Source organism: Coregonus clupeaformis, chromosome 19 (assembly GCF_020615455.1).
Source record: "Coregonus clupeaformis isolate EN_2021a chromosome 19, ASM2061545v1, whole genome shotgun sequence".
Taxonomy (NCBI): Eukaryota; Metazoa; Chordata; class Actinopteri; order Salmoniformes; family Salmonidae; genus Coregonus; species Coregonus clupeaformis.
Window position 1 is genome coordinate 4745910 of NC_059210.1, and position 72089 is coordinate 4817998.

The window sequence follows — 72089 nt, forward strand, 5'->3', positions numbered from 1 at the left end:
GTAGGCAGCAACACAACTGCCATGCTGACCATCAACACTGTGCCCCTCAGGGGTGCGTGCTTAGTCCCCTCCTGTACTCTCTGTTCACCCATGACTGCGTGGCAGTGCACGACTACAACACCATCATTAAGTTTGCTGACTACACAAAGGTGGTAAGCCTGATAACTGAAGACGATGAGAGCCTATAGGGAGTAGGTCAGTGACCTGTCAGTGTGGTGCCATGACAACAACCTCTCCCTCAACACAACATAAAGGAGCTGATCATGGACTACAGGAAGCAAAGGGCTGAGCATGCCCCCATCCACATCGACGGGGCTGTAGTGGAGCGGGTCGAGAGCTTCAAGTTCCTTGGTGTCCACATCACTAAGGAATTAACATGGTCCATACACATCAACACAGTCGTGAAGAGGGCACGACAACACCTCTTCCCTCTCAGGAGGTTGAAAAGATTCCTCAAAAAGTTATACACCTGCACCATTGAGAGCATCTTGACTGGCTGCATCACAGCGTTGGTATGGCAACTGCTTGGCATCCGATCGCAAGGCGCTACAGAGGGTAGTACTTACGGTCCAGTACATCACTGGGGCCGAGCTCCCTGCCATCCAGGACCTCTATACCAGGAGGTGTCAGAGGAAGGCCCTAAAAAATTGTCGAAGACTCCAACTACCCAAATCATTGACAGTTCTCTCTGCTACCGCACAGCAAGCGGTACCAATGCACCAAGTCTGGAACCAACAGGACCCTAAACAGCTTCTACCCGCAAGCCATAAGACTGCTAAATAGTTAGTTAAATAGTTTACCAAATAGCTACCCGGACTATCTGCATTGACCCCTTTTGCAGTAACTCTTTTGACTCATCAAATATGCTGCTGCTACTGTTTATTATCTATCCTGTTGCCTACTCACTTTACCCCCACCTATATGTACATATCTACCTAATTTACCTTGTACCCATGCACCCATACGTAAAAATGTATGCGCACATGACTGTAAGTCGCTTTGGATAAAAGCGTCTGCTAAATGGCACATTATTATTATTATTATATTACATTGACTCGGTACTGGTACCCTGTGTATATAGCCAAGTTATCATTCCTCATTGTGTATTTATTCCTTGTGTTATTTTTCTATATTTTTTCTATTTTTCTCTCTGCATTGTTGGGAAGTAAGCATTTCACTGTTAGTCTACACCTGTTGTTTACAAAGCATGTGACAAAAACAATTTTATTTGATAACTAATTTGTTATATCAATCATATTGACAATGCTAAAATAACAAGTTCTCAATTTTAAATGCAACTTTCATCCAAATTACTCCTTCAATGTGTCATGGATATTTAGAAAATGACATGACCCTTTTTAGTTCCTCAAATGCTAATTTCAAGCTGGGCTAAGTAAACAAACCCAAGTCTGGGTGACTGACTTTCAGAGTCCATATTAGAATCCATTCAACAGTCAAATTAATAATCAACAACCAACAAGGAAACTAACAAGTACCAACAAATGAAGTGGTTCAAAGACGAGTAGGCTATTGGTTTTTATCTTACTTTTTTATCTGATCTGAAGTGGATTTGACTATTAACTATTAGAGAACACAGAATTCCAGTTCATGAAAAGACAACAACGCAAATGTGATTCACACCAATTTCTCTCCTCCACACAGAACTGCTAGCTTGACCCAAAATTGTACTTCCTTAACAGCATCCCCACACAATCTCTCCCTCTCCAAATCAACCATTATCACCAGCCCCTCTGACTGCACACACACATCCCTGTTCCATCCAGCCATCCCATCCAGCCATCCCATCCAGCCATCCCATCCAGCTAGAAAAACACACTCACAAAAGAATGACACTCGTTTGTGTCCAAAAAAAAGAGGCCGAATGAGGCACTTCTTATTCAGCACAGGTCATTTGCATGGAGCTCCACTTCCCGATTTGTGGTCCTGTGTGGCTCAGTTGGTAGAGAATGGCGCTTGCACCGCCAGGGTTGTGGATTTGATTTCCGGGGCCACCCATATGTATGCATGCATGACTGTAAGTAGCTTTGGATAAAAGTGTCTGCTAAATGGCATATATTATTTACTGACTCTAGGGGCCAACACAGAGAGTATGGAGAGGGTTCAGAGAGTTGAGATAATCACTGTACTGGTACTCCCTCAACATGTAAAGGCATCCATAACACTTGAGACGTAACTTATTGATATCAATAATCAGTGTTGGGTAATAGTGAACTACATGTTGTTCAACTAGTAATAAACTACATTTTGCAGTAGCTTGGTGGTAGTTCAACTAAATTCAAATCTTGGTAGTGTTTTCAGCAGTTAATTACTTTTTTTTGCCATGGTACCTACTGGAACTCCTACACACTACTTTTTTTGCAAAAATAAAATATAATATGTGTGAAGTAGGCAACAATTTCCTTTCTTTTGTGGCATCAGATCTGCCTCATTCTCACTTGAAACATACATTTTGTGTTTAATAGGATAAATTACACATTATGTTAACATCTGACTACAGAGTGATCTGTTCTTGCGATTTGTATTCTATGACATTTCAAGATTTAGATATGATAATTTCTCACGAAGTAGTTTGGATGTAGTGAACTACTTTTTCAAAGTAACTTTAGTTAAGTAAACTATATGTTTCTTAAGGGTAGTTTATCTTCTTCCAGTGTGAAGTAATTGGTAGCTTGGTAGACTATATTTTTAGAGTAGCTACCCTAACACTAACAATAATAGTATCTCTTATCAAATTGCAATATATTGACTACTGCAGGCATACAGTCAGGAACCTGTGCAACAAAATGTGACTGAGTTAGTCCAATTAATCAGATGATAGAGTGAGAAGATGTGGCTTCACAGGCAGCTCTGACAATCCAAGCCAGACAACCCCAATTACCCAGAAAAGACAACATAAGAACTCCCTATGAAACTTTACAAAACCCCAAGACTCTCTCTTCCACTCGCTCTCCCACTCGCTGCCTGCATTTGACTGACTGACTCAGAGATGGGCTGCGAGAGATAATTTACTTTTGTTTTCGTGCGTACCATAATCAAGACAGACGAACCACAGATTATTATGAACATGTGGTGTGTACAAAATAATGTCAAAGTCAGCAAGCTGGTTGATTTATTTATTTATGATATTTACTGATTTATGCTTCCTTCGCAATGCCAATAGCCATATTAACGGTGGTTGGAACTTCTGAATAAGGGACATTTTTTATATAGACATCGGCGGCTTAAAACCTCTACATACAATGGCCAGACATATTAAGAATGTGTTCCATTGCAGGGAGTCAGAGCCCAAATAATAAGCCCTTTGGATATTTGGTGGAACAGTTGTCATGGGCAACTGAGATGAGCACTGACACGCTATATTATGTGAATCAACATGCACTTGACCCAAACAATACATGGTCTTCTGCCATTAAAGTTTGCGATAACTCTCTGGAACTTGTAGAGAACTTAAACATGGCAAGGTAAACAAGTGACTCCAGTTATGTTCATCAGCAACTTCAGGATTATAGCTTTCTAATAGCTAAACGTGCGTGTAGTTATGAGAAACTATCTGTGAGATAATTCGGATCCTTTTCACGCTTTTATCCCCTTGTTTGTGAGTTTATACTGTATCTTGAAATAGTAACAGGCTGCAGTGGTTTAATCATTATTAGAACACATATTAATTTGATAAACCTTCAGCTCTAGATTACATTTACATTTTACATTTTAGTCATTTAGCAGACGCTCTTATCCAGAGCGACTTACAGGAGCAATTAGGGTTAAGTGCCTTGCTCAAGGGCACATCGACAGATTTTTCACCTAGTCGGCTCGGGGATTAGAACCAGCGACCTTTCGGTTACTGGCACAACGCTCTTACCCACTAAGCTACCTGCCGCCCTAGATGGCATTAAATAGTTAGCTTTAGTCAGCAGACTATCCAGTTCATTAAACTCCTATTGTATTGGAGTAGCATCTACATTGACACCATAATTGAAAACTATGAAAGTACTAGATTTACATCATTACTACAATAAAACAGCACCTTCACCTAAATGTAGTGTTTATTATTCACTGTGCACACTATGACAGATCTGTCTATCTTATTAAAACCAAGAAAATGAAACAAGAAAGAAACTGGCCTATCTGATAGGTAAACTTTGCATCGTCATGATCTCAAATCAGCAGAAAACATATCTTCTATTATCAACATATGAAGCTTAAGCATGAAAAATAGATGATGAGCATAATGATTGATTATGATAAAGTGCCAAAATGATGTGTTCTGATGTTTTATGTCACTGAAGCTCTACGTAACATGACACTTTTGTATAGCATAACCACAACCAATGAATACAGATGAGAATGAGATCACAGCTTTGTATGCAGTGAATTAATGAAGCCATTGGCTAAAGCCTTACATTTCCTCTCAAGACCAGCAGACTTCACTCACTTTGATTCTCAGTCTTGCTTTTCTTTGCAATACATTTCAAAACTCAGTCAAATTGGAGTTAATTTTATTTTCATTTGAGTCGTATCTGAATAGAAAATAATATCAGTGCAGCTCTCGACAACACATGCCGCAACATATCAATATCACGTTAAATGAATTGAGGAAGGATCTTTGCGGTTAAGAAAGGAGTGCTCTTGCTACTGTCTATGCTTGAAAATGCTAAATAACCCAGACAGGATGTAGGTCTACCATCTGGTTCATAAATGACTGCAAACAAAAGCTATGCTATAGCAAAATAGAACCAATGTGATTGATTATAATTGTGAAATACAATGTAATGTTGATTTTTTTTGTAGTCAACACACCAATCGCAATGAAACCATTTTAGAAAAAAGGGGGATTGATAGTGGGATGGGGACCATTTTCTAAAAGACACGCATAATCTTCAGTCAGAGTTTTCTAAAAAGTATTTTTTACACTTAGTACAAAAAAGACATTTCTACCCGTTAGTGCTTTGTTTTAAGATACTATAACATAAATAAACCATTTATTTTCAGTGTTCAAACAGACAGTTCCAGTGTGACTGGAAAACGAACATACTCCACCGTGTTCCAGTTGGCAGCAGAGGGCTTACTATAGAGACTCAGCTTTCGGTGCGCCCCAAGGCACCACGCTAACACAGCGTTCTTCATGTCTACACAACTCCAAAAAGAAAACACCTCCAGTTTGGGGGCTCAAATATTCACCTCTGTTCTCTCCCTCTATGGAAAAACAAAAGAAAACTCCAAAGAGTTCTCACTAGAAGACTTTTAGCTGACTCTTTCCCAGAGTCTCATCCCTCAAGTTACTGTAGTTTTCTACGACATCTCCAGTCTCTTTCTGTTCCATTTAAAAGCCATTCCGTGAAATAAAGAACTACAAATCCCAGAGTGCAATGCACAGTTCCCGTCCAGGCACCATTTGTTTCCTGTAGTCCCAACTTTTAGAGTCACTTTGAATGCATAACTACATGAGCACACATTATTTTTTCTCAGTCAGTCGAAGATCTGGGGTAGTATTATTACCTATTGATATTTAGCCTTTACTTTCTTAAAAAGCAAATTTAGATTCTGCTGTGCAAAACGATGCCATGAAGAGCTGATATGAAAAATTCCATTCCTTTTTTATTGTAAAATCTTTCATTGTTCCTGTTCCAAGACATGTCCATTTATCTTTCCTCTGGGGGTCTTCCTCCTCATCCAGCTAGTCCTGTCACGCCCCTCCCCATCATCGTACCGTACCGTAGGTCCGTTATGCCACACCCCTCTATTTGCAGGTAAACACCTCCGTCCTCTCGCTGCACGTGTTGCACTTGACAAAGCAGCACCACTGGAACTTACAGTTGCACTGCCACACTTTGGTGTACTGGTGCGTGTTGTAGCCCCGGCCGCAGCACATAAGGTCGCAGCCATCCGTGTGGGGCGAGGTGCGGTTACACAGCCTCCCCTGGGTGCCCACGCTCCCCGTGGCCGCATCCTCCTCGCAGTAGTTGGGTGACCTCTCGATGTAGACGAGGTCGGTCTCCATGGGCTTGCGGTAGCCCTGTGTCTTCTTCACCTTGAGGAAGGTGGGCTGGCGTAGTCGGCTAGCCCGGACCACCTCCACATGAACCGCCTCGTTGTACTTGTCCTTCAGGATGTAGCCGATCTCTCGGAACTTGGGCAGGGTCGTCCAGCAGGTCTTGGTGGTGCAGGAGCCTGACACGCCGTGACACTTACACTCCAACTTCATCCGCTCCTCTAGGACCTGCATGGACACACAGGAAGAGAGCGTTGTAAGAGGTTACATGGCGTTACATTACATGACATTACATTACATTGCATTCCTGGGACAGTCCCAGCGTTAAAATACAGGAATGACCTGACTTGGGTGGAAACAGAAACCAAGAGAAACCCTAAGGGTGAAGAGGTTCCTAGCTAGCTCTTCTACTAAATGAATAATGGAAAAACAGTCAACAGAAGGTCAGTGAGAAAAGATGGTCCTTGGGATAATATCATATTATGATCAGAGTCTATAATTAAAGACCAAGCTGTTCTCAAATGTTGTTGAACCACCGCACCTTTCTCAAAACTCCCAATTAATTATCTCTTGAGCCAACAAATAGATACTATTTTAGTGCATTTGGCAATAACTCCCAAACACAGTCGTCTAATGCAAGGTTAAAATGTGACACGATTCTGTCCAACAATCTTCCATGGGGCTTGGTGACATTGATGATGTTTATTTTTTAAAGTATGAGAAAATGTAATGATACTTATGAATCAAAATGCTTTAAAGTCTTCCTTGACATTTTAAAAAGGACATACTTGAAACCATCAGGTTTAAACATCTCTCCTTATAACAGTTTATTTAATATTCTTTAAATAAAAGTGTGGGAACATACCAGACTGTTGCATGAGCGATAAGGACAACTGTTGTCTATGTTGTATTTGGAGGACTGTTTGGACGGCATGTTTCTATGGATACTGGTATTTCTCTGATATAACGTCAGCTTCACAGGTCACACCAGTGCTTTCCTAGTTTGTTTTCTCTTCAGTGTTACATATACATTCTTTAGAGAAAGACCAAGAGACATTCTGAGTGAAGAGGACATATTTATTTGAGTTCAATATTGGGTCTATTAATGAATAATCAAGAGTTTTCAGCAAATGGTTGGTGAATGCACTCTTTGTTTGGAGGAGTCCCTGTAAATGGAAACGGATGTCCACAATGACTGATCTGTGGAATTCCAAACACATTTGTTATGAAGTATTTGAGTTAATATTGTGTTATAGAATTGGGGAGTTTTGTTTGATCTAAATTCACACTTATTGTTTGTTCTGTGCGTTGTGCAACATCCACTTACGTCTGAGGGTCAAACATTCGCATCCTGGCTAAGCGTAGAGCAGGGGTGTCAAACAAATTTTGCCCCGGGGGCCATATTCGGTCTTCAACGAGGTCTGGAGGGCCGCACTGAAAATGTGTTATATTTCCTCGCCGTCAAAATCTGCAAGAAATTGTCCTCTATCTATTGTTTTTTTACATTTTCAATGCTCCCTGACTGTCTAGCTTTCATTTAGGGGATTATTAGCGACCTGGACACAAGTCAAGAAACTGTATGAATGTAGGTCCATTATCATTTCTACACAAATCTGAGTTGGTTTTAGTTATTTTAAAATATATTGAGTTTGTTTTACACAACCAATTTTCTTTTTCAAAACAATATATATATATATATATTAAATATATTTCATTCACTCAAACCACCCGCGGCCCGGATTAGACCCCCTCACGGACCGTAGAGCGAGGAAAAATGCATTTACTGGTGATATTCTACCATATAATTATCCCTACCTTCCTGAAGACCACATCAATAGCAGGGGGAAATAAATATTAATCTCATTTAACCATACACCATTACGCTTGAGTTAAATGTGGATCATTCGGCTATTTTATGGGTTACAGATATGTTGCGCAGACATCCTCGACAGTTGACCATTAACTGTTTGCATTTGGATCAGAGTGTACGCTGGGATCATGGTTTGGTTTATTAAGTAAAGAAACATGGTGTTTAAATGAAAAAGCTCAATGCATGAAATACTGGATGTCGCAATAAAACAGATCATCCAAACCAACACTTCAAGGACTCTTATCTTGAATCAAAACATGTTCAGATAGCAGACATATCTCTTATAAACTGAATCGTTTCAAAATGCACTAGCCACGCCCTCACCAAGCTCATCTTCAGCTCCAACATGTGGCACACAGTGTAGTAGAGAACTCCTATTAAATGCCTAATCCTAGGGCATCTGGGAAATATTGTGTGGTGTCCACGGCAGTTTAGTGTCAGGACTGAGACAATCCTTGTTCTACAACAGGCTTCTACTAACCTACTGTAATACTGCATTCTACCACTACGGTACATGCTGTATTCACTAGAGAATAGAGTGGATCAAGTAATTGAGAAATAAGAGACTGTGGCTCTTGTATGGGACATGGAATACATTAACACTTCTGTAGTAGTCTTAACATGACTCTTTCAACCTAATTGGGCGCTTCTACTTGTAGGAACCAAGCACGTATTTATTGTATAAGATGTTCTGTTTTGTTGGCAGGGCATTTTTCCAGAGCAGTTTTTTTTTCGTGGCACGACGCCTTGCCAGCAGTAGTCATTGTTTCTATCAGACACTTACACAATGTATGCTGAGTTATCGATTAATACATGCCGTCAGACTCTTACATTGACACTGTACGTGATTTGAAATCCCTCATTAGCAGATATTCGATTGAAAGAGTGGGGAGAAGGTAAAAGACTTGAGGGTCAACCAACAATCTCATCACACATGGTGATTCAGAATGAGGATTTCCAAAAATGTATGGCGGCACAAACCACAATTGTCTATGTGAAACAGACTGACTGAATGGTTGGAAACATTTACTTTACACTGTTTCCATCAAACCTCTTGTCTGCTACCAATTAGTCAGATATGACCAGGTTTCCTCTAAAAATGTATTGTCAAACATACTGGATCCCAGTATACAGACAGACTAAATAATTCCATGGGTTTGTCTGTATTTATTTGGGATTTACAGAACTGGAGCCTACAGTGTTTGTGTCTGAATGTTCTAGATGCAGAGGGATCTTTGTAGTGGTAGAGTAGTAGACTCTCAACTTGTTGGACACCAGAGTATTTCGTTAAAAGGTCTAGGGCCATCATCAATCAAACCCCAAACACTGTGAAGAAAAGGGCATTATCCCTGTGCTGTGAAAATGCAGCAATTCAAACTAAAAAATATATTTTTGAGTTTCCCTCATCTCGTTAATCAACAGATTGCGCTTGAAAAAGTACTTTTCCCCCACAACTCCAGTTTCTACAGAGTGTGTTTGATTGAATCCCATCATCCATACCAAACCTCTGCCAGGCCTAACTCAAACTCAGACAGGTCACCTGACTGCGATACCCTCATATCAGTCTGCCTGCGTTAACTCAGCCATTGTTGCTGAATGGGTGCAGTGAAATGGCAGTGCTGTGTTTTTGGTACGGCTGAGAGAACTGCAATAATATCCTGTTCCTGACTTTACACTTCATAATTCCATGAAAGGGCTGGATGAAGGGCCATGGCAGAACTCCATCTGGCAGCTGGCGGCCGGCCGCGCTCCGCTTCCCCAGCGAGCAGCGAGCACACGATAAAACCCTGAACTTATTAATTAGATCCATTTGTCACCATAATGCCAGAGAAGCCCAGGCAGGCAGTCAGGCTCTCTGTCAGTCTCTCTCTCTCTCTCTCTCTCTCTCTCTCTCTCTCTCTCTCTCTCTCTCTCTCTCTCTCTCTCTCTCTCTCTCTCTCTCTCTCTCTCTCGCTCTCACTCTCTCTCTTTCTGTCATTCTCGCACTCTCTCACTCCTTCTTTCTACATCTCTCTCTCTCTTCATTTTTCTCTCTGTTGTTCACTCTGCCTCTCTCTCTCTCTCTCTCTCTCTCTCCCTCTCTCTCTCTCTCTCTCTACCCTCCCTCCCTCCCTCTGTTATGGTTCATGTTGTTCTGTGTTCTGGGATGACTAATAGCAAACAAACATGGCCCAGGAGAAGTGTGCCAGATCACTCGTAGAGAAAAATACACCCCATTATTGTAGAAAAAACAAACAGTAATTGAGCTGAAGCAAAACAAGCTGCTGAGAGGCTTACTGGGACTTGTCAATCAGCATGTCACCCAATCAGGGGTTCCCGCCACCACTCTGTAGCTTTCCACTCTTTCTCAGGCCTAGGGTGTTTACACATGGATGAATATGCACAGACACCAAACATGCACAAACGAACAAACGCACACACACACCAATCTAAAAAGATAAAGATGTATTTATTCTATATAGTGTTTACCTTTCTCCCTGCCTCATTGTTGTGGAGGTTCATCAGCCGTCGCGTGGTCTTCTTGATCTCGCGGGCGTCCACGAACCTCCTGGAGAACTCCACGCCATACTTGATGTCCGCCGAGCAGCCTCCCCACTTCCAGCCCTCCTCCTGATTATAGTAACCCTGCTTCTCCCGGTCGCAGCCACACTGGCTAAGGTTGCCCTGGCTACACGCCGCTGTGATGGCGTGGGCTACGCCGGCGGCCGTGATAGCGTACGTGAACGCAGCTTCCCGGCTACCTGAGAAGAGGAGACGGGAGAGAGAGTAAGGTCGTTAAATAATTGTAGAATTACAACGATGACAAGTGAACACTATAGAAGCTGGTGTGACCTATGACCTCGTTGCTCACGCTTTATTCTATTTCCACTTGATGATCTAGATACGGAAGTCAGGCATAACCCCGCAGGCAAGACCTCCCCTGCGTCCCTCCTTCCTTCCTTTCCCTCCTGCACCTTAGTAACATGGTCACAGCGCAGACCACAAGTCCTTAAGCACAGCCTCCAAGTATGCAGTGCTGTGATTCCAGGCAGAGTGGGGAGAGGAGAGTACTGTAGCTAGGTGCTGTCCAAAGTGCTGAATTCCTCTCCTCGAGCACCTTGTACTGCTGCCCACATTACTACAGCTGTGGTCTGCAGGTCTGCCTGGCTGCTTAGTGCACTAACTTTCCTTTTCCTGGCTATCTCTCTCTCTCCTCTCTCTCTCTAGTAGCCTGGCAGCGAAGGTTTCTCTCTCTGGTGTTCTCTCTCTCTCTATGGTACAGTTTGCAGTGGTTAGGACTTCAGTATTACTGGTAAAGGCCAAGGCCATGTACGCACAAGGTCAGAGGACAATCAACAGACAAAAGTGATACCGTGTGACATATGTAGTATTTCCTCCAATGAGATTTATTGTTCAGGGCCGTCAATACAAATGTCTTGTTCTACCATCCCTTTTCAAGTATGCATCCACTAGTGCTGTCCCATGGTCAGTAGGCAATAGTCAGTCTTTAACAGGCTGCTGTGCTCTAAAAGGGGCCGTGGGCGCTGTGCTGTCACTGTGAGTGACCCAGGTGTCCCCTGAGCCGTCCTTAATGTGAGAGAGAGTAGAGAGGCTCTGAGCTTCAAAGAGAGAGGGAGAACAAACGCTACTGGTGACTAACCAGTGGGTTTTAGTGGGCCTGTAAGCATTTATGAGGGGGAGTGAGGGATCTTTTTTTTTACATGGCTGTTCTTGTTCTTTTACATAACATACTTTGCCTGTAACATCACAACAAGCATGCTTTAGACCTCATGGTTGTGTTTCTTCTTACTAAAATGTTTGTTCCATCTCATGTAACGAATATTAATCAAGTATTTCAGATATGAAGGAGATTTTATGATCGGACCGACATACTTTCTGCTGTCTGGTCCATATGGCCTACTGTACCAGGCTACCAGCATGAGGGAAGGGGAAAGGATCTTGACATTCAGCAACGTGTGACCACTGCATATTGCAATATATTTAGCCAAATTACAGAAAAAACATGACATACCTCAAACGTGAAAAGTGAGATGTTATTTGCCTAAGCCAATTTAGAAACTTACTAGACTTAAAATCACTGCTTAATTTACCTTATTTTACAGCCCCAACCACTGTGGTCGCAGCCAGTGGAGGCTTCTAGTCCGTGCTGGACCTAGCCCCGTCCATGACTGCTGCTATTGCTAATGCCCTGGCCTGCCTGCCGTATGTACTGTATGAGGAATGACTCACAACCACCAGCCTTACTGGTTACCAACAGAGATGTGACCTGCCAGCTTGTGGTTACTTACAGCTCAGATTGACTTTGAAATTGGACGTCTGTGCTTGTCCTGAGGACGTCGGGAAATGCATTCAAGAACGGCCTCTAGGGGCAACAGTGAGCACTATTTCCATCAAGTAGGTTTGGGTTTGAAGGGTTACTTCGGGATTTTGGCAATGAGACCCTTTATCTATTTATAATAATATAATAATATGCCATTTAGCAGATGCTTTTATCCAAAGCGACTTACAGTCATGCGTGCATACATTTTTGTGTATGGGTGGTCCCGGGGATCGAACCCACTACCTTGGCGTTACAAGCGCCGTGCTCTACCAGCTGAGCTACAGAGGACCTATTTCCCCAGAGCCAGATGGGGAAATAGATTCCACAAACTTGTTTATCTATTTTGTTGTGCTGTTACATTTGTATTGATGTTTCGGTTTAACTATTCGGAATGAATGCCTAAACCTAATGTTTTAACCCTATCCAAAAACGTTAACCCTTAACCTAACTATTCGGAATGAATGCCTAAACCTAATGTTTTAACCCTATCCAAAAATGTTAACCCTTCACCTAACTATTCGGAATGAATGCCTAAACCTAATGTTTTAACCCTATCCAAAACGTTAACCCTTAACCTAACTATTCGGAATGAATGCCTAAACCTAATGTTTTAACCCTATCCAAAAACGTTAACCCTTAACCTAACTATTCAGAATGACGTGGAGCAGGACGAGCAATTCAGGGTGTAAAAAAAAATAACTTTAAAATCTGACGTTTGGCGCAACATCAAAATTTGACATTTGGAGAAACATCAGAATCTGAATTCAAATTGGTAAAACCGTGTGATCTTGTTGCTGAGCTATCCCCACCTCACACACGCACACAGTCACACACAGTGACACACACACAGAATCGCACACACAACGTCACATTCACACAGACACACACAAAGACACACATACTCAAAATACACACACACACACCGAACACACACATGGCGGGGCAGTGTAATGGTAAAAACAGAATGGATACTGGAGTTTCCAGGGTAGGAAGGGTGGTTCCCTGTGCCATAGATGCAGGCCTGTTTCTGGGCCCATTCTGCCTGCACTAACACTGCTCATTGGGGAAATTATGATGATCAGGTGGGCTGGTATTGGTTGACACCTGCTGTTGGGTCTGGAACCAGGGCTGTAACTAGGGTTTGAGTTTTAGTGAGGTTCCAGGATTGTTTTGAAAGTTGAAGCTCATTTACTGCATTTCTGTACAATAAAACAACTTTAAAATACTATTTGGAAAACAGCAAAAACAAGCAAAATTGACCCCAGCCATTATCACCTTGGCTGCTGTAGGTTTATTCACCTCAGTCGATTTACAAACACATAGCCTATTAGCTATGCAATTGTAATGTTATACCCCTGAAAGAGGGGAAATATGAGAAATGATTCACACTGATATGTAGTATCAGTGACTGTTCAGTCAGTTGTACTGATGAATTGCATAAAATCATCAAATCTTTACATAGATATCTCTTTTCTCAAATTGCATAGCATTCACATTTGTATTCCTAGGCATTACTAATCAAGCTCCGTACAAACAGACATCAATGGAGCACACAGATTATCGTATTATCACTTTAACATTAATTATTACAATATTACTTACGATTCTGTATTAATATCAGTGATGTAGTGGTAAAAAAAAAGATGGGCAATGGATGAACTATAAACTCAAATCAAATCAAATGTAATTTGCCACATGGTCCGAATACAACAGGTGTAGACCTTACAGTGAAATGCTTACTTACAAGCCCTTAACCAACAATGCAGTTTTAAGAAAATAAAAAAAAGTGTTAAGTAAAAAATTGATCATTAAAAATAAAAATAAAGAATAATTAAAGAGCAGCAGTAAAATAAAATAACAGTAGGGAGGCTATATACAGGGGGTACCGGTACAGAGTCAATGTGCGGGGGTACTGGTTAGTTGAGGTAATTGAGGTAATATGTACATGTGGGTAGAGTTAAAGTTACTATGCATAGATAATAAACAGAGTAGCAGCAGTGTAAAAGAGGGGGTGGGGGGGGGGGGGGGATGCAAATAGTCTGGGTAGCCATGATTAGCTGTTCAGAAGTCTTATGGCTTGGGGGTAGAAGCTGTTAAGAAGCCTTTTGGATCTAAACTTGGCGCTCTGGTACCGCTTGCCGTGTGATAGCAGAGAGAACAGTCTATGACTAGGGAATCTTTGACAATTTTTAGGGCCTTCCTCTGTCACCGCCTGGTATAGAGGTCCTGGATGGCAGGTAGCTTGGCCTCGGTGATGTACTGGGCCGTACGCACTACCCTCTGTAGTACCTTGCGGTCGGAGGCCGAGCAGTTGCCATACTAGGTGGTGATGCAACCAGTCAGGATGCTCTCGATGGTGCATCTGTATAACTTTTTGAGGATCTGAGGACCCATGCCAAATCTTTTCAGTCTCCTGAGGGGGAATAGGCTTTGTCATGCCCTCTTCTCGACTGTCTTGGTGTGTTTGGATCATGATAGTTTGTTGGTGACGTGGACACCAAGGAACTTGAAGCTCTCAACCTGTTCCGCTACAGCCCCGTCGATGAGAATGGGGGCGTGCTCAGTCCTCTTTTTTTCCTGTAGTCCACAATCATCTCCTTTGTCTTGATCACGTTGAGGGAGAGGTTGTTATCCTGGCACCACACGGCCAAGTCTCTGACCTCCTCCCTAAAGGCTGTTTCATCGTTGTCGGTGATCAGGCCTACCACTGTTGTGTCGTCGGCAAACTTAATGATGGTGTCGGAGTCGTGCCTGGCCATGCAGTCATGGGTGAACAGAGAGTACAGGAGGGGACTGAGCACGCACTCCTGAGGGGCCCCCGTGTTGAGGATCAGTGTGGCAGATGTGTTGTTACCTACCCTTACCATCTGGGGGTGGCCCGTCAGGAAGTCCGGGATCCAGTTGCAGAGGGAGTTGTTTAGTCCTAGGGTCCTTAGCTTAGTGATGAGCTTTGAGGGCACTATGTTGAACGCTGAGCTGTAGTCAATGAATAGCATTCTCACGTAGGTGTTCCTCTTGTCCAGGTGGGAAAGGGCAGTGTGGAGTGCAATAGAGATTTCATCATCTGTAGATCTGTTGGGGCGGTATGCAAATTGGAGTGGGTCTAGTGTTTCTGGGATAATGGTGTTGCTGTGAGCCATGACCAGCCTTTCAACCACCGATATAAAGCTATGACTATTTTAGAACTATATTGTTTGCATTTTGATTGCATTTTAATGGAGGCCTAGGCCATGTCGAGATGTTCATATTGAAACATATATTATTTTTTAAAGTTCCTAACTTGTTTGATAAGATTAGTACAAAATTGCTTTTAGTCCAGCATCTCGCAAACACACTGTCAGCAGCGTCTCTAGTTGCTTTACTTGAGTCCGGAGATGACTAGGGTAGTTGGGGTAGTTCGTTTCACGTCTCACTCATTCGCAAAGAGCCAGGTGCAATCAGAAGTCAGTCAGATCATCAGTATAAGTGTTCTGAGCTTTGATCAACGCTGGGAGCAATATTTAGATGTGTACAAAATAAAAAAATAATAAAAATGTTTTACTTGAGGTCCAGACCTCGGTGTCCTCATACGTAGTTATGGCCATGTCTGGAACTGCCAGCCAATGCTAAGAGGGCTTAGCCTAGTAACGAGAGAAAATGGTAGGAAAGCAGCACCCACTTTATTCTGCTGCAGTGATCCTATGCACATTCGGGAGTTCCTTTCGTGGGAATCTGCATTATCCATCACACAATGATGTCAACATAATGCTTGCATGTCTTTACTAATATTGTAATTCATACAACTGGTAATCTTGAATCAGACTTTACGAATATGCAAGGAATGTTTGCAGAACCAAGAACCTAGGGAGTTGCTTGATGCTTGGACTAGCTAGCAGAGGAACATGTGTTGATATTGATTCCATGGAGGAGATGTTTGATGTTTGATGCTGCAACTGTGAGATTTCTGATGCTCCATTTCTGTGTTTGAGTCTCTGAGTATCAGTGAGTGTAAGGTTTGATGGAGTAGTGTTGGTGACAAAGTTTCATCATTGATCCGTGAGGTGATTTATTTTGTATTGATAAGACATATGTTCAATGCTGTGTTGGTGTGTTGGTCGTGATGCTTCAATACATGTACAGTATGAATGGGAGTTGTGTACTGTATGCCCTTGGGGAGCCCCTGCTTGATGAACAGGAATGTGGTTTGTGAAAGAGAAAAATAAAAAGTCAAAAGAGGCAGCAGGCCCCAGAGTCCTGACAGGATTCCAGGAAGAACCACCCTGGGATAGCCTTCTATGCTGCCAGTGGAAAATTGGACTGACCAGAAAAACCTCACTGAACTTGGAACGGTCTGGGGAGAAGAATAGGGGAATATTAAACCAGATGTCTAATGGAGTTTAGTGGCAAGTGTCTGTGACAGTGTCCAAGATGGAAACTAAGGAAGGGAAGGAAGGCACAAGCTCTTCCCTGAGAGCAGGTACCAGTCAACATCCCGGGGCCATACAGGATGGCTCGCTACACCCTGTATGGAGGAATACACCTTGTATGGAGTGGGTGTGAGAGTGTGGCCTTCGCATAAGCTGACCACTGCCTGGCCTCTGCGTGTTTGTCATGTTTTGCCGTCCCAAATGGACCCAAACATTTCTGGATGTGGTGGCCGGACGCTTTTATGTCAATCTGTGTTTAAAACGGAGGCGAGTGCACCACTAAACACATTTCACATGACACAGCAATGGAGTTTTACAGTCTGAGAGACTACAGACAGTGCTAGGCTACACTAGCAAAACTCTCCTGGGGACCTCTGTCCTCAGCATCCCCGCCACACCAGGCCTTTTTGATGTTGTTGACAAAGGAGGAAAATAGGACACAAAGGGACACAGAAAGGACACATTGGGGACAGTCGCCGTAGAAACCACAGCTGGTTCACAAGTACTGAGGTTACTGCCAGCCCCTGGCCTGGCCATCTGGTGAGCTCCTGGCCTGGACACTGTGCTGCCTGGAAACACTACAACTAACCATCCCTCTGCTATGGACTGGCAGTATGCTTCCTCTGTAGAGCCTGTGTTTGTTTGGAGCTGTGTACGTGATGGGGGACAGAGGATCAGACCAAGGGGCCAGGGTTCCGGTCTAGAAGCATGGTTTCGACTGCTCCTTCAGTCTTGCTTCGGTACTGCAGTTTAACTGACGTCCGGCCCAGAAATATTTACCATAGACGGACACATAGAGAAGTCAGATTGGAAAATTCCTAATAAGACACTTTAGTCATCACCTTTGTGCACAAAACATACATTGAATTATTCAAATAATTGTCGCTGAGGCTGATAATTTTTTTTCATCACTCACAGCCGAATATATTAACATTTTATATTCATCCAATGTCTGCCATGTTTTTGGATGACGTGATGATGTCGTCGTGCTGCTCCCTAGCTGCGGTCCAATCGCGTAATTGTTACCCCCTCAGCCCTCGCGCTAGCCACTTTCCCTCGAAACTGGATGCAGTTTGATTGACATCTTATGTGGCGGTCCAATTCACAAAAGTTGCCCCCTCGGCCCTCGATTTAGCTTGAGGGCGAGAGTGAACAACTTGAATCACTTCTGGGGTTGATATGACCATCTATTCAATGCAAACTGTAGTCACGTGTCAAACTCCAGTGGCCGCAAAGTGTCACATTTAATCAACACACTGCATTTTTCGACATGTGAGACAAAATGACGACGCTAGCTTATTAGCTAGCTAAAAAATATATATAGATGACATTGATTTTAGCGGTGGCAAATGGGAATATGATGCACAACGTGGCTCAGACTCATAGTGAGGAGCCTATAAAACGTAGTTAGCTTGCTAGGTACATCAATAGCTTTAGGTTGGTTGTTTTTAGGCTCAAATTCAAGATTTCCACAGATCATCACTCTCCCTCGCTTGGGCAAGGGACATTTAAGGTACACTCGGATGTGACGATGGCAAACATCATTCAAGGGATGAGGGTTGAGGTCCGAGGGCTGTCTACTTCGCCTTTGAACCACAGCCCCTGTGTGCACTGAGTGCTAGGGCATATGTGAAGTTGGGCTGTGTAAACCGGATGCAACCTGGATATAGATTGTCCATGAATCGGCGAACGTGAGTAGATTACATTGAAAACAACGGTCGGACATCTTGGACGCAGTCTCCAGTTCTTTATACCTCAGTGGATCAGACAGAGAGCTGTTCCAGTGAGTCACAGAGCACATGGATGACTTAATCACTGCTCTGGGGCACAGGGTGAAAGAGCTGGGGAGAGGGGAGTGTGTCCCGGATGGAATCAGGGTGGGAACCCAGCCAAAGCAGAGGCACACGCACACATATACACACAGATACAGATACATCGATACACCCATGCACGCACGCATGCACACGCACACACACACACACGCACACTGAGCTCAGCAGGGCAGACCAGTGGCCTCTACACACAAGCCCAGCGCATGTAAAAGAGAGGGGGAAAGTCTTGGCTGCTGGAGAGGAAGGCCCCTGTCTCTGACATGCACTCAGAGAGGAGGAGGAGGTGGAGGAGAAGAGAGGAAGGAGGAGAGAGGAGAAGGAGGAGAGAGGAAGAGTGTGTTGCTTATAGCACGGAAGCATTACAGCTGAGGAAGACAGTTCTATAGTTCTAGTTTGAAGTCCATTAAGCACAGACTGAGAGCCCATAAAGTACAGCACAGATGTAATCATTGATTTGGAACAAAGAAAAAAGTGGCACCTGCTGGTAGCCACAAGGTGCTGCAGTTAGGCAGTGTGGTTTGTGTTTGCTTGTTTTTGTGTGCTTGTGTTTGCAATTCAACTGCAACCACACAGGCATGAAAAGGCATTGCGGTTTCAGAGAGTCAGAGTACCACTAGGAAAAGGGTTGCGCATTATCCCCCAAAAATGTAAGGCAACTAAATACTAATACTAAATCAGTGTTTCTAATGATAACCGAAGAAGTTTATGCCATACATGTATGTACTCCACACTGTACATCCCAAAACAACAACACACACAGTGAAGTCAGGCAAAAAAAGCCTGCACCCAGTGAGTTTGCAGTGCCCTAGTGCTGTTACTTACCCTCTCTCCAGGGCCCCATTAGAGGAAAACCCTTGCTTTGTATACCAACCGAATTCTCTTTCTTTCTTTCTTTCTCTCTCTCTTTCTCTATCTCTCTCTCCCCGAGCTGACTAATGCACTCTGTACTACTGTTTTCCGTTCCGCTTTATGTACCGTTGCTATGAACATATGCTGTGAGCAAATTATAGACAAAGTTGTGGTCCGTGAGGTTTGCAGCTAGAGGAATTAGTGCAGCCATGTTCCTGTACAATAAAATAATATTGTTTTACCAGAACTCCATACTGGACACACTCACATTGTACAGCGCGTGTATACTGTAATGCTGTGGAAGTCACACACTTGGGCAAGCAGAATAAGTCTTAAGTTCTGGTCCATAGGATGATGATGAGGAGAGAAAGAGTTAAGTGTTAGTTAGAACTGAAAAACAATATGAGGGCATTTGGGCGTAATGGTTTTAAATGCTGGGAAGCCAAGCAATCTGCCTGTAGGACATGGACATACAATGCCTTGCAAAAGTATTCAGCCCCCTTGGTGTTTTTCCTATTTTCTTGCATTACAACCTGTAATTTAAATTGATTTTTATTTGGATTTCATGTAACAGACATACACAAAATAGTCCAAATTGGTGAAGAGAAAAAAAATTCTAAAAAATAAATCACGGAAAAGTGGTGCGTGCATATGTATTCACCCCCTTTGCTATGAAGCCCCTAAATAAGATCTGGTGCAACCAATTACCTTCAGAAGTCACATAATTAGTTAAATAATGTCCACCTGTGTGCAATCTAAGTGTCACATGATCTGTCACATGATCTCAGTATATATACACCTGTTCTGAAAGGCCCCAGAGTCTGCAACACAACTAAGCAAGGGGAACCACTAAGCAAGCGGCACCATGAAGACCAAGGAACTCTCCAATCAGGTCAGGGATAAAGTTGTGGAGAAGTACAGATCAGGGTTGGGTTATAAAACAATATACGAAACTTTGAACATCCCACGGAGCACCATTAAATCCTTTATAGAAAAATGGAAAGAATATGGCACCACAACAAACCTGCCAAGAGAGGGCCGCCCACCAAAACTCACGGACCAGGCAAGGAGTGCATTAATCAGAGAGGCAACAAGGAGACCAAAGATAACCCTGAAGGAGCTGCAAAGCTCCACAGCGGAGATTGGAGTATCTGTCCATAGGACCACTTTAAGCCATACACTCAACAGAGCTGGGTTTTTTCGGAAGAGTGGCCAGAAAAAAGCCATTGCTTTAAAAAAAAAAATTGCAAACACGTTTGGTGTTCGCCAAAAGCCATGTGGGAGACTCCCCAAACATATGGAAGAAGGTACTCAAATGAGACTAAAATTGAGCTTTTTGGCCATCAAGGAAAACGCTATGTCTGGCGCAAACCCAACACCTCTCATCACCCCGAGAACACCATCCCATGGTGGTGGCAGCATCATGCTGTGGGGATGTTTTTCATTGGCAGGGACTGGGAAACTGGTCAGAATTGAAGGAATGATGGATGGCGCTAAATACAGGGAAATTCTTGAGGGAAACCTGTTTCAGTCTTCCAGAGATTTGAGACTGGGACGGAGGTTCACCTTCCAGCAGGACAATGACCCTAAGCATACTGCTAAAGCAACACTCAAGTGGTTTAAGGGGAAGCATTTAAATGTCTTGGAATGGCCTAGTCAAAGCCCAGACCTCAATCCAATTGAGAATCTGTGGTATGACTTAAAGATTGCTGTACACCAGCGGAACCCATCCAACTTGAAGGAGCTGGAGCAGTTTTTCCTTGAAGAATGGCAAAATTCCCAGTGGCTAGATGTGCCAAGCTTATAGAGACATACCCCAAGAGACTTGCAGCTGTAATTGCTGCAAAAGGTGGCTCTACAAAGTATTCACTTTGGGGGGGTGAATAGTTATGCACGCTCAAGTTTTCTGTTTTTTTGTCTCATTTCTTGTTTGTTTTACATAAAAATATATTTTGCATCTTCAAATGATACAAACCCCCAAAACATCAATTTTAATTTCATGTTGTAAGGCAACAAAATAGGAATAATGCCAAGGGGGATGAATACTTTCGCAAGCCATGGGGACCAGACACAACTGGTTCCCCGACGTAGGAGGTGAGGCCTGCCTAGCCAACAAAGGCATTATGGAAACACTGCTCAGTGTCTAAAGCGGAAGAGATCTGACCTACAGTTTGAACACTGTTCATGTGCCCACACTTCTCCCATATATCTTCCCCCAGGTGAAGATAACGATTCTGACACAATGATGACTGTCAAAAACTTGCCAAAATCCATCTAACTCCATTAATGGAAAATCCTGTAATGAGTCAGGACAGTTCAAGACCTCATCTAATTGAGCAACTCAGAAAGAAGTTCATTTGAGGTCATTGTTAGAGGTTCTAGTCAATTTGAATTATTGACATCTTGTTTGAGTGTCAACTGTCAAGTAGTACGCTGCCTATATATTCAACAGTAGTACTCTGCCTAGATATCCAATGTACTGGTTGAACTGTAACTCAACCACTCACTTGAGTCTCAGTGCATTAACAACATGCAAAGCCTCCTATTTTCATATTGTCATCTCGATAAGGGGTTAAAGCCTCTTGAACATTTTCCACCTCCAAACCTCTCTGTATCTGTCTCTCAATCAACTCTCTTTAATGTTCAATAGTGCTGTGATTGTTGGCACATGTAAATGTGCTCTGCCTCCCTGCGTGTAGTGAATACAGTTAGCGCTGGGATTGTGTGGAACAAAGCGCGCTTTGAGATTACAGCTGATCCTCTCACATCCTGTTCCCCCGCGTCTAGTGGCCAGGCGGACGCAGACGGACACAGATCCCAGCGGACGATAACACCACGCAGGTTATCCACCCACCCCGGCCCATGGCATCAGGCCCCCGGGGGGCCGAGGGGTAGGGCAAGCCGGGACACCCAGCTCCTGTCAGCAGACAGTATACACTGTATGGGAGAGGGGACCCCCATGTTGTCTGAGAGAGAAGGGGAGAGGGGTAGGTGGAGAGAGAGAGCAGCCATGGGGACCAGACACAACTGGTTCCCCGACGTAGGAGGTGAGGCCTGCCTAGCCAACAAAGGCATTATGGAAACACTGCTCAGTGTCTAAAGCGGAAGAGATCTGACCTTTGCCATGCCTTGGGGACTAACAACCCACTCTCTGTAGGTCAGCCCACAGCCAGACTACTGTACCTGATAAAGTCTACAGATACAGCCCACACTGTAGTGGAACCCACAGTCAGACTCACCACATAACAGCACAGTACCTGATCAATTCTAATGATCAACTCTAATGATCAACTCCAATGATCAACTCAAATGATCGACTCCAATGATCAACTATAATGATCAACTATAATGTGATCAACTCTAATGATCAACTCTAATGATCAACTCCAATGATCAACTCCAATGATTAACTCCAATGATCAACTCCAATGATCAACTCCAATGATCAACTCTAATGATAAACTTTAATGATAAACTCGAATGATCCTGATAAAGCCTACAGTTGGTGATACACATTCTACATGTTTCCATCAGGAGTTCCTCGTCCCACTCTCTTTCCTGGCCTCAGTGGCTTGACAGGGAGGAGGAGGAGGCCAGCGGATTAGGCCTACCCACATGATGATGGCTCCAAATATAGGTATGTTATTCACCACCACTCTCGCATTGCACAATGCATGCATAATTTGCATAGGGTTATCCACATGAGTTACTTGGCTACGGTTGACTCCATTTACTGAGAACTGTATGTGCATTATGTTGCAGATTAAATCAATTTCTACAGAGTTATCATCTTTCCATGATAACGCTGTAGAAAGTATGATAGCATATCAGCTTTGATTACAATAATTTGCTTGACCGTAATATAGCCAACAGGAAGAGGAGAGTGGTCCAGTATTGCTCAGTTAGTCCATACATGGCGCTTGCACTGCCAGGGTTGTGGGTTCGATTCCCGGTTCCACAAATAGGTCAAATGTATGCACACATTACAGTAAGTTGCTTTGGATAAAAGTGTCTGCAAAATGGCATATATTATTATAAATAGTGAAGTTAAAAGGAATGGCCTCTGTAGTTGTATACTACTAAAGTGATTCATGATATTTTGGGAGAGTTCATCGGTGTCAAAGCATCCACTTATGTTGCTCTTACAGACTTAAAAAATGTGTTTTTCCTCTCTACATTAAACAAGGATGGGTTGGTTAAACACTTGGCTGTGGAATGGAATGTGTTAGGTTAGACTTTTGCAATCAGATGGGGCATCAAATCATTATTCTAGCAAGAATTTAATTATTACATTTTACTCCCCACCAGTCATGTTGGATGTAAAATATCGGGAGACAAGACAAGCCAATAAACGTACTCAGAGGGAAATAGATGACCACTATCACATGATAATGTACATTCTCTCCTTACTGGTATTCAATGACTAATTTATAGTGTTTACTTTGTAGAGGCTGACATTTTCTGACCGACTCTCTATGCTCTTTTACATTCAGAATGCCTTGGGGGGGGTTCCCAAAAGTTTATATTTTAAGGGAATATGTTTTTTTTTCAGATTTGTATTTGACTTTTCCATTTAAATTAAGAAAGTAGCATTTGTAGAAAACTTTCAGCTGGTCATAATTAATATTCCAAAATTCCTTTCCTTTAATTTAGTCAAATTGGAAGAAATCATGCAATACATGCATAAATTAAACCATATGTGTATGTTTTGATCATAGCAGTGCATTTAAATACAATGTTAGGTTTGGGAGGATAGTAGCTCATAATTAGGATCAAATTCTATGGAGATACCATCTACGTTTGCATTCTTTTAGGATACAGTTTCACCACAAATTACGAAGTGATTCTGAGAAAAGGAAGCAAATCTTTTTTGCAGAAATACTGTAGAAAATGCATGTTCTATGCACAGGCACATGGTCTGTGCACAGGCACAGTATTACATCAAATAAAAGTGTAGAAAACTGAGAAAACTGAGAAGAATCTTCTGCATCTGGCCAGTGGCAAAAATATACATAATATCGCTTGTGAGTCACCTGTTTAAGTCAAAACTTGAACATGATTCACCTTCCTCTGTTCAGCCCACTTCTAAACAGAGATAAAAACACACTAATCAGTCTGACTTACGGAGCGAGGTGATATGTTGACAGTGACCCTTCCCTCTCCCTGTCTGATGTCTGATCCGGGGGAGCTGGTCTGTTTAAGGGAGTAGTATTTTGCATCTTCAGCTCCTGATCAAGTATGTGCCTGTCCTAACCTTTTCCACTCAAGTGGCTTTCAATGAACCTGCTGACTTCCACATCTTTTATCTACATAGATGTCTGTTTGGCTCGGCCTACCCCGGCCCAGCCGCTGGGCAGCAGTAGCACTCCCCCTCTACACCCCTCACCCCACCCCCCGGGGGATGTGTGGGAGTGAGAGAGCGCTTCATTGGGGAGATGATACTGTATTGTATGCGCCCAGGGGAGGGGAAATAGAGACGGAACCACCCCCATCCCCTCCCTGATACCCCCCACCAGCTCCCACATTCCACCCCTGTTAGTTCTTTCCTCTTCTAAAAGCCCCCAGACCTCTTGTTCGCTTGGTAACCAGCCGGTTGGAGCTGGTAGGCATTTTTCATGCCGTCCGTTTGCCTCCTAGCTGGTCATGCCTTGGAGTGCCTCTCTCCAGAGTTGTACTCATGGAGTCAGGCTCAGCGCTATAACTCAACTCACTGCCTGCCTGCCAGCCTGTCTGTCTGTCTGCCTGTCTGTCTGTCGGCTGCCTGCAGGCTGCCGCTTCTAAGAAAAGGTGCAGTGAGAGCAGGAGGCAATGCAATGTAGATATTTTTGTGTTAAAAGCAACCTGGCCAAAAAACGAAGGGACTACTACTGCATTGCTTTGTCATTACATTTAGGATGTAGATTGAGTTCTCCAGTCTCTAATAGATTCTAACAAGTGGATTCCACAGCCTTTTAGTGTTGGTATGAAATAAAAACAGCATTCCTATGTTGTGCACTGAGAGGTTCACCTGCCCCTGTGCTGCATCCATTCTCCATTCTTGTGCAATGAGCCAGGGGCCAGAGTGATTGAACTTTTGCAATATTTCACCGCTGAGCACAACAAGAACCTCTTTGAGATGAAAAGCATGAATCACTATGGTGACAAACTGGTTGGAACGTTAAACAGAAAGTAACCAGAGCAGGGCATTTATACGATGGGGCCTACGTCTGCCTTTGATGCTGAGTGTAGCCGTTGAAAGGTGTCTGTTTTCATACTATAATCGCAAACGTCAAGTGCTCTGCTCTTCTGTTCAGACTGAGAAAGCTGTTAAAAGCTGAAGGTGCTCAGGCTCAGTGGCTTAGGATATCTCTGGTGCAGATGCTCGCCACAATCTACCATATATCACATAAGATAACATCAACTATTTCCCATTGAAGATGGCATTATTCATCCTAACTGACTAGCGAGCAACAGGCCAAAGTAGACAGCAGTGTTCAAACTGATAAGGTGTTGACTTCCCACAGGTTATGAAAAACTATGGATAGAATTATGGTTGTAATCAACCCACCATACATCACTATTATTCAGCACTGTATCAAAACCTTACTGCTGAATATCACTCTCTTTCCATTTATCCTGGCTTGTTCCACATCTCTGCCCAGCCCTACTGCAACAATCTGCTTTGACTATCCATAGCCCCTCCCTGCCTTGATGATGGATCTGACTTAAATTGTACTATTTACTGTTAATAGAGGGTAATATACCATTCAATAACACCCACTTCTGTTAGCACTGGATAATTCACTCCATATTTTATGGGCTCAAGGTACAGAGCAGTGCCAATGCCATTCTGCTAAGGCAGAATGGCAGTGAGTGAGATCGCTATTGCTTCTGTGTCCAGAGGAGAAAACACAAACATATTTTAATACCCAGTGTTCAGTGTTTATGGCCTTGTTCTCCAGTGTGTCAGTTAGAACATAACAGGAGAGCCAACGACTCTTTGCACAATAGAGGAACTGTTGAAGGACGTGACCGTAATGAGTATGGTTTCATCCATGTTTCCATCCATCTTTTAGTCCCATCGCACTAACAGAGCTGCCAGTGTCAAGGAGGGCTGTGTTAGCATCAGCAGATAGAGGATATATATACAGTATATATCTATGTTTACAGTATAATAACACAGAAATAAATATCAAATGACTGGCCTTTTTTTAAACAGAATCTTTCTTGAATCAAGATATTTGGGGTTCTGTCCTACTCAATAACTCAGCTATTAATGTGTTCTTTCTTGGAAAGCGAATGTAATACCACGGAGCTCGGCCAAACTGACCGACTCCATCCAAGTGCAAGCAGCGCAGAGAGAAAGCATTAGGCTTGCGGTTCCCTGATCTTTAACTCTTCAGAAAACAACGGCATCTCCCCCGATCCAGAACTAAGGCTGGATCATTGAGAATAGGAAAGGTTTTGTGTTCATAATTTGGAGATTTGAATGAAAAAATTCAGTGGAAGTGGAACATGAATTTTTTCCTTGCAGTTGATTATGATTATGTGGGAATTTGCAGATTCGGGAGAAGGAGACGGATTGTAACATTTGTCTATTGAGGAGGTGTATTCCATGACTTCATATGCCACACTGAACAACACTACTGTCATACATACAACATAATTAAAGAACACGGCTACTCTCATCATTCACTAATTGTACATATCAAACTGGTATCAAAAACAATCTACATAGAAAAATCCATGGCGTATTGACAATAAGGTGTTTACGGAAACCACTAAATAGGGCAATTTTCCCACATTTTAGAAGTGGAAGTTGACATGCAGCAACGGTGGTTGATGTGGTGTCCCATGATGACCTAGTAAGGGGCATGAAAACCCTGAACTGAATACTCGATGGAGTAAAACATCCATCTAAAGTTAAAGTACATGACTAACTAAAGGCTTTGACCATAGATGTGGCTGGTTCATGAGTCGAATAATTAGAATAATTCATACAAATTGTCTAAAAACATAAGCAACACAGTTCACATGCAGTATCAGTAACCTGATCAATTTCTCAGTGATAAGCAAGGCGTAACATGTGGTACTGTTCAGTTCAAGTCTCCCTGAAGCTTGGCAAAAAATTAAATTTGAAAAAGGAGTGTAAAAGAGATGCTGAACGCAGAAGAAAATGAGACGAGATCCATTACAAAAGCGCCAGATTTACAACAAAGAGAAATGCTTTTAGAGGGGTTGGAACTAAGTCAGATGCTCCTAAATAGCAGTGATTGTTAACAGAGCTATTGGATTAAATGCATAGTCGAACCGCACTTTAACAGCGACAAACATTTCTAAATGAAACAAATGTATAAAAGTCCCTGTAAAAAAGCCATTCAAAAGAGGTCTGCGGAATGCCGTTTCGAACAAAAGCACCGTAAATGTGAATGTTTGTCTGCTTGTAGCTCGTTCTGACTGTCTGTACATACACACACACACACGAACCAAGCAATGGACACAACCAATTTCCTAAGATTAACAACAGATGTGTCCATCTATTTCTGTTCAACAGCGTTCTCTACAATAATACCATTAGTTGTCTCCTCATTTGCTATATCATTTTTCAACCATACTTTTTCCCCATTAGACTTTAGTGCTTCTGGTAACCCTTCCATAACTTAGGTGCAGCCAGCAATGTACGGCATGCTTTTAACTAGAAGTTCAATGCAAATCTTAAGTCAAAAGAAATCAAGCCATGCTGCAGAAATGTAATGGTGTGAATTGAAATGAGGACACATCGGACTGGAATCTGTTGGAATGGTAACATATGAAGTCGTCTTGAGTTTGAGTTGAGTGCACTATGCAACCATTGCCAACGTGTATTGTTATACAATAGAGAGTCATAGACGTTGTGTGCAGTTGGTTAAACTCTGTGATGTGTGTAGCTTTGGTTTGGCTTGTGAAGAGCCATTTCTCAAAAGGCTAGGGAGGTCGGGGCTTGGTATTGTATTGAGTTCTACTCTTAGGCTACCATTTGGAGAAGATTGTGACATCCTCAATTCAAAATGTAACCTGTTTTACATCACGGCTTCAATTCTTTGGCAGAAAACAATGACCAATGACTACCATTGCAATTCAGTCCTCCCTGCAAATAAGATTTGAAGTAACTCTTCAAATGTCAGCCTTATGCCTCCCCACAAATGTACCAAACATTTACAGTATGTCTATGTCTGCAAACATGTCTTTCAGAGTTGTGGACATTACAGCGTCAATCCATAGTGCAGCAGACAGTGAACTCTCCCAAGGTGCCCAGACTGACCTACTCGCAGCTCCTGTCCAAAGACAGTCCTCTCCCCCAGGGCGGAGCAATTCCACCGGCCATAGCGAAACTGGTACTGACACTCATTGATGCCCAGCTGGGCGCCCTCCCCCACCACGATGATGGCATCCGGGCGGCTCTGGCAGATGGCCCGCTGGCGAGGGGCCAGCCCAGGGATCTTGTTGCAGATGATGTTGGCACCCAACGCCACCACGGAAGACAGGGCCCTATGGATAGAGACGTAAACATACAGGCACGCACACACACACACACACACACACACACAGGCAGTTAGTGCTACAGGAGGACAGATAGACTGAATCACATTACATAGACTTTAGGCCACTCCAGACCAGGATTAAATTCAACCAAAGCCTTGATGAGCATTCCGTAGGTACTCAGTGCTGTCTTGCAAAAATATTACAATTGAATGGATTAGAGGTGAATCAAAGAGAGCATCTGAAACCATTATCCGACGCAAAGCTGAATAATAACACTACACAGCATGCTAAAACGGACCCAAAGCAGAAAATGACATTGTGTTTATTTGCTTGCTGACAATGCCTCTCCGCATTGGTTTGGCTCGTGATCGTAGAGAAATTAGTTGGGTTTTTACGTTAATTGTTAGGTAACGTGGTTAGAATTGTTTCCAGGCATGGGCAAGCCGTGCGCCGGCACAACCGTGCCTTCAATTTGTAACTGGGCTTCTCAAATTTAGGAATGGTTCTCAACCAAGAAGTCACTCACAACAATGTTATCCTTATTTAATTTGAGATGTACAGTGAGGGAAAAAAAGATTTGATCCCCTGCTGATTTTGTATGTTTGCCCACTGACAAAGAAATGATCAGTCTATAATTTTAATGGTAGGTTTATTTGAACAGTGAGAGACAGAATAACAACAAAATAATCCAGAAAAACGCATATCAAAAATGTTATAAATTGATTTGCATTTTAATGAGGGAAATAAGTATTTGACCCCCTCTCAATCAGAAAGATTTCTGGCTCCCAGGTGTCTTTTTTACAGGTAACGAGATGAGATTAGGAGCACACTCTTAAAGGGAGTGCTCCTAATCTCAGTTTGTTACCTGTATAAAAGACACCTGTCCACAGAAGCAATCAATCAATCAGATTCAAAACTCTCCACCATGGCCAAGTCCAAAGAGCTCTCCAAGGATGTCAGTGACAAGATTGTAGACCTACACAAGGATGGAATGAGCTACAAGACCATCGCCAAGCAGCTTGGTGAGAAGGTGACAACAGTTGGTGTGATTATTCGCAAATGGAAGAAACACAAAAGAACTGTCAATCTCCCTCGGCCTGGGGCTCCATGCAAGATCTCACCTCGTGGAGTTGCAATGATCATGAGAACGGTGAGTAATCAGCCCAGAACTACACGGGAGGATCTTGTCAATGATCTCAAGGCAGCTGGGACCATAGTCACCAAGAAAACAATTGGTAACACACTACGCCGTGAAGGACTGAAATCCTGCAGCGCCCGCAAAGTCCCCCTGCTCAAGAAAGCACATATACAGGCCCGTCTGAAGTTTGCCAATGAACATCTGAATGATTCAGAGGAGAACTGGGTGAAAGTGTTGTTGTCAGATGAGACCAAAATTGAGCTCTTTGGCATCAACTCAACTCGCCGTGTTTGGAGGAGGAGGAATGCTGCCTATGACCCCAAGAACACCATCCCCACCGTCAAACATGGAGGTGGAAACATTATGCTTTGGGGGTGGTTTTCTGCTAAGGGGAGAGGACAACTTCACTGCATCAAAGTGACGATGGACGGGGCCATGTACCGTCAAATCTTGGGTGAGAACCTCCTTCCCTCAGCCAGGGCATTGAAAACGGGTCGTGGATGGGTATTCCAGCATGACAATGACCCAAAACACACGGCCAAGGCAACAAAGGAGTGGCTCAAGAAGAAGCACATTAAGGTCCTGGAGTGGCCTAGTCAGTCTCCAGACCTTAATCCCATAGAAAATCTGTGGAGGGAGCTGAAGGTTCGAGTTGCCAAACATCAGCCTCGAAACCTTAATGACTTGGAGAAGATCTGCAAAGAGAAGTGGGACAAAATCCCTCCTGAGATGTGTGCAAACCTGGTGGCCAACTACAAGAAACGTCTGACCTCTGTGATTGCCAACAAGGGTTTTGCCACTAAGTACTAAGTCATGTTTTGCAGAGGGGTAAAATACTTATTTCCCTCATTAAAATGCAAATCAATTTATAACATTTTTGACATGCGTTTTTCTGGATTTTTTTGTTGTTATTCTGTCTCTCATTGTTCAAATAAACCTACCATTAAAATTATAGACTGATCATGTCTTTGTCAGTGGGCAAACGTACAAAATCAGCAGGGGATTAAATACTTTTTTCCCTCACTGTATGTGTTTAAAGCACACTTGTAGTGTAATACACCGCCTATAAATGTATTTCCTGTGCAAGACTTCTTTCATTTATCCACATTTGTAGAGCAATGCCACAGTATGCCTGGTTAATATGGAAGGTTTCTGACACCATCCCTCCTGCATGCCCTATGAGGTGTTGTTCCTCAAAGGGTTAAACCCAGATCAAGCAGTCATTTAACCCTTGGCATGACACCTAGGAGCTTCTACTACTGATCATCGCTTTGGGAGTTAATATAATCCCGATTCCTGACACATGTTGGATGGGTTTGGAACAGTCATGTACCAGAAAACAGACTGTTTAACAAATGGGGTTATTTCTCCATTAGTGTGTTTATAGCCATCCAAACCCTGCAGATACATGCCTTTCAAACATGTCAGTAGACAAGGAGCCGTAAAAGAGCATAAAGGCGAATGCCAGCTTTGATGTATGACGTAGGCCTCCAAGGGCTTTACCACAAGCAGGGCAGGCTGATGCAGGCAAGTTGTGTGTCAGCAAAAAATGACAGAGAGGGAGCGAGAGGGGGGGGTAGAGAGAGAGAGGGGGGGTCAGAGAGAGGGGGAGAGAAGAGAGGGAGAGAGAGAGGGAAGAGAGGGAAGAGAGGAGAGAGAGGAGAGAGAGAGAGAGAGAGAGAGAGAGAGAGAGAGATGAGAGGGAGAGAAGAGAGAGAAAGAGGTCGGCTGCATTTGTGAATTACCCTTCAAAAGGATTATGGAACAAAACCATACTGCCCTTATGACTCAAAAAACAAAAAGAGAATGTTGGCCTAACATGTTCATCTTCTGTTGATTAGCTGTCTTGCTATCTTCTATCTTTCTTTCTTTTTATAGTTTACTCTCCGTTAGTCAACACCTCTATAAAACATTTTGGGGTGTGTGTCAGCTTACATTTACATTTTAGTCATTTAGCAGACACTCTTATTCAGAGCGACTTACAATTGTGAGTGCATACATTTTCTATGTTTTTTTCTTTTCAGTTTTCGTGCTGTTGTCAGTTATTTCCATCTTTGCAAAATATGTTAAAATGCTTAAAAATGCAAACATTTGAGTCCCGTGAATTCAAAGGAAACTTGCAAAGGATTTCAATGGTTCAAGAGAGATGATTCAGACATCCCTTCTTGCTTCAAAACTGCTATGCACCATGAGCAGCATAGACCTCTCCCCTATCCATATCCAAAATGATATGATAAATTAGGCTCACCAATGCTTTGACCGTTGCAAAGATAACCTAATCACCATTACCAGGCATTGAGAATTAGGTGCATAATCAATCAAAGTCTGGTAAATGCCATTAGAATTCTCTCAAATGTAATTGAAAATACAGTATATTTTTCATTTATATCGATCCAAAACTAAAAATGAGATATAAAGCAAATAATTAATGAAGCACAAAGCTCCAAAGTAACTCTTTATACCTCTCAAACCTCTGGTTCCTTGATGTCTACTGAACAAAACAATCAAAATGCTCCACCGACCTTCTCTATCGTAAAACAACCCCCATGGAGTTTGTGGTTTAAATGTGTGGTTCATATACTGTATGATGCTACAATTCATGAGGTCAGGTGCACTGTAACTGATGCTCTAGGAATGTACACAGATGCTCTGGATTACATAATGTGCATAGATCCTAAATATCCTATAACAACAGCAATAACCGTAATACCTCTCTGTATCTTCTCGGTCAGCAACAAGTCATTGTGCAGCTCACTGCCTGTTAAAATGGCAATGAGGACTTAATGATGTTGCTATTATTCTCCTCGGAAATGATATCCTGGCCATTTTCACCTGCCAATTCACAGCATCACTGTCTAACATGGGCTTGCAAAAGCATCAGACAATGCAAAACAGAGCATTCCTCAGTTAAGCTGCTAAATCCCTGCATCATCAAAGTGCACAATTGCGATTATGTTTGCTTAGTGGCGACTCTGTGTGCATAGTGGCAGTTTGGAACAGCTAGCACTCCAATAGACAGATACAAAGGCAAAAAACACTAATTTTAATCAAAAGCAAAATATGCAAATTGGTAGCCATGCTGTATATTAATACTAGTATAATGCACATTATATATATATATATATATATATATATATATATATATATATATATATATATATATATATATATACTCCCAGTCAAAAGTTTGGACACACCTACTCATTCAAGGGTTTCTCTTTATTTTTACTATTTTCTACATTGTAGAATAATAGTGAAGACATCAAAATTATGGAATAACACATGGAATCATGTAGTAACCAAAAAATGGTTAAAGAAAATAAAAATATATTTGAGATTTGAGATTCTTCAAATAGCCATCCTTTGCTTTGATGACAGCTTTGCACACTCTTGGCATTCTCTCAACCAGTTTCATGAGGTAGTCACCTGGAATGTATTTCAATTAACAGGTGTGCCTTCTTAAAAGTTAATTTGTCGAATTTCGTTCCTTCTACAAGTTAGGCTGGGTATACAGAAGATAGCCCTATTTGGTAAAAGACCAAGTCCCTATTATGGCAAGAACAGCTCAAATAAGCAAAGAGAAACGACAGTCCATCATTACTTTAAGACATGAAGGTCAGTCAATACGGAAAATGTCAAGAACTTTGAAAGTTTCTTCAAGTGCAGTCGCAAAAACCATCAAGCGCTATGATGAAACTGGCTCTCATGAGGACTGCCAGAGGAATGGAAGACCCAGAGCTACCTCTGCTGCAGAGGATAAGTTCATTAGAGTTAACAGCCTCAGAAATTGTAGCCCAAATAAATGCTTCACAGAGTTCAAGTAACAGACACATCTCAACATCAACTGTTCAGAGGAGACTGTGTGAATCAGGCCTTCATGGTCAAATAGATGCAAAGAAACCATTACTAAAGGACACCAATAAGAAGAAGAGACTTGCTTGGGCCAAGAAACACGAGCAATGGACATTACACCGGTGGAAATGTGTCCTTTGGACTGGAGTCCAAATTTGAGATTTTTGGTTCCAACCGCTATGTCTTTCTGAGACGCGGTGTGGATGAACGGATGATCTCCGCATGTGTATTTCCCACCGTAAAGCATAGAGGAGGAGGTGTTATGGTGTGGGGGTGCTTTGCTGGTGACACTCTCTGTGATTTATTTAGAATTCAAGGCACACTTAACCAGCATGGCTACCACAGCATTCTGCAGCGATACGCCATCCCATCTGGTTTGGGCTTAGTGGCACTATAATTTGTTTTTCAACAGGACAATGACTTAACGCACCTCCAGGCTGTGTAAGGGCTATTTTACCAAGAAGGAGAGTGATGGAGTGCTGCATCAGATGACCTGGCCTCCACAATCCCCCGACCTCAACCAAATTGATATGGTTTGGGATGATTCGGATGAAGGAAAAGCAGCCAACTAGTGCTCAGCATATATGGGAACTCCTTCAAGACTGTTGGAAAAGCATTCCAGGTGAAGCTGGTTGAGAGAATGCCAAGAGTGTGCAAAGCTGTCATCAAGGCAAAGGGTGGCTTACACTTTTTGCTTAACACTTTTTGGGTTACTACATGATTCCATATGTGTTATTTCATAGTTTTGATGTCTTCACTATTATTCTACAATGTAGAAAATAGTAAAAATAAAGAAAAACCCTTGAATGAGTAGGTGTTCTAAAAATGTTGACCGGTAGTATATATGTATGTATATATACAGAATTGTTTGTAGCTATCGTAGATGATATATATAATCTACGATAGCTACAAACAATTCTGCTCCATTTTCTATAGACTACAGTATGCAGCGATGTTAACGATAGGAAATCCAGGGATTCCCACAGTATATTATAGTGCATGAGGGCCACCAAAGTGAAATAACCTTCCCCCAAACCTTCCATTATAAGGTGCTGGGTTTGATGACAGGGGGTAATAGAGGGGGAGGGACGCATGACCTGAAGAGGGGCAGGTTCTACATACCGACACACACAAACACACACACACACACCTATTCCATCAGTTGAATGCCTTTGATGTGACATAGCATTAAGCTCACAGGTATGTTTCACTGAAAAATATGTCAGCCACAATTGTCTCATGAGGCAGATAATTCAAGTGGATTTATTCGGTGAGATTTGTCAAAAGTGCTTCTATGGCAAATTGCTGAAATAGCAATTGTGAAAAAACAAAACAAATCTGCAAGATTTGTATAAACTAAAGATATGATATCAATTCATAATATTTACTTTAAGTAAAAACTAATCTTTCTGTAATCAAAAGCTTTTAAAACCTGACTGTCCAGTCTAACACCCTTATATATATTTGTGTTATATATGTATGCTATAGCAAATTTGTGGGCAAGTTAAACAAATTAACAGTGCAGCTTGTTTCCATTTGAAATGTCTTATTCCACTTTGATGTTATTAGGGTTTAATATGGAAATCGAAAAAGTATTTCTAAAGTTCCCATTTTAAAAACCTTATACTGATCATATTTAACAACGGCAGCTTTAAAGGTGTGATTCACCCAACATTAGCATATTCCTTCATGGAATGATGGCGTGTTCTGACTAATACCTCTGTCTGTGGATGAGTCATTTGCCACCCATGTAGTTCACCGAATTTCACTGTTAGATTAACACGCTTTTAGCTGCACACGTAATGAGAGAGGAAGGAGCACTTTGGATGATGGGGATCACATTCCACTGTGTTTCTTATTCCACTTTAAAATCATCCTCATCCCTAAAACCTATTTCATTTGGGGTACTGTACTGTAATAAAGCATGTTTAAATTATAAAAACAAAATTATATATGTAGTTTATAATGTGCAAACGAATAGGCTACTAAACATAGAGCATAGCCACTTCTAACTGCAACCATAAACCACATCTATTTTAACATCAATTTTGGGGTCTCCAGCACGGGGATGGATACAACGTATGGTTCGGTAATTATTTTTAAGGAAAAAATTAAACGTTCTCCTGCGTGAACAACTGGTTATTTTAATTCAATGATACAATTATGACCAGTGTCAATCACGTGCGTGTCATAGACCGATGTTTTACAGCTACTTTTCCAGATGTGGCTTTAAATTATAACTTGGTAAATCTGCATAAGACTATGGTGATGTAATGCATAAAGCATAATCCCTAACCACAAATTGAGACAGGTAATAATCCACCGCATGCGTAAAAGCTATTCAGAAAGGGGAAATAATGTACTCTCTTCAGTCAATTGTCTTGAACATCTCTGCCACTCTGTGGCCAAATGAAACCGTGTCCAACCGTTATTACAATGTCGTAAAAAAGGATTTGGGTCCTAACAAAAAAAAAGACTGTACTATGTCACCTCATCAAACGACCTGCCCATAAAATAAGACGTCAGGTAATTAACATCGACTTCATCCGTTATTTCCCACGTAGACCGGAGGGATGCCCTAGCTACCTGAAGCATACGCTTTGATAACGAATGTATTTCGAGTATCCTCTAGTCATTTTAAACCGTAACGTCTAGAACATCATCGAATGTGGGGAAATACTAAAATAATACATCAAATTCGGTGCGTAAAATGCACACCCAAGTGCAAAAAAAAAAGATATTGAAATCGTTTTCTATCTCCATTTTGCTATAGCCTAGTTGTCTTAAATGACTAGTTATATATTCAAGCATGTTGTAGGCTATATTTTATATTCAAGCATGTTGAAATCGTTTGGATTAGACTAGAATGTGCACTGTGAAGCAAACATCCATCATAAATATGGGCTACCGTAACCAACAACCTGCGGTAATATTTCGGAGAAAGATTTAACAATAGAATTATCCATCAAGTACATATAATCGAAAATGAAATCCATTCTCAGTATGTCTCCAAACACAAAATCACACCAGTAAGGTAATTAAGGGGCCCGGTGATTGGGTCAACTTACAGGTAGCTCCCACTCGTAAGTATGAGGAAAATCTGTGGATAGTAGACTGACAGTAGTACACTGCGCGACGAGAAGATGATCATGATGACATTGAACAAATGGCTGCTTTCTGGTGGAGTGAGAAAAATAGTGGGATAGAGTCCTCTTTAAATCCTTGATGTCGCGCGTTTTAGTTCCCCTTTGCTCCAAAATCAAAGAGCCCGGTTTGGTGCGATGCGTCTGCGGTGCTCGCTTGAGTGGCAGTGCTATGCAGCTCCTAGCTCCCAGTCCCAGGGCCGTGAGTGTGCAGCGGGCGCGGAGATTGGCTCTGTCATCTCTCAGCGGTAGAGGCTGTTACAGAGTGTGGTTCCCGAGACGGAATGATGATGGTTTTAGGGATTTTGGATGGCAGAAAAGTGCTTTTCTCCACTCTCATGAGAATCGTGGCTGCCATTGGGCAGAGAGAGACACTGCTATCCGCCCACTTCTGCACCACAGCAGGACAATAGGGTGACAGTGATCCGCTGGCCCCCTGGACAGGGCTGCCTTTCATTCATCAAATCAGGCCCAAAAGTAAACAAACACTGGCGCACTCACTGACTGTTTCATCTTCAGGCCTACTGCTTCACACTAACACATCATCAGGCTGAAAAAACGTATGTGCGTAATGTGCGTAAAGCAATTGGTCTTGCACGCATTCTATCCAATGCTTTAAAAAACTCAAAACATTGTGAATAGCCTAATACGTAACCATATATAAATTATCACTTGGTATGATGTGTTATTAATGGCTTTAGCCTATCAATAAAACAGTAGGCTACTGCAGGTTTTAAAGCAGGTTAGCGTTTTTCATCATGCGTTTTTCATCTTGTTCTGGAGGCAGCTCTGCGAAGTGGTTACTAGCTGGCACAGCCACAAAGTCATACAATCAGATTTTAAACCTAGCCCTAACCTTAACTCTAACCTTAACCACACTGCTAACCCTAATGTCTAACCCTAACCGTAAATTAAGACCAAAAAGTTCATTTTAGTTTTCAGGAATTTTTACAATATAGACAATTTTGACTTTTCAGCTGGCCTATATAAGGAGAAATCACTCCGTTTTGCTTCTAGGACAAGACTCATGACAATAAACGTCAACCTGCGGTTTTAACACAGGATCTACAGGGTGATCTCGGTGTTGAACCTGGTGAGTGAAAGGCTCTGTCTGCACCATCGCTTCAGCACAAAGTGATGTCACTCGTCACCTGCAGACTCCAGTCATTGTGTGTGAAGAGGGTATCATGAAAGATTTTCCCAGGCTAAAGAAGGGGGGAGTAAGCGCGGGAATGAGCTAACTGGTTTGGCTTGATAAAACCCTGAGATATCTGGTGACGCTCCACTTGGTGTGATGTTTTCCCTATTCGAACTGTTAAGATATGAATACCTGTGGAGGTTACCCGTTAGGCCTATTTCACTTAAGGCTTGTGTAGGAGAAGGAAAAATGAACTCCCACGAATGGATCGCGCTGGGGGATGACACCTGTTGTTTTTGTTTAGATAACCATGACTGGCTATGGATGATGAGGAACATTAGCCTGAAAGATTTATGAGTAAAGAAAACAGGGCCTTGAGCTGTCCAAGGTTTGACTCTTGTTGAAATATCCTAACGTTATATATGTTGTGTATAACATTTTTTTAAACTGGTTGCTTATATTTTTACTCATACCAATTCAGTCCAAACCATCAGGGTAGGCTACCTTGCAGACAATACAGGCCTACAACAGAGACAGGTAAACAAAATGATCTAACCGTTTGCTTAATATCCTTTGTATTTACACAAATAGAAATTAGCCATGCTCTGGGTAGGAATAGAATAAAGTCCAAAAAGGCCTATGACTGATGTTATCCGTTTTTTTTTTTTGCATACAAAGAGCATATATAATTCCTCTGTATTTTATACATCAAGATGAGCTATTGCGAAACAAGTAAAAACTCTGTCTGGGCTGTGGAATGTGGAAATACAACTCAGCCAGGCTGCCTCTATTAATGAAGGTATGCAGCAGTGAGCCGGAGCCCGGCGGAGACCGACAGCGGGTCAAATGATCTATAGAGCGACAAACCAACCAGACTCTGAGCAGATTAACCACAACTGAGACTGAATATGAATTAATCTATTATTTGGCAAACCGCTAAAAAAAAATTGCACAGCTTTTACGCACGTCCAGCCGTTGTCCATGATGGCTATGGGTGTCAAGTTCATTTAAACACTGACATGGATGGATTAGGCTAGGATCACACTGAGTTTTTTAGATTGTTTGTAAAGGTCAGTAATTGTTTATAAAAGTCAGTGAGGTCAAAAGGGCAGTTGCGTCTTCCGCCCGCAGAACACTGCATTTGTATGGGCATTCAGAATATCCATGTGGCACAGCGTGTTGTAGGATATATTTAAAACAACAATAATAATGCAGACAAGAAGATAACATAAACATATAAGCAGTTGATATAAGTATTACATCTACACTTACCCAAGCCTTAAGTAGATGATGCCAAAGCACAAGAAGACGTAAAAACTCCACCTTCGGAGGGGTCTGTGCATGATCATAACCTCTTCTGGAACGGGCCATTCACTAGAATGAAGTGGTCATTCTTGCGTTCACATTGGCAACACTACAATATCTAACCTTTCCAGATGCAGATATAACTTATATTTTCCAAAATGTCAAATCTAAACTCTTTTGAAATCTTTAACCGTTTAAAATCCATAGTCAACGGGTCACAGGTGAGACAGAGAGTGATGGTGATCCAAAACGTGGTTGTTAAAGAGTTCGAAAACAAAATACTTATGAGAGAGCGATGGGTCGAGGAGTAAGATGAGTTCTCGAGTGAACCATTCTTATATTTCGTCCTTTGTATCAAAGTAGGACAAGTTATGTGTTCTCACTTGATCTTGCGTGCGCCAGGTACATTTACACCCGGTGCAATGTCCTCCTTTTCGACAGAATCTCGTCTGTATTGAGGCCGTAACACATCGGTTGCAGCTCCTCTCCTTTGACGACATCTTAAATTCTTTCCATGTAGCTGCAGGTATTCTAATGCAGGTAACAAAAGCCCTATCCACGCCTCCTCCTTTGAGCTGGTATGGATATGCAAGGATTGGGACGGGCTTCTGGGCTGAGCTGAACACGTGCAGTTGTTGTACAGCTACAGTAACATACAGCGAAACTAACCGAAACTTCCTTATATAGGCTATTTGAGGTTGCAACCTTGGGTATTGCCCAACAGGAGATACTAGACTACTCTCATCAAGTAGCCAAATAATGCTAGCGATTAGTCCATGCATCAGCTTACATTATGAACCTTAAGTAGAATAGTATTCTGCGGCATTTCATGCGTATTGCATAACCGATCATACATTCAACTTGACTACCACCTGTTATGAATTAGTGTATAGACAATATTTAAAGATCATTAGGGAAATGCATTTCTTATTATTTGTTACTTAAAATCATAGGGCTCGTTTTCAATAAATAGGCGACAGAATTGCCTACTGTGACAAATGCGTTTTAAAACATGTCAAAATAGGCAGTTGACTTTGCACAGGGGGACCATAACTTCAGGATGCGCACAATCTTGATGCTTCTTGAGTGTCTGTCCCCTGTGGTCCCCTTCTGCTGTATAGTACTCCCCCTGGTGGTTACAGGAGACAACTGTTGGTACTGGTAGGGGGAAAGGTCTTCTGTATTACTGTAGAGGCCTACATGATGTGAGTGAGTGTGCCTTTGAATGTGTTTCTGACCTTCGGTTAAGATAGGCCGGCTAGACATATCTCACCACTACTCTTTTCACATCAATATGTCAGTATCACAATTGACATTACAGACAGTTTGGCTAAGTTCCTGCACTTATATTTTAACATGATGTGCACCTGTGTAATCTTTAGAAAGTGTAAATCACCATCAATATGCAATATGCAAATGTATTTAAATATGTTCCTGTTAATTTCTGTTTTTTTATTGTTACATTTTAATGGTCTTGCAAAGAAATGTAATTCGTTATTCAAGATTCTATACGATTTTATGATTCTATGATGCACTTTGTTAAAACAACACATAAACCGTAAGTCATATATCATATTAGAACAAAACTATACGGATGAAAACGTCTAAACTGGAATAATAGTTGCAGCATAAACTAAAATTACAGACATGACCCATCTCTGTGCTGCTGAGAGTTGTTGTTGACCACGAGAAACAGACAAAACCACAGAAACCTTTGTTTCAAGACATCCCTGCTTTGTGGTTTCCAGGCCTTTTTCTTCTAAACATGCCCATCCAAATTCCAGATGGATTTATAAAATAATGAATGTCAATATAAAGACCCAGGGTGACATAAAAAGACACGTATTTGATGTGTTCCTGTAAAAGATGGACTTGTTTCTCTCTCTTCAAACGTAACTCTTGGTAAAGGCTGGGTGGGGATGGTCCTGTTTAGTTTAATTAAAATGTTCAAAGGAACAAAACATTTTTATTAAGCCTGATCATCAAAGACCAGCAGGGACACAATTCGTCACCCACCACTGTCATTGCAGACATGTCACACACATAGTAGGCCTAAACACACACACACACACACACACACACACACACACACACACACACACACACACACACACACACACATACACATACACGCTCGTGACACTGAGGTGGCTGGCATGTGGAGGGTCTTTTGACATAGTGTTTATTCTACTTTAAAGAGCTTAGGGGACAGGAGCAGGGATGAGAGCATTTGGGACAGGGAGGACTCATCAATCTAGCCAAGTCATATGCCACATAACACAATGCACCCAGTGGTTTGAAAGGGAAAACTGTGGTGATATTCATGTGGTTGTAATTAATGTCATAATTAATTAAGACAGTCAAAACAGTTGCAGACGGTGAAGAACATTTAGATTATATCTATCATTTAGATATTGATGATGTTCAAATTAGTTACATATTTACAGTGCATATCATATGTAGGGCCAGGAGTTCTTCCTGACCACCAAACCTTGGGTCCCAACTACATAATCAGGAAAACTCCTGGACCTAGTTGGTTTTGTTTTGTGTATTTGACCACTTCCTCTTACCTGTAGATAGAGTCACTATTTGACCCAATCACAAACATTGTGTTACACTTGTAATACCTGTATTATAATCATACACTACATTCTATGGGCAGTTTTGGCCCATTTATATTGTGTTACTAAAGTCCAAAGGCTGTCCCCTGAAAGGTTCTGATATCTCTACAGTATGCTCCTCTATCCAGCATTGCTTTCCAACGTGCAGCGAAACAAGTTTGAAGATTGCACAATTGTATCTGCTTCTTTTAATTTACGATCTTTTCAAACTGCAGGAGGGAAGAAGGAAAGTGAAAAAAATATTGGTCTGTATTTTGGCAGACGTCAGATGATATGTCGTACTGTCTTCTTGAATATTATTAAGTACTCTTGACCGACAACTAAATAAGAAAACCCACCAGGCATCCATATGTTTGTGTGGGAACCCTGTCAGCTGGAAAGCGGCTGCAGCAATGCAGTGAAATGGATGAATGCAGCAGCATGCCAAACCATGGAGCGGCGTCTGGGGCTGGGTCCGCCACATCTACACAAGGCCCCAGGCAGACACAGGCAGGAGGGGGAACCAACCGGCTATTATACTGCTCCCTGATGGCCCGGGCTACATCAGCTCCACACTCTTTCTGCCTCCAGATTTTAACACTTCCCTCAATTAGCCCAGGGAAGATTTAGTTTGGCACGGAGAAGGTCTGGATGAAAGGGGGCTTCCTATCCCTGAAAGGGGGCCCCAGCCCATGGTCTGCCTGAGAGAGAAGAGACTGAGACCAGGATATGGATCACTGCAGAGAGAGAAAGAGAGGGAGGGAAAGAGAGAGAGGGAGAGAGTTAGAAAGGGACAGAGACAGAACGCGAGAGAGAGTGTGTGACCTGTATGACCTGGGCAGAAAACATCACCTCGTACATCACACAGTGAGGTATTTTGACCATTCAAAGGTCAAATGTCAAAAACTGCCCCAACAGGTCCTCCACTCCTCCTAACCAGACAGATGTGATTGAACTCCTCCTTTTCTGGTCGGGCACAGCTGCGGATGCCCGTACAGGGGTGTGGAGTGGAGTGCAACCTGATTAATTCCCCAACATGCCCACTGATATTTTGGGTCCTGAGAGGAAGGGGCCTGACTGGGCGTGTGTAGATACGCCAGACTGTGTCCACATGCGGCCCGGCTCGCTCCACTGGCTGATTAGTGCAAGCTGAAATGCTCCATCATGCCCTCTCGATGGAAAGCAGCTTTTCCGAGGTTCACCGTTGCTTGCCAGAGCCGAATGCCACATCGGGTGCTTGGATAAAGATTAATAAAAAAATCTAAAGTCAGCAGTGTTTTTGCTCATGTTAAAACTTCAAACGCTAATTTGCGATGTTGCTATTTTAAATATGGCTCATTTCTCACCGGGGCCCCTTGCCAACCTTTCAAGTGTGTTTTTCTGATCAGCCTGTCTCAGAGACAGTGCAGAGAGACCCGGATCGATTTACCCAGATCTGACAGTCTGGGACTCAAAGCCAAAGCCCCTTTTTTAAGAGCACATTCACAAAAATGGTCTAGTGGCTTAGAGGAAGAAAAGCGTTCAGTTTCAAGCTGGAGAGGAGCTCTCTCTGTATGAGATGAGATTAGGATGGGTTGCTGCTACTCTGTCTGGGTCCATGGTGTATTGAGTAGGATCAGGAGTTTTTCCGAGAACAAATGGCCTGATTAGGAGAAAACGTGTGTTCTTCCTGGTCAGGTCACATCAAGTGTCTCTCTTCTGTGGTGAGCGACCAGAGATTTCTCAACTCTGTTAAACAGAATGGTCCCATGATTTAACTGAAGGCCTCAAATGGAGAGTGGTGACTCTGTTTAGGATGTCCACCAGTGGAGGCTGCTGAGGGGAGGACAGCTCATAATAATGGCTGGAATGGAATCAAAAACATGGTTTCCATCATTATGAGCCATCCTCCCCCCACTCTGCCCAGAGTGGGTGAAAAGGAACTTTGGTTATGACATTTCTTGTTGTTGTTTTTTTTTTGTCATTTTAGCAGACACTCTTACCCAGAGCGACTTACAGTTAGTGAGTGCATACATTTTCATACTGGCCCACCCTTGGGAAATGAACCCACAACCCTGGTGTTGCAAGCGCCATGCTCTACCAACTGAGCTACAGGGGACTACATTTCACTTTGTTCAGTGGGGTCTATCTCTAACATATCATTAACCAGAGGCGCAACTTTCACTGGGGACCGGGGGACCTGTCCCCCCCCTAAATTCTGAAATTGCATTTTTGTCCCTCCCAGTTTTATCATCGGAATGTGATACAAAAAGAGGCAACGGTGTGCTTTAGGACCATGTGGATGCCTCCGAGCAGTCGGTTAGGCTGTTTGGAGTGTTTATCCGACTGGATAAAAAAAAATACATATTTTACATTTTAGTCATTTAGCAGACGCTCTTATCCAGAGCGACTTACAGTTAGTGAGTGCATATATATTACCCCCCCCCCCCCCCACACACACACTTTTAAAACCAAAGTTGCACCCCTGTCATTAACATTATATGCAAAAAGTCTAATTTCCTAACCTAATACATCCGATAATAAGCACCAAGCTCTGTTGACATAGCGGTGCAGGTTTCTCATAATATATACAGTACCAGTCAAACGTTTGGACACACCTACTCATTCAAGGGTTTTTCTTTATTTTTACTATTTTCTACATTGTAGAATAATAGTGAAGACATCAAAACTATGAAATAACACATATGGAATCATGTAGTAACCAAAAACGTGTTAAACAAATCAAAATATATTTTAGATTTTAGATTCTTCAAAGTAGCCACCCTTTGCCTTGATGCACACTCTTGGCATTCTCTCAACCAGCTTCACCTGGAATGCTTTTCCAACAGTCTTGAAGGATTTCCCACATATGCTGAGCACTTGTTGGCTGCTTTTCCTTCACTCTGCTGTCCAACTTATCCCAAACCATCTCAATTGGGTTGAGCTCGGGTGATTGTGGAAGCCAGGTCATCTGATGCAGCACTCCATCACTCTCCTTATTGGTCAAATAGCCCTTACACAGCCTGGAGGTGTGTTTTGGGTTATTGTCCTATTGAAAAACAGATGATAGTCCCACTAAGCGCAAACCAGATGGGATGGCGTATCGCTGCAGAATGCTGTGGTAGCCATGCTGGTTAAGAGTGCCTTGAATTCTAAATAAATCACTGACAGTGTCACCAGCAAAGCACCCCCAAACCATCACCCCTCCTCCTCCATGCTTCACGGTGGGAACCACACATGCAGAGTTCATCCGTTCACCTACTCTGCATCTCACAAAGACACGGCGGTTGGAGCCAAAAATCTCAAATTTGGACTCATCAGACCAAAGGACAGATTTCCACCAGTCTAATGTCCATTGCTTGTGTTTCTTGGCCCAAGCAAGTCTTTTCTTCTTATTGGTGTACTTTAGTAGGGATTTCTTTGCAGTAATTCGACCATGAAGGCCTGATTCATGCAATCTCCTCTGAACAGTTGATGTTGAGATGTGTCTGTTACCTGAACTCTGTGAAGCATATATTTGGGCTGCAATCTGAGGTACAGTTATTCTAAATGAACTTATCCTCTACAGCAGAGATAACTCTGGATCTTCCTTTCCTGTGGCGGTCCTCATGAGAGCCAGTTTCATCATAGTGCTTGATGGTTTTTTGCGACTGCACTTGAAGAAACTTTTGAAGTTCTTGAAATTTTCCGGATTGACTGACCTTAATGTCTTAAAGTAATGATGGACTGTCATTTCTCTTTGCTTATTTGAGCTGTTGTTGCCATAATATGGACTTGGTCTTTTACCAAATAGGGCTATCTTCTGTATACCACCCCTACCTTGTCACAACACAACTGATTGGCTCAAACGCATTAAGAAGGAAATAAATTCCACAAATTAACTTTTAAGAAGGCACACCTGTTAATTGAAATGCATTCCAGGTGACTACCTCATGAAGCTGGTTGAGAGAATGACAAGCGTGTGCAAAGCTATCATCAAGGCAAAGCGTGGCTATTTGAAGAATCTCAAATATAAAATATGTTTGGATTTGTTTAACACTTTTTTGGTTACTACATGATTCCATATGTGTTCAAATCCCTTGAATAAGTAGGTGTGTCCAAACATTTGACTGGTACTGTACATTTCTTTAGATTTTGTAGTCTGCGGGTCGCAAAAAGCAAAATTAGCACGACAGGAGCTGATTTAAATGTAAAAGGCTTTGAAAATAAAAAGGTTGGTATAGGATCAGTGCTCCGTACTTTTTTCAGAGATACACTTGTTTTTGTTAGAAATCTTTGAAAAAGAACAGGAATTTAGAATTAATATGAAAAGCGTATACTAAAATATGTCTTGTCTCAAAATCCATCTTACCTCTCTATTGTTTTATGTCCTGCGGATTCGAGAAGAAAGATTACGAGTTCAACGCGAACGTGAGCCTGTAGCCAGTAGCCGTAATTATTGCACAGAATCCAGCCCAGCTGACGCGATGCAATTGTCGTCATTTTTACCACTTTTTTCTCTGGCCTCCATTGATTTAGTCACACTAATTCTGGCAGTCCTACAAGGGTAAAAACTTTTTAACGAATTATGACAGAGACATAAGGTTCGGAACATTGGTTCTTAGAGGATTATCTACACAATTAACATATTATTATACCCATTGGTCAAAATATGCGCTTTTAATTGGACACCCTACTCTGTAGTGATGGACTGGTCACGTCCCACATGACCCCGGCTAGTCATAGTGATTACAGGGGACAACAATCAGTTGATGACTTATGATCATGTTTGGGTGTCCATTGTGTGATGTGTCCTCCCAAAAGCTCTGAGATAATAGACTCAACAAACACTTTGGCCATATGTAATACTGAGTGAGTCCCACTCCCTGCAGCGTACCAGATGTCTCCCGGCCATGCTGAATATGTGAGCGCCAGCCGCATCCAGACACAATGTGCCTCTCTTAAGCCCCTTAGATCCAGTCATTATGTATCAATACTCCAATTCATTCCAGGGAGAGAAGTCTCCTATTTCTGCTCTCAGGGCCTCTGCAATACTTAGAGAAACAATTTGTATGCAGATGTTTCAACTGAGATCAAATGGACAAGAGGCCATAACCACATTTGTGGACGGGGATTGTCAGATGGAATGAGGACGTCCATAAATGAGCATATGTGTTGTGTTTTGGGACAAATGACTATATTAAGCTTTATTTACTCCTGTTTTCATATGCTGCTTATGGACAGGGTCCAGTTAGTCTAATAGCAGACACAGGTAACTGCAACCACTAACTGTAGTCATATGTGAGTTTATCATTCAAAAAACAAAACAAAAAATGATTGCAGGTCTGCAAATGGAACTGAAGAATTTACATTCACAATAAAATCCAGGGTATTATGTGCAGTTGAGAAAATACGACCAATGCCTCTCTGTTCTATGTTAATAACTCAGTGTATATGAGAGAAACTATTAGAACAGACAAATACATGTAATTTAGTGAAGTAAAATGTAATGTAATGATTTTGTCTGTAATACTAGCATTATAACATTTTTATTTATGTCCAGAGGCAAAGGCGTAGGAGCCGGGGGAGACAGGGGGGAGACACATGTCCCCCCAATGTTAGAAGCAGGTAAAATGGTACCCCCCCCCGCAAAAAAAATATAATTCAAAAATAATAATAATAATCTGCGAGAGTTTTATTTAGAAAAACAAGTCTCCAGATTTGTTGAGTGACTTTTATTTTGAAAAGGCCTCTGCTGCTGGAACTTGTGTCACTTCCCCTGCCCCCACTGACTGCTTTGTTCTCACTCTACAAGCAGTGTGGCAGTGTGTGAGTGAGAGAAAAAGCACTGTGCAGCACCACCTTCATTACTCACCGCACTGGGTAAAGTAATTGTTGTTGCAACATCAAAGTGTAAGGATGTGAATAAAACGTTCATATAGAACGAACATGAGCAACCATAATCTTTCTCCTGGCTAGTAGTTAGTTAGCTTTACATTTACAGTTGAGTCATTTTTAGCTGTCAGGTTTTATTTAACTAGCTAATGCTGGGTAGTTCTGGCAGTGTGAAAAACTAATAGTGAATGTTTTGAAGCCAAGAATACTTGCTAGCTACAAAATAACTTGCACAATCACTGTCTTAGTCTTCATCATAGGGTCAGCAAAATAGCAATGGAGAAAATCGTTTTTTCCAAAGGAGTGTAAGTAAGGTGCTTACAACTTAGACATCTTTAACTTCATCACAGTGATTATGGGTCATGAAGGTGTGTTCCATGTGTTAAGACTTTGTTTGGTGCTACATGATCATGGCAGGAGAGTGACAGCCATGAACAGACAGACAGGCAGAGAGGGGGAGAGAGAGAGCGAGAGAGAGAGAGAGAGAGAGACAAAGAGAGAGAGAGGGAAGGAAGGAAGGAAGGAAGGAAGGAAGGAAGGAAGGAAGGAAGGAAGGAAGGAAGGAAGGAAGGAAGGAAGGAAGGAAGGAAGGAAGGAAGGAAGGAAGGAAGGAAGGAAGGAAGACACAAATCAACAGGTAAGATAGTGAGAAGTGCCTCTCCAAGCCGATAGAGTTCATAGACTGATGGTCTGTCATAGCGTGAATACATCTGAGTTATCATATATGATCTCTGATGAAATGACAGCATCTTAAGTCTAGAGGGTATGTATTGCATGTGTTAACTTCATGCAGGAGAGAGGCAGCCATGATGATATTACATTTTTGATAATTGTGTAGAGCAGATATTGATTAATTTCAGTTTGACCTTTAATGGCTATTTTTTTTATTGTTAAAATTGTTAACTGTGTATGTTGCTGGTTATTATTACAGTATAATAACTGTATTCTAAGTTGAAAATATCACGTTAAGTTTCAAACCAAAAAGTATATAGAGAAGCAGTAGTAACAACCTGACATAGGGGAAGTGAGAAACATACTAGGTAATTAATCATACAGTAGCAGTGAAAGAGTACAAAATGGTTGTTTCATTGAATATATCCACATAAACAGTCACACTGGTATTCGGAACAGTATGAATGGCCATGGTCTTCAGACTGATTGGACTACCAGAGTAAGTCCCCCTCCGCAAGGCCCCCCTTTCCTTGTAAATTTGCACATTTTAAGTTAATATTTGTCTGTATCCTTTTCTCAGAAGTCACTACACATTAGCATTTAAAACCTGTTTAAAACCCCCATCCCCCCCTTCCCCAGCCTTAAATAATTCATTTTAGTTTACCTGTAGACGGTATGACAGAGATAGACAATAATAGCCTACATTTAACAGATTGTGCTTATTTCCATAGTTGTGTCACCATTGCAAGTCATAAGGCTATCCAGTAAAGTAATGTTAATGAAACAAACCTACTGTCATCCAAGTAATATTACTGTGTTGCTTAGTTGGTATTGATTTATTTCAGCGGATATTGCTATGTAGGTCACAGTACTAACTTTGATCTCTTTGTCATTCCTTGGGCAAACGTTACGCATACATCAAATGAATGGGAGTCCACGAGTTTACATACCTGTAAAAAACTAAACAGACTGCATTGACTCAGGGCGCAGCCCTGCGATCGTACCTGACCGCAGTTACGGACGGACCTCTCAACACACACACCCACACACACACACCCCGCTCCTCTACCTCTGAACAGCTGGGGGTGTTTGCTGTGTGAGTGGGTGACCTATTCTCCTCTCTCTCACACACCATAGCCCTGTGTACTGTCTGTGTTTGCTCTGTGTCCAGTTCAAACAGACAATGTTTCCATCCACAGCTCATTCAACCACACTCAAAGCTTGGCTTTTGTTACAAACACACACTGCAGAGAGAGAGAGAGAAGGCCTCAGAGCACATTCACTTGAAAAATGAGAGCCTCAGTTCATTGAGAAATCAATTGGAATCCCAGTAATGTACCGAATATGTTCTCTCAACGTTCTGTGTCATCCATTGACAATGTGTTGGTATTCCAAGCACTTTCTCACACCAGATGAGCATGCTGAGTATGTCTTGGGTGCTCTGCAGAAGAGAGATGTGTACAGTGCTAGGTCAAATAAATTCTAATACTTTCAAGTATTTGAGGTGCTCAGCTTGTTTCAGCATACGGTTTGCTCTCTATCCCCTCCATCTCACTCTCTCAATATAACATCTACCCTGTCCTTAACTTATTCTCACTGTTTATGTTTAACATTGTACTTTGGTGTTTTTAAGGCTCGTATTCCAATATGGTATGGTCTGATATGTTTAGCTATAAGATTGTGGTTTTCTTTCTTGGCATTGCGATAAGGTACTTTCATTTATATAATCATAGCATCAAACACAACGTATTGATATCACGGCCGGCATTTCCTCACGTCCATTGATGGCTTGGCAACGCAGCAAGAGAATGAGTCTTCTACAACCAGTTTTTCATGACTTCTAAGCCCATGCCATTCTCAAAGCTCAAAGGCACAGTAGGTCATATGCAGTATACTGCATACATAGTTGACAATTTGTTTAACAAGTTTACTTCAAAACTATTTGTCATGATTAAGCCAGCTTTTATCCTATACTATTGCTACAGGCCAAAGGTTATAGCCTACATAGAGCCAACAAAAGTTTTTCATGGTCAGGTCACATGGGCAGAAAATACTCCTATTCCTATACTTAAACACATCGTTTGAATGTACTGTACTGTACTTCACAGCATTCTACACAACACACTGTAACAAATTGCTGTAAATGTACAGCAACAAATGTACAGTTAGCTACTGTAATTCTATATTACAGTACAGTACAGTAAAGAGCAATGCATTATAGGGGCTCAATGGCATTCCATAACAATGCTGTGGGCAGGGGAAAAAATCTCTGGCTCATTAAAATATTTTGAGGCGTGCCTTGTAAGAGGCTATATTTGCTGCACCTGTTAGTGAGAATGCTGTACCCCACAGAACACAGTACTGTATTTTTTAAATCTAAAAATGTTTTCCTGTAACGCTACAGTAATGTACTGGCTACTGTCTTGCCAGTAATTGACTTTAATTCAGTACCACCCCACAGAAGACATTACCATACTGTATTTTGGGAGCACCAAAAACTTTTTGAACGTTAGTGGGTGTATGGTATTGTTGTTACCTTCTCATTAACATATTTTGAGGCGTGCCTTATAAGAGACTATATTTGTTGCATCCGTTAGTGAGAGCACTGTACCAATTTAACTGAAATGTGGTGGTAATTTCCTGCCAATTTATAGTGGACAGATCAGTGGTAGCAAGTCTTAAACTTGTAATGGTTGAGTGTTTAGCCATGTCCTTTTGCCCTGTAGCATTGCCAGTTTGGAAGCCTTTGTTTAGGCCTCTACAAGTACAAGTGAAATAAAACACAAAATATTCATTGGTATGCTGTAATATATAACTACATATTCACTTTTAGTAATTACTGTAATTTTAATATAATACAGCACTGTATTGCTGTTTTGCTTTATATTTACTGCACCATTCTGTAAAATGATGGTGAATTGCGTAAAAATATTGTGGGAGGGCAAGAATCACTGCCTCATCAACATACAGTATATATACAAAAGTATGCGGACACCCCTTCAAATTAGTGGATTCGGCTAATTCAGCCACACTCGTTGCTGACAGGTGTATAAAATCGAGCGCATAGCCATGCCATCTCCATAGACAAACATTGGCAGTAGAATGGCCTTACTGAAGAGCTCAGTGACTTTCAGCAGCTGCACACAAGCTCACCATGCGCAATGCAAAGAGTCGGCTGGAGTGGTGTAAAGCTCACCGCCATTGGACTCTGGAGCAGTGGAAACGCGTTCTCTGGAGTGATGAATCACACTTCATTATCTGGCAGTCCGACGGATGAATCTGGGTTTGGCGGATGCCAGGACAACGCTACCTGCCCTAATGTATAGTGCCAACTGTAAAGTTTGGAGGAGGAATAATGGTCTGGGGCTGTTTTTCACGGTTCGGCTAGGCCCCTTAGTTCCAGTGAAGGGAAATCTTAACGCTACAGCATACAATGACATTCTAATTTATTCTGTGCTTCCAACTTTGTGGCAACAGTTTGGGGAAGGCAAGGCCGTTTCCTGTTTCAGCATGACAATGCCCCGGTGCACAAAGCGAGGTCCATACAGAAACGTATCAAACGTAACATCACTAGCATTTACTTTCTTACAGTATAGTAGGCTAATTTTACATTATTGTACTGTATCGTTGTTCTGATATTACAGTAACTTACAGGAAGCTGGTGGCAAATTACTGTGAATATTACAGTAACGTACTTGGCACTTGCCAGAGATGGGCAAAGATACATCTTCTTCTTCGGTGAGCTTTAACGGCAGTTGGCCTCCAAAATGTTGCATTATTGCCCCTGAACTATAGTATAGATCCATTACACTTTGTGATACAAAATGGGAAAGGGGAACCGGGAAAAATAAAACATTTATAAAATAAAATATATATTTTAATTACCTTTCCAACTAACCCTATACTCATTAAAACCCATTACCTTATTCCACTACTTTAACCCTATTTGATCCTACCCCAGGCCAATGGCCTGAGAGGACGGGACACCACCACTCAACACACACTGTAACTCTTCTGACATCAAATCTCGTTCCCCCAAGTACTTCTCTGCAGCTGCCACCACAACATGATTTACGTTCCATTTCTGCGGTACAGTTGATAGCCATTCCTATGAACGCTAAGAAGCCAACCTTACTGAAGCATATATCACTCATTGGCCTATCCCTCTGTGATGGCACATATCTACTCACAGAGATCCTCTCTGAATCCTTCACCCTTAACCCATCCTCCTCTACTTTCTTCACTGCCTCAGCATACGACACCTTCTGCACTACTCTGACTCTAGCCACCTCAACCTGCCTCTCTCGCACCGGACACTTCCGATCCCCAGCAACATGTGCACCCTTACAGTTGACACAGACAACTTTATTCACCGAAACGACACAAGACCTAGTGTGTGTGTTCTCTCTGGCCTCAGGTTTTGTATGGTGCTGCATGTCAAACACAGGTGCCTTTGTTGTGTCTGTCTGCAGTTCAGGAGAGTGCCTCTGCCTCCACAGGGCTTCACAAACAAAGGAATGTTTAGAGGGATACATTACACACTGACTGCTTGTTTGTCTGGGACCTCGCAACAGTAACCTGACGATATCTCAGTCAAGTCAGGGAAGGATTTCAACCTCTACAGTAGAGTGAATGTTGAACCTTTTTCACAGGATTTGATGTTTAGTTTGAGGACATGACTTTAAAAAAGCCACAAAAAGTTCTCAATGTCTTCTAGATACCATTTGTACTCAACACACACTCTATTTCAACCCTAATCTTGTAGCTGGCCCGTGGAGAACCCCAAGTTCTTCTCCCAGTGTTTGTGAGATGATGAAAAGGCTGCTTTGTTGTGTTTCAGTAATGGAGCAGCACATTGAGCTTGACGTCCTCACAGAAATGACTGTTATTTCAACTCAAGCCAGTTTAGTGCCTGTGGTCTGTCTGTCTGTCTATTTGCCCCCTGGCTTTTCCTCAGCCATGTGTGACTGAGGATGGAAAGTGGACAGTTTCAGCAGCGACAGAAGAGTGACAGTCACTATGGGTGACCCAGATTCCCCGCGGAGAGGCTGAAGTCTAGTGGAACTGCAAGCAGAAAGCATTCTGGGGGTTTTGGTGACAGAAGGTCAAAGGACACATTTGGGTTCTCTTGTTGGAGTTTGTCTGTGGTTGCTGTGACGACTCTCTACTCCCCTCCCCCACCTTCGTTATTTCTTATTTTTTTCCGTCTTTGTCGCTCAGTCTGCTGTCTCCATCTTGTTTCTCTCCAGTGTGTGGCCGAGGTGACAACAGCTGGAGACAGACTCGGTGAGGGAGCCATCTTCAAGGCTACGCTGAAGCCATTACCTCAGCTGCCACAGAGATGACAATGACATTTTCAGTCACCACGTAACTCAGCTATAAACTGGAGCTGTTTGACATGAAAGGCATCCAATTCGTTTTATTTTGCTGTGGTGCATGAGTTCACTACATGTGTTTTCTTTGAGAATTAAGAAGACAGTTTGGTCTGTAGTTGTCTTTAAACAATTACTCAGAGGCCACACTCAAGTGTAAAACAGGTCGCCGTCAGGTCCTGCGTGCATGAGGCCCGTCTAGAGAGACTCACTGGGGAGCCATGGGGAGCCATGTTGTCATACAGTGTGATATGTTTATGTGGAATAAGTTGTGATGTCTCTATTCCAGAGGCCCTCTTGAGGCCCTTTGCTCCACTAGGAGTTAAATGTAATAAGTCAAGTCCTTATTCCGCATCCAGGGGCCTTCTTTTTACACTGTAAAACAAGCTGGGATCAATAATTACAGTCGTGGTCAAAAGTTTTGATAATGACACAAGTATTGGTCTTCACAAAGTTCGCTGCTTCAGTGTTATGAGATATTTTTGTCAGATGTTACTATGGTATACTGAAGTATAATTACAAGCATTCCATAAGTGTCAAACGCTTTTATTGACAATTACTTTAAGTTTATGCAAAGAGTTAATATTTGCAGTGTTGACCCTTCTTTTTCAAGACCTCTGCAATCCGCCCTGGCATGCTGTCAATTAACTTCTGGGCCACATCCTGACTGATGGCAGCCCATTCTTGCATAATCAATGCTTGGAGTTTGTCAGAATGTGTGGGTTTTTGTTTGTCCACCCGCCTCTTGAGGATCGACCACAAGTTCTCAATGGGATTAAGGTCTGGGGAGTTTCCTGGCCATGGACCCTAAATTTGATGTTTTGTTCCCCGAGCCACTTAGTTATCACTTTTGCATTATGGCAAGGTGCTCCATCATGCTGGAAAAGGCATTGGTCGTCACCAAACTGTTCTTGGATGGTTGGGAGAAGTTGCTCTCGGAGGATGTGTTGGTACCATTCTTTATTCATGGCTGTGTTCTTAGGCAAAATTGTGAGTGAGCCCACTCCCTTGGCTGAGAAGCAACCTCACACATGAATGGTCTCAGGATGCTTTACTGTTGGCATGACACAGGACTGATGGTAGCGCTCACTATGTCTTCTCCGGACAAGGTGTTTTCCGGATGCCCCAAACAATCGGAAAGGGGATTCATCAAAGAAAATGACTTTACCCCAGTCCTCAGCAGTCCAATCCCTGTACCTTTTGCAGAATATCAGTCTGTCCCTGATGTTTTTCCTGGAGAGAAGTGGCTTCTTTGCTGACCTTCGTGACACCAGGCCATCCTCCAAAAGTCTTCGCCTCACTGTGCGTGCAGATGCACTCACACCTGCTGCTGCCATTCCTGAGCAAGCTCTGCACTGGTGGTGCCCTCCGCAGCTGAATCAACTTTAGGAAATGGTCCTGGCACTTTCTGGACTTTCTTGGGCGCCCTGACGCCTTCTTCACAACAATTGAACCTCTGATGGTGTTCTCGGGGTGATAAGAGGTGTTGGGTTTGCGCCAGACATAGCGTTTTCCTTGATGGCCAAAAAGCTCAATTTTAGTCTCATCTGACCAGAGGAACTTCTTCCATATGTTGGGGAGTCTCCCACATGCCGTTTGGCGAACACCAAACGTGTTTGCTTACTTTTTTCTTTAAGCAATGGCTTTTTTCTGGCCACTCTTCCATAAAGCCCAGCTCTGTGGAGTGTACGGCTTAAAGTGGTCATATGGAGAGATACTCCAATCTCCGCAGTGGAGCTTTGCAGCTCCTTCAGGGTTATATTTGGTATATTTGTTGCCTCTCTGATTAATGCCCTCCTTGCCTGGTCCGTGGGTTTTGGTGGGCGGCCCTCTCTTGGCAGGTTTGTTGTGGTGCCATATTCTTTCCTTTTTTAAATAAGGGATTTAATGGTGCTCCGTGGGATGTTCAAAGTTTCCGATATTTTTTTATAACCCAACGCTGATCTGCACTTCTCCACAACTTTGTCCCTGACCTGTTTGGAGAGCTCCTTGGTCTTCATGGTGCCACTTGTTTGGTGGTGCCCCTTGCTTAGTGGTGTTGCAGACTCTGGGGCCTTTCAGAACAGATGTATATGTACTGAGATCATGTGACAGATTATGTGACACTTAGATTTCACACAGGTGGACTTTATTTAACTAAATATGTGACTTCTGAAGGTAATTGGTTGCACCAGATCTTATTTAGGGGCTTCATAGCAAAGGGGGTGAATACATATGGACGCACCAAGTAATTTTTTTCATTTCACTTCACCAATTTGGACTATTTTGTGTATGTCCATTACATTAAATCCAAATAAAAATCCATTTAAAATAAAGGTTGTAATGCAACAAAATAGGAAAAACGCCAAGGGGGATGAATATTTTTGCAAGGCACTGTATAAATGCTGAAGTGACTGTTATGAAGAGAGGCTAGAAACAGCATGCAGCGGCTCCAAACACTGTTCCGCTGGGAATTTATTTATTCTTCACTGAATTTATTTGCTTTATGGTCAAATCGGCCACCTCCATATCTGGCGAAGCCAATGTTACACCAGGGAGTGGTTGGCTATGAGTTGATTAAGACTTTTCCATTGACCAGCGGTTTACAGAGGTTATAATCTTGGGTCCCATCGAGTGATTTCCCGTTAAGCCCAGGAAAGCTGTCAAATGCTACTTACTGGAATCCAGTGGAATTTGTAGCTAGCGCTGAGTCGTTGGCAGCGATGTGCATGGACACAAAGCTCACAGGAAGTGGCAAATAGGACTGTCTGTGGACAATGAGGTTCTCTTTTATATAGTACAGAACAGAACATAACAGGGCAATAAACTAGTATTTATTTTATCATCATTTTTTACTGAAAACATGCCTGTAATGGCTCCCGAACGTACACATGGCTGGCGCCGAGTGTTGTTGGACAGATAAATAATTTCATAACCAAGTGATTTAATAATTTGAGGGATATACTGAAGTTGCGGGCGGTCGGTCTAACCCTGGCAGTCTTACATGATATTCAGACCTGCCTTTCATGCACATTGGCATTCTATGCATGTTAAAATAAGATATCTCATCATGTCTTTGTGTGGTTAAATACATTGAAGTCTTAAAGCAATATGTTGTAGACTAGATGTTTCAATATTTAACCTCTGTATTTTATTGCCATTTCTGTTAAAATCATTGAGTAACTGGCCGTTACTGTATGTTGGTGAATATATGCTTCTGTAATTTCATAGTAACACACACATCCACTGCCATAGTCAAATATTTTGCAGTCAAGCTTGTCTTCATCACCCATGGAATGTCCTCCACTGTTGCATTGAGAGATCAGTCAGTCTATGGGTCATTCTACAGATTCGGTGCCTTTTGTGATTGAGGAGGATGAAACAATGAACATTAAAATCTTAAGCTTTTTTTAATTTGATGTGACAAAGTAATGTGTGTACTTGATAGAAAATACCTTTTCCCATCTCAATGTAGAGTATTAAGTTATTATTCTGTATTATTTTCTCAAACAAGTCCCAATTTAATTCAACCCCGTCACAGTCATTTTGTTATTCAACTATTCATTTTTCCAATAAGCTTGAGATCAGCTTCTGGCATAATCTCACAGTTTAGATGTCCCTTGTAAATAATGGCATATTGTAATTAAAGAGAAAATCAAGAAAAACTGACCAGCACCATCCTTTCCAGTTTACGATGAAGAAATGTCTAATCTAACTCCACATTTTCGCAAGAAATGTGCAAGAATGCTGCGTAATTCCTGACAAAATTGAAATAGCCTTATTTACCCTGATTTAATACACACAATAAAAACACTATTGATGTTATATTTTGTGTATTTAATACAAAAATGTAAAAAAAATAATCTCGTAACAGGGATGAATGCACCGCAACAGGGTTGAAAATCATGTAACAGGGTTGAGTGAAAAGCATCACGTGTCATATGTTTTATCTTTTGAGATGACTAACATGTTGCCATTTTTTAAACATTTTAAACATTTTTAAACCTACTGTCAACATAGCTTTTAAAATCTAAAGAATCTAGATGAAAGCTAGACAGAGTAAAACACATTAATGAACTAATAACAGTAACAACATTTCATTGATTTCATAAAAATATCCATCTGATAATGGCAGGAGTCTGTTTGAACATTGAGCAAACATCTTAACATTGATAACCTATATAGGTCACATGTTGCCATTTTTTAACATTTTAAACTACTGTCAACATAGCTTTTAAAGTTTAAACAATCAAGATGAAATCTAGACAGATTAAAACACATTAATAAACTAACAACAGTTACAACATTTCATTGATTTCATAGAAATATCCAGAGTAATGGCAGGAATGTCTGTGTTGTTTGAATGTTTGAACATTAAGCAAACATCTTAACATTAATAACCTATAGGTAAGCCTACAGTTTGTTCACCATTTTTACTGAGAGAGCCTAGCCCACACTTCCTTCTGTATTTCCATGTGCCTAGAAGTCACCGGTTTAGGGGGATCAATGTGTTCCTCATGTGACATCACCACGTCTCTATCAGGACTTTGTGGAGGGGTGGCAATAGTATTAACAGCCATTTCCCTTTGCTTTTGCCGCTCCTTCGCTTTTCTCCATCCCTTTCTCCTCATCTTTTGACCTCTCTTATCTAGATCTCCTATTCCTTTCTTCTTTCCTGCTAAAACATATTTTGTCCATCTCATGCGTTCACTCCTGAGGTACTTTTCCCTTCGTTCTGGATCAGCATTTCTTCTTGCCCTGTACTCTCTTTGCCTTTCTGCTGCTGTTTTTGCCATTGTTGAATCTGAAATTGTAGGTCAAGGTCAAGTCAATGACCAGTTTACTCTCCAAAACTAATTACTGTATCCTTTTAATCACTATGTAGTAAAATGAACGTGAACTTGCAGATAATACTCCTAAATATGTCAATGTATATAGGAGAGAGAACAAATTAATTGTCACTTTTTTTAAGTTATTATTTTCAAAAATTCCTCGTACTTTTAGTTGATACTGTAAAACCGTAAACAACAAACATTCAACAAGAAAATATGATTGGTATTAAGCAATATACATTAAATATTGCTAAGATTTAACAGCTATTCAACCCTGTAACAGCCATTCAACCCCGTAACATTGAAAAATGTGATGGGGTTGAATGTGACAGGGTTGAAGATTTTGTGCTAATCTGTTGCTAATTCGGGATGCTAGCAGCTAGCAGTGTGCCACATGGCCTTATTCAACAAAAGACATTGTTATACTTCATAGCTATAAAAACAATTCTTGGTAAAATCTTAACTATGAATTCCCCCCAACAGAGTTGAATACCTGAGATTGACAAAGCCCATATGTGCTTAAAAAACATGAAATATTTATAAAAAGTGAGAGAGCAGCTTACCACTTGTCACACCAGGCTTCTCTGAAGACTTGTATGATGTCACTTCCTCATAAATGATGTCCACAGGATCAAACCATTATTTAATTGTGAGTGGGGGTATTGTTGCGTTACGGGGTTGAAAGAAATACAAGGACAGGGGTAAAAGCCTGAATTTCTCAGAAAATAAAATGTCTTATGCTGAGAAAATGGATTATGCATAATAAGGGGGGCATATACAATTAATTTAACAAAAAAAAGCATTATTATTTAACACTGTGTACTCAAAATGAGTCACGCCATTTGCATGATGGTCAATAGGGACAGGCGAAATTCTTAATACTCCTAAGAAAAGCAAACATATAAGTATTGAAATTCATCTCTGTTTAAAATCATATTCTCTACTCCATATTAAAAACATGTAAAACTTTGAAATGTTGTAATTTAAGTGTAGTTTGATAAATGTTCTGACAAGTTATAACACTAGTACATCTTGGGACACTGACAATACTGAAATGTCACCGAATCTGTAGAATGACCCCTATGCTTGTTGTGTAATGGCTTGAAAGAGAAAATCAGGTTGCCAAAGAAATAGAAGTAAAGAAGAAGTTCCTAACCCTCCCCATAGATGGAGACAGAGTAGGGTGAACAGATCTAAAATTGACTAAAATCGTCTAACATTTATTCAGAGGGAATGCTGTAGGCCTAACAAGTAATATCACCACAGATGAAGAAACAGTATAGAGAACATGATTTGTAGGGTGAACAGATCTAAAATTGACTAAAATGGTCTAACATTTATTCAGGGAGAACGCTGTAGGCCTAACAAGTAATATCACCACAGATGAAAAAGTATAGAGAACGTGATTTGTATTATGCACTATAGCTTGGATGATTTTGCATGTGTTCTAGTTTGAGAAGCCAAGTGGCTGAACTGTTGCAGGAAATTCAAACGGAAGATCATACAGGATTTACACACACACAAACAATGGATGACAAGGTCCATTGGATTTTACAATGGCCATTTATTTTCAGCATAAAATGTGTATAAACGTCTTGAATTCATATTAAGTTTTATTAACAAGGCCCACCAGAGGGTGGTATTCCCTAAGTATTCACAGTGAGTTAAGCAGGAGGTCCTGCCTCAAACACCCACAACAGTGGAGTGGATCTGGGCTGGAGTTACGACTGTCCTCCAGTCATTCCGCCATCTTAATTGCTGCCGTCTTAGTAGGAATGTCTCGCGCCATTATCGAGGCATTTTCACGCCACATCGACGGCTACTCACCGTAATAATGGGGGCTGAATTTCTGTGAGGTGTGGATGGGTGGAGGGTGGTTCTGTTGACTTTCTACATCGTCTGTGTTAATTGTTATCGTCGCATATGCTTACTGTAAACTAAATATACTCTTTCTACATCGTCTGTGTTAATTATTATCATAGCATATGCTTACTGTAAACTAAAGATACTCTGTGGTTAAGAGCACATATGTTCCATATTCTGATTATTATCTGCTAAAGTCAGGCAACATGTGGAGGCTAGGTTGAACTCACTGTCTGCATATAATCATTTATCACTAATGTATAATAAGCACTCCCTTTACTTGTCCTCAGGCTCACACACAGAGTATCTGGATAAGAACTCCCTATTTAAATTTTTATATCAACCCAAGTATTTCTCAGTTGGTCATTGAGGCATTTCTCTGAGACTGCTGAGTGTGTCCCAAATGGCAGACTATTCCCTATAGTGATATGGGTCCTGGACAAAAGTAGTGCACTATTAAGGGAATGGGTGCCATTTGGGATGTAGAACCTGGTGTTGCATGTCACAAAGTCTGGTGAAAGGCCTCATCTCCCCCCACCCTCACCTCCTCTCTCCCCCTGACAGGGTACTTTGATTCCCCCCTCCACCTCTCTCTGTCTCACTATTAAAGGGGGTCTGAATTTATGGATTTAGCCTCTGTTTCAATCGTCCTCACTAGGAAATGCATCTGAGAACGAGATTTGGGTCACAAAGGTGTGTTTTGATGTGGGTGTCTCTTGTGTGTGTGTTTGCATGTGGGAAGTGTTTGTACATTCACTCTGCCAAAACAGTACACAGTTACAGTCACTCACCCTTCTAGATATCTTGAAACAGTCTAACCACGTCTTGTGTCTGGAAGTAGCCAACTTCTTTCAACAATTGTCTTCAGCCGGCCGGTGTGCAACCGTGGCAAAGCTGGCTCTGACTTTGGATAGATCTATGGGGCTAGTTAGGAACCGTCAACAGGGGCAGTTTCTAACTAGCTACTTACATGCTACTTACACACACAGGCAGTAATGCTACTGACACATAACATAGGCAGTACACTATAGTACAGCGTTTCTCAGCTTGTACCAGTGAACAGTGAATGATAGTCCTCCTCCTTTTTTAATAACCAGTTATTTTTAACCAGCTCAACATGTAAAGGCACCACTGGAGATAAAACTCACTACCAATGTTCCCTCTAATTTTCCCTCTAAAGGTCTGCTGAGCACAAACTTGAACATTGTGAAAGTTCTGTGCAACTTCCAGCACGTGTTTACTGTGAACACTGAGGCTGTACCTGCTTTAAGTTACAGTTTTAACAGTGGCCATGTAGGCTACTTTGGCTATTTGATCATAATGTAGGTCTACCAGAGTGGCCTATAATCAAAAACAACAGAGAAAATGCATCCCATATCATTTTAACATGGAAATTGCTGTTCTATCATTCAGCCTACACTAGCAGCCAATGTGTGGTGTTCAATGTAGGCCTACATTCCCCATTAGACTTTTGAAAAAAAATATGCAGGGATCGGATATGATTAAGGATCGGAACCTTTTTTTCAATTTAGCCTAAAATGACATACCGAAATCTAACTGCCTGTAGCTCAGGACCTGAAACAAGGACATGCATATTCTTGATACCATTTGAAAGGAAACACTTTGAAGTTTGTGGAAATGTGAAATTAATGTAGGAGAATGTAACACATTCGATCTGGTAAAAGATAATACAAACAAAAAAACGTGTTTTTTTAAATAATTTTTTTGTTCCATCATCTTTGAAATGCAAGAGACAGGCCACAATATAATATTGCAGTTTAGGGACAATTTAGATTTTGGCCACTAGATGGCAGCAGTGTGTGTGAAAAGTTTCAAATTGATCCAGTGAAGCATTGCAATACTGGACTATTTTGTATCAAGTCTGCCCAAATGTGCCGAATTGGTCAATTGATACATTTTCAAGGACATAACTATAGAGAACATACAAAAATGATATGGCAATACAAAATGTAAGTTTACACACTCCCAGGAATGTCATACATGATGGATCACTAGCTTATACACTAACTTTCACACATCTAGATGGCCGGGCGGGGTGGGTGTGGAGCCAGAGACAGCGAGGGTTCAAACTGTAGAACCCATTTCCTACATTTGAATATAAAATTGATTTTATCAAACAAAACTATGCTACATTTTATCTCTGGGACCCTCATGATGACAAATCAGAGAAGATTACTGAATGTAAGTACATTATTTACCTTCAGAGGTGAATGTATCAAACCAGTTGCCGTGATAAGTTCTTTGTTGTTGTGCACTCTCCTCAAACAATAGCATGGTATTTTTTCACTGTAATAGCTACTGTAAATTAGACAGTGCAGTTAGATTAACAAGAGTTTAAGCTTTCTGCCCATATAAGACATGTCCATGTCCTGGAAAGTTTGCTGTTACTTACAACAGTCATGCTAATCACATTAGCGCACGTTAGCTCAACCGTCCCGTATATGGGACACCGATCCGGTAGAGGTTAACCTGTTTAACCACTTGTCCTTCAGACAAGGAGGTGAATGAAAATGTTGTTGTGTTGTTTGATGCAAGAAACCACGTTACAAAATAAAATGCATTATCATTCCCATACCATTATTACAGGTAAATTATGCTACCCTCTGCCTATTGTCTATTCAAGCCTGTCTCATAAGACAAAAAAAAGCTCTTTACCTGACTCGCTTTTCAAAGATGTCTAGAAATGTACACGTTTTGTGCTCTTGTAGGAAGCAATCACTCCCCTATTGCTGACTACAAATGATCTATAACTGGGCTAATAACTCACTAACTAGCAAAGGATATGAACAAAATGTGCACACGTGGCTACATGCAGCTCTCACTTTGATCTAAAAAGAAGCGCATCTACTCACGACCGCTCATGCTGTAAACACAGTCCAGTTCAAAGTAAATGGCACAGATCCATATATGGCAATGTACTATTTGCAAATAGGCCTACTGCAGCTCTGATTGGTTATGCCGCACTGGTCTGTGTAGAGTAGAGTCTGAGTCATGCGTGTCAATGCAATAGAAAACTCTCTGATGCGTTCTGCCTACAACAAAATCTTATGCATACTTCATTTTGTTTCAGTATGTTGCATTGAAAGTGGCTAATATTAAATTGATTCGATCACAATTGCCACAGTAAAGGGAAACGTTGATAGTGTTAACAGGGAAAACTCTAGAACAGTGGTCACCAACCTTTTCTGAGTCAAGATCACTTTGAGTCAAAATGCAAGCCGAGATCTACCGCTCAGATTTTCTTTTTAAATGACTTAAAAAACGTAGGCCTATGCAACATTAACCAAATAAAAACAGTACTGTAGCAATGAGGTTTGTGCAGTAAGCTATAGGCCCAATACATTATCACCTCATATTGGCTTTGCTTGAATTGCCCTGCCAATACATTGTTTTTCGGGCCATTTTATAAAATTTGAGGTCGGCTATATGATCACACCGGTAATAGATCTGTTGTTGTATTACTTGTGAAGCACAGCTGAGTGAGCATACACTTCAATAATTTGCTTTTTATTTTTATTTTACTGGGCTGATGGTGCATGCATCTGATGGTCAGTCTCAGTGGAGGGAGAGAGCAGCAGACTGAGGGTCCACCTCTCAACATCCCTCTGCTCTCCCATTCCTCCACTGACACTGACCAAAAAGGGACACTATCTTCCAGCTGATGGCGAAACTCGAGAAGCACCGTATTATGTTTGCCTCATGCACAAATTTATGTTGTTACTCCAATGAACAGAGAAAGTGAAATATTCCTCGATATAAAAAAAGACCCAGGCAGGTAAAATAATAACAACGCAAGCATATAGATACATTTTTCTTTCTCATTCATTACTGCTGCAGTGCTTGTTGTAGCGCTGAGTGGAAATAGGAAGAACACTTAGTTTATGGCTTATAAAAGTGTTGAATACAAAGTGTTGACAGTGCTGAGTAAGAACTTACACATGAACTCACTCATAAAAACCGCATCTCTTTGCTGTATTCATTGACAGTTTCTGTAATATATTAGCACACTGAGGCAGGGATGCGGTTAGAAGAACAACGTTTATCCCTCAGGCACTCCAGGTAAGTACATGTACACACATGACATCTCCCTTTCTTTAGACTATTTTCCCCCCTACAAATAAACTGTTCTTTCAACTCAGTGTTTCACATTGCAAACAATATGCAAAACAATAACCTATTTTTTTTGTTTTACAACATAACATAGACATCACAATTGTCATCGCATTGTTATTATTTTATCACAGCTCCCAAGCCTGGGCTTGCATCCCCAGATGGTGTCACAGGTTTTTTTTTTACATCGTAGTACTTTAACACTGTCGCTTTGCTGACAAATGTTTTCAAGCTTTTGAAGCTCTGTTCCTGTGAAGACTCCCAGTGCCACTGAACGTCTCCTTCCAGCAGTTGTCTTAGTGGTGCGCTGACATCTGAGAGATTTGGGATGAACTTTGCGAGATACTGCAACATTCCCATGAACCTCTGAAGCGCTGCCTTGTCCTCTGGCTCGGGCATTTCTAGTATTACTCGGACCTCTTTGGAGTCTGGTTTCAGGCATTCTTTGCTTAACACATGTCCAATGTAGCGAATTTGATGCTTCTCAGTCTGTCTAGTAGCTGTCTCAGTCTCTGGTCGTGCTGCTCTGTGTCATCACCCCAGACAAGAATGTCATCCATGATGTTTACGACATCTTCCAGACCTTCCAAATGCTGGGCGATGCACCTCTGGAACACCTCTGAAGCGGACCCGATTCCGAACGGCAGTCTCTTGAATGAGTATTGAACGTGCAGAGTCGGGAGCTATCTTCATCCAGTTGGATTTGCCAGAATCCTTGGTTTGCATCAACTACTGAAAATAACTTGGCGTTAGGCATTTCAGCAACTACCTCTTCAATGGTACATAAAGGATAATGTTCTCTCTTGATGGCTTTCTTTAGATCCTGTGAGTCCATGCATACCCGTATTTTGTTTGGCTTCACGATTGTCACCAAGATGTTTACCCATTCAGTAGGCTCACTTTGCCTGAAGACGACATCCATGTTTTCCATGCGGTTCAGTTCCTTTAAAAAAAAATATTTTAGTGCTACAGGCGCTTTTCTGGGTGAGTGAACCACTGGTGTGACTTCTGGGTCTGTTTGTATGTGATGAACTCCTGGAACACATCCAAGTCCAGTGAATAAATCTTCATATTCACTCAAAATGTCAGTCTCTGTCCTTTGTTCAAGCTTTGAATATTTTCTGTATTAAGGCCATTTGCAGACAAGCTGATCTTCCAAGTATTGCAGGTGCATCTTGTTCTATCACTTGACATTCCAGTTTTCTTGCCTTTTGACTCCATCTGGTGGCCAGAATACGTCACTAGCTTGCAGTTGGATTTTTGCATGGAATCGCCCTTCACTTTCACTTTCAGCATTTTCAAGTCTCTCACAGCCAAGATGTTACACTCAGCTCCTGTATCCAGCTGAACAGTAAGTTTGTGGTTGTTTATTTTCAGTGTTTCTGTCCACTGCTCTTTCTCAGTATTTTTCTCGTTGACATTCACTAGCTGAGCTACACATTGTACTTCACTCTGTTTCACTTCAATTGTCCCAATGAACATGTCCTCATTTCCTGCTGTCATCTCCCTGTCAATACCGTAAATCCTCCGGTTTTCAGTCTGTGTGCGTGAGGAGGACATTTTGGCGTAATGTCATGCTTTGCATATCTGACCATATGCTGGACACTTTTTTGGTTCATGTTTGTACCCACAACGTGAGCATTCTCCCTGTGACCTCTCTTTTACTAGCTATGCACTGTCTTTGTCTTTTTTCAATTTCTGTGTTTTTTTTTTGCTTGTGCACCTTGTGAACGGGTACCTCGACATCATCATGAAGCATTTTTAGCTGGCGCTGGCTCACTTCACTCGAACAGGCAAATGTATATTGCTCTAGCTAGCAGGAGATCTGGTTCTCTGAGTAATCTGCTTCGCACTTGGTCATTTGTGATTCCACACACAATTTTGTCCCATATCAGTGACAGTTGTTGAAACTCCCAGTCTTATGCTTTATTTTTTAGATCAGTCACATAAGCATAAATTGACTCTGTTTGTCCTTGAGCTCTTGTAAAAAAGATATGCCTCAGGTACGTCAGATTTATTCTTGGCTCACAGTACGTTCGGAAAAGCTATTTTAATACATCCAAGTCATCAACATCATCATCATAATCAAAAGTATTGAATACCTTGATTGTATCATCTCCGGCTACGTACAGGAATGTGGCACATTTCACTTTTTCAGAATTCTCGGAGATGCCACTGGCGATGATATAAAGGTTGAATTTCTGGATCCACACTCTCCAATTTTCGGCTAGATTTCCCTCTAGGTTCAGAGTAGTTGGTGGTCTCATTTGTTCCATGTTTCGGAATGTTGAGCTTTCCTTGTATTACTTTTTAACTTCTGACACCGTGTAATTCATTAGAACACTGACAACAACGTTTATCAGATGTCATGGGTCAAGTGCAAATACAGATGATCACATGTAGTAATTAGTAACAGTGCAACCCTCAGGCACTCCAGGTAAGTACATATACACACAGTACAGCACATGACAGTTTCTATCTAGTCATGGTTTTAAACATTTTTAAATCTCACAGTATCGACTTTGCTGTTGCTTTCTTTTATGCCTGCTACATTACTGCAGGCACGTTCATCTGAGCCATCCGATTGGCCAGCGGTAGGCCTATAGTGCACTGATTTGTTCTCTGGGCCCTCCAGGAAGGCAGAGTTTGTACCTTCAGACATATTAAATGTTTCAAAATGGCAACAGTTGGCCTACCTCTGCGTGGCAGTCTCGGGCCGCGCGTGCGCAGTTTAAAGGGAACATTACTCACTACTATGACTGTGCCTCTGTTGCCTCCCTGGTGTGCAGTCTGTCTCTGCATCTTCTCTATTGTCACTCTGTCTGTCTGTCTGCCTGTAACTGTAACTGTAACTTTAAGTATGTGCTTCTCCTTGTGCTCCTCTATTGTCACTCTGTCTGTCTGTCTGTCACTCTGTATGTCACTCCTAAATGTTAACTTATTAAGGAACCCCCCCCACCCCATATTATTATTTTGTAATTCTTACACATGACAATATGTGATGACATGTCTGTAAACAATCCAATGAGGTGCAGAAGTTGGTACGATGTATCAATTTGGGCAGGGGCCTTCTTTCAGAAAGCAGAGAAACATGAGTGCATGGTGTGATTGAAGGGTAAGATACATTGCATTCTTTTGCATGTTTAAATAGCAATAACATGAAGGTAAAAAATATGTACTTGTGTAGTAACCTCTAAAGAAGCACATTTGATTTAATACACAGTATCATTCAAAAGTTTGGACACACCTACTCCTTCCAGGGTTTTTCTTTATTTTTACTATTTTCTACACACACACATATCCTTTTTAAAATTATATTTCTCTTCATTACTTTCCAACCCCACCACCCCTTCCCCAATTGGAGTAAACTAGTGAACAACAACGCTTAAGCCTCTACTTCCAGCCCATACATACTACATGCATTTTATGGACACAGTCAAATTCTACAATAATTATATTTTGTTTGTTTTTACTCCTGAACTTCCTCAGATCATTTTCATGAAGTCCATCTGGTTTGCTTCTATATGACATATTTTTCTAACTGTGCTCTTTCACAAAAGCTCTCAACCTATAACCTATATACTTATTATGGACACAGTATTCTTTACATTAGTTATCTTGTTGTTATTAGTTGTTGTTATTAGTCCCATCCTTCAGCTCCATTCAACACCTCCCATCTATCTCTTAACACAATCCATATTGGATTTCTATTTGCCATATCTTTTTCAACTGTACTGTGATGTTTTACAAAAGTTCTGAACCTTTCTATTCTCATTGTTTCTACAGATCGTAAATTGAAAATATTTTTTTGGGCTAAAAGTATTATTATATTATTGATCGATTGACTATGACTTTTCAGATCACCCAGTTGTGCTATCTGCAGGGTTAGCTCCAGGTAAATATTGCAATCCTTTAGCCGTTCCTGGACCTTTGTCCAAAAACAAGCTACAAATGGACATTACCAAAACAAATAATCTAATGATTCTGTCTCTTCGCAGCAAAATCTACAGAGCTGGGAAGATTGTATCCCCCATATAAATAACATTCTATTGGTAGCATTTTATATAATAATTTAAATTGAAAAATTCTAAGTTTTGAATCCGGCGTCGTTTTGCGTATCAATTCATAAACACTATTCCATGGAATCGGTACGTCAAAAATCTCTTCCCAACTATTTTGCAATCTATATGGGACGGCTGTCAATCCTTTGGTCCTTAAATAAAACTGGTATACTTTTTTTCACAATTTTCTTTAACCAGTTATATTCTTTAATGCAAGGCCGACAGACAAGTTCCTTACTTTTTCCCCCTTCCACTTTCCTTTTTCATTTTTGCGGTAATGCTGCAATTATTTGGTTGTACTTTTGGGTAGAGCAGACATGTCCATATGTTTTGTTAGCTGCATGTGCGACATAACTCCACCAGTCCTACCGATAATATCTATTATACCTTTTTTAAACATTTTGTAAAAAAAAAAAAAGTTGTTTTATCAATTAGTATATTTGAGTTTAACCACAATATTTGTTGCATTATTTGTTCTGTCATTTCTGGAGGATTAAATTGAAATTGCAACCAACTTTCTATGGCTTGTTTTAGAAATAGTGATATTTGGGAAATTATTTCCTTTTCAAATAACTTAAAGTGAGAGGTTGTAATCTGAATAAAGGGAAAAAGGCCATTCTTGAACATTGGGTGAGACAATCTTACTAATTTGCTAGAGAACCAGTTCGGATTTAAGTATAACTTTTGTGTCACACCCTGGCTCTGGGGACTCTATATTTTGAGCCAGGGTGTGTAGTTTCTATGTGTTTGTGTTTCTATGTCGTGTTCTAGTATTGTATTTCTATGTTGGCCAGTGTGGTTCTCAATCAGAGGCAACGAGTGTCAGCTGTGGCTGGTTGTCTCTGATTGGGAACCATATTTAAACAGTCTGTTTTCCCATAGTGTTTGTGGGATCTTGTTCCAGTTGGTTTTGTGTTTGTACCGTGGACTTCACGTATCGTTTGTTGTTTTGTTTATTGTCCGTATTTATCACTAAAGATAAATAAACATGTTCGTTCATCACGCTGCGCCTTGGTCTACTCTCTATAACGATCGTGACAGAAGATCCCACCATACCAGGACCAAGCAGCGTGTCCAGGAGCAGGCAGCCTGGACGTGGGAGCAAATATTGGACGGGCAGGGGTCCTGGACCTGGGAGGAAATCCAGGCCGGGATGGATCGCCATCCATGGAAGGAGACGGTAGAGGCGCGACGGAGAGAGGAGCAACGGCGTCAACAGTGTCGTCGTCGGACGGACGAGAGGCAACCCAAAAATTTTTTTAGGGGGGGGCACTTGGCATGGGCGACGGGGCAGCAGGAGGCAGCTACAGGGCGTATTAGGAGGTTAGGTGAGGAGGCCACCAGGTTAAGGGGGCTATTGGTGCAGAGGGAGCAGGAGTTAGTGGTGCAGAGGGTAGAGTTACTGGAGGCGATAAGGGAGAAGGTGAGAATAGAGGCACGGCGAGAGGAACTAGGTAGGCAGCTGAGGGAGCGGAGGGTTATGACGAAACCCAGTCCCGCTCCTCACACCAAGCAAGTGGTGTGCGTCACCAGTCCGGTCCGGCCCGTTCCTGCTCCCCGCACTAAGTTAATGGTGCGCGTCGCCAGCCCGGCCCGGCCTGTTCCTGCTCCCCGCACCAAGCCTACGGTGTGCGTCGCCAGCCCGGCACGGCCTGTTCCTGCCACTCGCACCAAGCCTACGGTGCGCGTCGCCAGCCCGGCCCGGCCTGTTCTGCCACTCGCACCAAGCCTACGGTGCGCGTCGCCAGCCCGGCCCGGCCTGTTCCTGCCACTCGCACCAAGCCTACGGTGCGCGTCGCCAGCCCGGCCCGGCCTGTTCCTGCCACTCGCACCAAGCCTACGGTGCGCGTCGCCAGCCCGGCCCGGCCTGTTCCTGCCACTCGCACCAAACCTACGGTGCGCGTCGCCAGCCCGGCCCGGCCTGTTCCTGGCACTCGCACCAAACCTACGGTGCGCGTCGCCAGCACGGCCCGGCCTGTTCCTGCCACTCGCACCAAGCCTATGGTGCGCGTCGCCAGCCCGGCCCGGCCTGTTCCTGCTACTCGCACCAAGCCAGGGGTGCGAGTCGTCAGCCTGGTAAGGCCCGTTCCTGCTCCACGCACCAAGCCAGGGGTGCGTATCGTCAGCCCGGTCCGGCCCGTTGCTGCTCCACGCACCAAGCCAGGGGTGCGCATCGTCAGCCCGGTCCGGTCCGTTCCTGCTCCACGCACCAAGCCAGGGGTGCGCGTCGTCAGTCCGGCACAACCTGTGCCTGGGTCATCGGTGCCTAATCAGGTACCGCTCAACTGCTCCACAACGGAGCTTAAGCAATCCGCTCTTTCGATGTCCAGTCCAGCTCCAGCCAGCGGGGCCAGACCGGACCAGGGGCGCTACGGGGGGATTATTGAAGGGTGGTGGTCAAGCCCGGAGCCGGAACCGCCTCCGAGGAGGAATGCCCACCCAGCCCTCCCCTGTTTGGGTTTTGTTGAGGCGCGGTCGCAGTCCGCGCCTTTGGGGGGGGGGGGTACTGTCACACCCTGGCTCTAGGGACTCTATATTTTGAGCCAGGGTGTGTAGTTTCTATGTGTTTGTGTTTCTATGTCGTGTTCTAGTATTGTATTTCTATGTTGGCCAGTGTGGTTCTCAATCAGAGGCAACGAGTGTCAGCTGTGGCTGGTTGTCTCTGATTGGGAACCATATTTAAAACTATGTTTTCCCATAGTGTTTGTGGGATCTTGTTCCAGTTGGTTTTGTGTTTGTACCGTGGACTTCACGTATCGTTTGTTGTTTTGTTTATTGTCCGTATTCATCACTAAAGATAAATAAACATGTTCGTTCATCACGCTGCGCCTTGGTCTACTCTCTATAACGATCGTGACATTTTGTATGACTGAAGCTTTAGTGATAGGTCTAATTCTTTAATATTTAATCATTTCTGTCCTCCGAATTCATATTCATTATATAAATAGGCCCGTTTAATTTTGTCTGGCTTGCCGTTCCAAATAAAATGGAATATCTTTTTCTCATATAATTTAAAAAACTGTTTGCTAGGCGTAGGCAAGATCATAAGCAAATAGGTAAACTGGGATAATACTAAAGAGTTAATCAGGGTGATTTTTCCACAAATTGACAGGTATTTACCTTTCCATGGTAGCAAGATCTTATCTATTTTTGCTAACTTTCTCTTAAAATTTATTGGAGTGAGATCATTTATTTCATTTGGGATACAGTGGGGAGAACAAGTATTTGATACACTGCCGATTTTGCAGGTTTTCCTACTTACAAAGCATGAAGAGGTCTGTAATTTTTATCATAGGTACACTTCAACTGTGAGAGACGGAATCTAAAACAAAAATCCAGAAAATCACATTGTATGATTTCT

General features: G+C 42.0%; 1 protein-coding gene across 1 annotated transcript; it reads right to left on the reverse strand.

Annotated features, from left to right (window-relative positions):
- Window positions 1-3839: 3839 nt before the first annotated feature.
- On the reverse strand, window positions 3840-37207 carry LOC121531725 (protein Wnt-7b). Its single transcript, XM_041837128.1, has 4 exons — window positions 36848-37207; window positions 28569-28795; window positions 10350-10621; window positions 3840-6238 (listed from the first exon to the last, which is right to left on the reverse strand). Exons 1-4 carry the CDS (start codon window positions 36928-36930, stop codon window positions 5759-5761), a joined length of 1062 nt encoding a protein of 353 aa, XP_041693062.1. The 5' UTR covers window positions 36931-37207; the 3' UTR covers window positions 3840-5758.
- Window positions 37208-72089: the final 34882 nt, after the last annotated feature.

Coding starts and splice junctions, on each gene's coding strand:
- LOC121531725 (XM_041837128.1), bottom strand. CDS start 36,930: ATGATCATCTTCTCGTCGCGCAGTGTACTACTGTCAGTCTACTATCCA. Junction 10,622..28,568: donor TGGACAGGAGCTGCGAGTAG/GTCAGTCTGGGC, acceptor TCCTCTTCTCAG/GTAGCCGGGAAGCTGCGTTC. Junction 6,239..10,349: donor ACAATGAGGCAGGGAGAAAG/GTAAACACTATA, acceptor GTGTCCATGCAG/GTCCTAGAGGAGCGGATGAA.